Below are 63,679 nucleotides of genomic sequence, written 5' to 3' on the forward strand. Positions count from 1 at the left end.
AAGGGGAGCTGGCTGCTCTCCCTCTCTCTGTGTCACAGAGTAAAGGGGAGCTGGCTGCTCTCTCTCTCTCTGTCACAGAGTAAAGGGGAGCTGGCTGCTCTCTCTCTCTCTCTGTGTCACAGAGTAAAGGGGAGCTGGCTGCTCTCTCTCTCTCTCTCTCTCTGTGTGTCACAGAGTAAAGGGGAGCTGGCTGCTCTCTCTCTCTCTCTCTCTGTGTCACAGAGTAAAGGGGAGCTGGCTGCTCTCTCTCTCTCTCTGTGTCACAGAGTAAAGGGGAGCTGGCTGCTCTCTCTCTCTCTCTCTCTGTCACAGAGTAAAGGGGAGCTGGCTGCTCTCTCTCTCTCTCTCTCTCTGTCACAGAGTAAAGGGGAGCTGCCTGCTCTCTCTCTCTCTCTGTGTCACAGAGTAAAGGGGAGCTGGCTGCTCTCTCTCTCTCTCTCTGTGTCACAGAGTAAAGGGGAGCTGGCTGCTCTCTCTCTCTCTCTCTGTCACAGAGTAAAGGGGATCTGGCTGCTCTCTCTCTCTCTCTGTCACAGAGTAAAGGGGAGCTGTCTGCTCTCTCTCTCTCTCTCTCTCTCTGTCACAGAGTAAAGGGGAGCTGGCTGCTCTCTCTCTCTGTGTGTCACAGAGTAAAGGGGAGCTGGCTGCTCTCTCTCTCTCTCTCTCTCTCTCTGTCACAGAGTAAAGGGGAGCTGGCTGCTCTCTCACTCTCTCTGTGTCACAGAGTAAAGGGGAGCTGGCTGCTCTCTCTCTCTCTGTGTCACAGTAAAGGGGAGCTGGCTGCTCTCTCACTCTCTCTGTGTCACAGTAAAGGGGAGCTGGCTGCTCTCTCTCTCTGTGTCACAGAGTAAAGGGGAGCTGGCTGCTCTCTCTCTCTGTGTCACAGAGTAAAGGGGAGCTGGCTGCTCTCTCTCTCTCTCTCTCTGTCACAGAGTAAAGGGGAGCTGGCTGCTCTCGCTCTCTCTCTCTCTCTGTGTGTCACAGTAAAGGGGAGCTGGCTGCTCTCTCTCTCTCTCTGTCACAGAGTAAAGGGGAGCTGGCTGCTCTCTCTCTCTCTGTGTCACAGAGTAAAGGGGAGCTGGCTGCCCTCCCTCTCTCTGCGTCACAGAGTAAAGGGGAGCTGGCTCCTCTCCCTCTGTGTCACAGAGTAAAGGGGAGCTGGCTGCTCTCTTTCTCTCTCTGTGTCACAGAGTAAAGGGGAGCTGGCTGCTCTCTCTCTCTCTCTGTGTCACAGAGTAAAGGGGAGCTGGCTGCTCTCTCTCTCTCTCTGTCACAGAGTAAAGGGGAGCTGGCTGCTCTCTCTCTCTCTGTCACAGAGTAAAGGGGAGCTGGCTGCTCTCTCTCTCTCTGTGTCACAGAGTAAAGGGGAGCTGGCTGCTCTCTCTCTCTCTCTCTCTGTCACAGAGTAAAGGGGAGCTGGCTGCTCTCTCTCTCTCTGTCACAGAGTAAAGGGGAGCTGGCTGCTCTCTCTCTCTCTGTGTCACAGAGTAAAGGGGAGCTGGCTGCTCTCTCTCTCTCTCTCTCTGTCACAGAGTAAAGGGAACGTCCGACATGTGGAGTTTTTTCAAGGAGCAGCTACTGCGAGTCTGTGATAGGTATGTCCCTGTCAGGCAAGGAGGAATTGGTAGGGCTAGGGAACCGTGGTGCACCAAAAAAGTTTCTTTGTTGGTTAAAAAGAAAAAGGAGGCTTATGTTCGGATGAGACGTGAGCACTCGGGTCGTGCGCTAGAAAGCTTTAGATTGGCTAAGAGGGAGTTGAAGAGCGAGCTTAGAAGGGCTAAAAGGGGACATGAGAAGACTTTGGCGGATAGGGTTAAAGAGAATCCTAAGGCGTTCTATAGGTATGTCAAGAACAGAAGGTTGGTTAGGGCAAGTTTAGGGCCAGTTATAGATGGCAGAGGGAAGTTATGTGTGGAACCGGAGGAGATTGGTGAAGCATTGAACCAATATTTCTCTTCGGTGTTCACGCAAGGGGACATGAATATAGCTGAGGAGGACACTGGGTTGCAAGGGAGTAGAATAGACAGTATTACAGTTGATAAGGAGGATGTGCAGGATATTCTGGAGGGTCTGAAAATAGATAAATCCCCTGGTCCGGATGGGATTTATCCAAGGATTCTCTGGGAGGCAAGAGAAGTGATTGCAGAGCCTCTGGCTCTGATCTTCAGGTCGTCGTTGGCCTCTGGTATAGTACCAGAAGATTGGAGGTTAGCGAATGTTGTCCCATTGTTTAAGAAGGGGAACAGAGACTTCCCCGGGAATTATAGACCGGTGAGTCTCACTTCTGTTGTCGGCAAGATGTTGGAAAAAATTATAAGGGATAGGATTTATAGTTATTTGGAGAGTAATGAATTGATAGGTGATAGTCAGCATGGTTTTGTGGCAGGTAGGTCGTGCCTTACTAACCTTATTGAGTTTTTTGAGAAAGTGACCAAGGAGGTGGATGGGGGCAAGGCAGTGGACGTGGTATATATGGATTTTAGTAAGGCGTTTGATAAGGTTCACCATGGTAGGCTTCTGCAGAAAATGCAGATGTATGGGATTGGGGGTGATCTAGGAAATTGGATCAGGAATTGGCTAGCGGATAGGAAACAGAGGGTGGTGGTTGATAGTAAATATTCATCATGGAGTGCGGTTACAAGTGGTGTACCTCAGGGATCTGTTTTGGGGCCACTGCTGTTTGTAATATTTATTAATGATCTGGATGAGGGTATAGTTGGGTGGATTAGCAAATTTGCTGATGACACCAAAGTCGGTGGTGTGGTAGACAGTGAGGAAGGGTGTCGTAGTTTGCAGGAAGACTTAGACAGGTTGCAAAGTTGGGCCGAGAGGTGGCGGATGGAGTTTAATGCGGAGAAGTGTGAGGTAATTCACTTTGGTAGGAATAACAGATGTGTTGAGTATAGGGCTAACGGGAGGACTTTGAATAGTGTGGAGGAGCAGAGGGATCTAGGTGTATGTGTGCATAGATCCCTGAAAGTTGGGAATCAAGTAGATAAGGTTGTTAAGAAGGCATATGGTGTCTTGGCGTTTATTGGTAGGGGGATTGAATTTAGGAGTCGTAGCGTTATGTTGCAACTGTACACAACTCTGGTGCGGCCGCACTTGGAGTACTGTGTGCAGTTCTGGTCCCCACATTACAGGAAGGATGTGGAGGCTTTGGAGAGGGTGCAGAGGAGGTTTACCAGGATGTTGCCTGGTATGGAGGGGAGATCCTATGAGGAGAGGCTGAGGGATTTGGGATTGTTTTCGCTGGAAAGGCGGCGGCTAAGAGGGGATCTCATTGAAACATATAAGATGATTAGAGGTTTAGATAGGGTGGATAGTGATAGCCTTTTTCCTCTGATGGAGAAATCCAGCACGAGGGGGCATGGCTTTAAATTGAGGGGGGGTAGTTATAGAACCGATGTCAGGGGTAGGTTCTTTACCCAGAGGGTGGTGAGGGATTGGAATGCCCTGCCAGCATCAGTAGTAAATGCGCCTAGTTTGGGGGCGTTTAAGAGATCCGTAGATAGGTTCATGGACGAAAAGAAATTGGTTTAGGTTGGAGGGTCACAGTTTTTTTTTTTAACTGGTCGGTGCAACATCGTGGGCCGAAGGGCCTGTTCTGCGCTGTAATGTTCTATGTTCTATGTTCTAAAGGGGAGCTGGCTGCTCTCTCTCTCTGTGTCACAGAGTAAAGGGGAGCTGGCTGCTCTCTCTCTCTCTGTGTCACAGAGTAAAGGGGAGCTGGCTGCTCTCTCTCTCTGTCACAGAGTAAAGGGGAGCTGGCTGCTCTCTCTCTCTCTCTCTGTCACAGAGTAAAGGCGAGCTGGCTGCTCTCTCCCTCTCTCACAGAGTAAAGGGGAGCTGGCTGCTCTCTCTCTCTCTGTGTCACAGAGTAAAGGGGTGCTGGCTGCTCTCTCTCTCTCTCTGTCACAGAGTAAAGGGGAGCTGGCTGCTCTCTCTCTCTCTCTCTGTCACAGAGTAAAGGGGAGCTGGCTGCTCTCTCTCTGTGTCACAGAGTAAAGGGGAGCTGGCTGCTCTCTCTCTCTGTGTCACAGAGTAAAGGGGAGCTGGCTGCTCTCTCTCTCTCTCTGTGTCACAGAGTAAAGGGGAGCTGGCTGCTCTCTCTCTCTCTCTGTCACAGAGTAAAGGGGAGCTGGCTGCTCTCTCTCTCTCTCTCTGTCACAGAGTAAAGGGGAGCTGGCTGCTCTCTCTCTCTGTGTCACAGAGTAAAGGGGAGCTGGCTGCTCTCTCTCTCTCTCTCTCTCTCTCTGTCACAGAGTAAAGGGGAGCTGGCTGCTCTCTCTCTCTCTCTGTGTCACAGAGTAAAGGGGAGCTGGCTGCTCTCTCTCTCTCTGTGTCACAGTAATGGGGAGCTGGCTGCTCTCTCTCTCTCTCTCTCTCTCTGTCACAGAGTAAAGGGGAGCTGGCTGCTCTCTCTCTCTCTCTCTCTGTGTCACAGAGTAAAGGGGAGCTGGCTGCTCTCTCTCTCTCTCTCTGTCACAGAGTAAAGGGGAGCTGGCTGCTCTCTCTCTCTCTCTCTCTCTGTCACAGAGTAAAGGGGAGCTGGCTGCTCTCTCTCTGTGTCACAGAGTAAAGGGGAGCTGGCTGCTCTCTCTCTCTCTGTGTCACAGTAAAGGGGAGCTGGCTGCTCTCTCTCTCTCTCTCTCTCTGTCACAGAGTAAAGGGGAGCTGGCTGCTCTCTCTCTCTCTGTCACAGAGTAAAGGGGAGCTGGCTGCTCTCTCTCTCTCTCTCTGTGTGTCACAGAGTAAAGGGGAGCTGGCTGCTCTCTCTCTCTCTCTGTCACAGAGTAAAGGGGAGCTGGCTGCTCTCTCTCTCTCTCTCTGTCACAGAGTAAAGGGGAGCTGGCTGCTCTCTCTCTCTCTCTCTCTCTCTGTCACAGAGTAAAGGGGAGCTGGCTGCTCTCTCTCTCTCTCTGTCACAGAGTAAAGGGGAGCTGGCTGCTCTCTCTCTCTCTGTGTCACAGAGTAAAGGGGAGCTGGCTGCTCTCTCTCTCTCTGTCACAGAGTAAAGGGGAGCTGGCTGCTCTCTCTCTCTCTGTGTCACAGAGTAAAGGGGAGCTGGCTGCTCTCTCTCTGTGTGTCACAGAGTAAAGGGGAGCTGGCTGCTCTCTCTCTCTGTGTCACAGAGTAAAGGGGAGCTGGCTGCTCTCTCTCTCTGTGTCACAGAGTAAAGGGGAGCTGGCTGCTCTCTCTCTCTCTCTGTGTCACAGAGTAAAGGGGAGCTGGCTGCTCTCTCTCTCTGTGTCACAGAGTAAAGGGGAGCTGGCTGCTCTCTCTCTCTCTCTCTGTCACAGAGTAAAGGGGAGCTGGCTGCTCTCTCTCTCTCTCTCTGTGTGTCACAGAGTAAAGGGGAGCTGGCTGCTCTCTCTCTCTCTCTCTGTGTCACAGAGTAAAGGGGAGCTGGCTGCTCTCTCTCTCTGTGTGTCACAGAGTAAAGGGGAGCTGGCTGCTCTCTCTCTCTCTGTGTCACAGTAAAGGGGAGCTGGCTGCTCTCTCACTCACTCTGTGTCACAGTAAAGGGGAGCTGGCTGCTCTCTCTCTCTGTGTCACAGAGTAAAGGGGAGCTGGCTGCTCTCTCTCTCTGTGTCACAGAGAAAAGGGCAGCTGGCTGCTCTCTCTCTCTCTCTGTCACAGAGTAAAGGGGAGCTGGCTGCTCTCTCTCTCTCTGTGTCACAGAGTAAAGGGGAGCTGGCTGCTCTCTCTCTCTCTGTGTCACAGAGTAAAGGGGAGCTGGCTGCTCTCCCTCTCTCTGCGTCACAGAGTAAAGGGGAGCTGGCTCCTCTCCCTCTGTGTCACAGAGTAAAGGGGAGCTGGCTGCTCTCTCTCTCTCTGTGTCACAGAGTAAAGGGGAGCTGGCTGCTCTCTCTCTGTGTCACAGAGTAAAGGGGAGCTGGCTGCTCTCTCTCCGTCTCTGTGTCACAGAGTAAAGGGGAGCTGGCTGCTCTCTCTCTCTCTCTGTCACAGAGTAAAGGGGAGCTGGCTGCTCTCTCTCTCTCTGTGTCACAGAGTAAAGGGGAGCTGGCTGCTCTCTCTCTCTGTGTCACAGAGTAAAGGGGAGCTGGCTGCTCTCTCTCTCTCTCTCTGTGTCACAGAGTAGAGGGGAGCTGGCTGCTCTCTCTCTCTGTGTCACAGAGTAAAGGGGAGCTGGCTGCTCTCTCTCTCTCTCTGTGTCACAGAGTAAAGGGGAGCTGGCTGCTCTCTCTCTCTGTCACAGAGTAAAGGGGAGCTGGCTGCTCTCTCTCTCTCTCTCTCTGTGTCACAGAGTAAAGGGGAGCTGGCTGCTCTCTCTCTCTCTCTCTCTGTCACAGAGTAAAGTGGAGCTGGCTGCTCTCTCTCTCTCTGTGTCACAGAGTAAAGGGGAGCTGGCTGCTCTCTCTCTCTCTCTCTCTCTCTGTCACAGAGTAAAGGGGAGCTGGCTGCTCTCTCTCTCTCTCTCTCTCTGTCACAGAGTAAAGGGGAGCTGGCTGCTCTCTCTCTCTCTCTCTGTCACAGAGTAAAGGGGAGCTGGCTGCTCTCTCTCTCTCTGTGTCACAGAGTAAAGGGGAGCTGGCTGCTCTCTCTCTCTCTCTCTGTCACAGAGTAAAGGGGAGCTGGCTGCTCTCTCTCTCTCTCTGTGTCACAGAGTAAAGGGGAGCTGGCTGCTCTCTCTCTCTCTCTCTCTCTCTGTCACAGAGTAAAGGGGAGCTGGCTGCTCTCTCTCTCTCTCTCTGTGTCACAGAGTAAAGGGGAGCTGGCTGCTCTCTCTCTGTCACAGAGTAAAGGGGAGCTGGCTGCTCTCCCTCTCTCTGTGTCACAGAGTAAAGGGGAGCTGGCTGCTCTCTCTCTCTCTGTCACAGAGTAAAGGGGAGCTGGCTGCTCTCTCTCTCTCTCTGTGTCACAGAGTAAAGGGGAGCTGGCTGCTCTCTCTCTCTCTCTCTGTGTGTCACAGAGTAAAGGGGAGCTGGCTGCTCTCTCTCTCTCTCTCTCTGTGTCACAGAGTAAAGGGGAGCTGGCTGCTCTCTCTCTCTCTCTGTGTCACAGAGTAAAGGGGAGCTGGCTGCTCTCTCTCTCTCTCTCTCTGTCACAGAGTAAAGGGGAGCTGGCTGCTCTCTCTCTCTCTCTCTCTCTGTCACAGAGTAAAGGGGAGCTGCCTGCTCTCTCTCTCTCTCTGTGTCACAGAGTAAAGGGGAGCTGGCTGCTCTCTCTCTCTCTCTCTGTGTCACAGAGTAAAGGGGAGCTGGCTGCTCTCTCTCTCTCTCTCTGTCACAGAGTAAAGGGGATCTGGCTGCTCTCTCTCTCTCTCTGTCACAGAGTAAAGGGGAGCTGTCTGCTCTCTCTCTCTCTCTCTCTCTCTGTCACAGAGTAAAGGGGAGCTGGCTGCTCTCTCTCTCTGTGTGTCACAGAGTAAAGGGGAGCTGGCTGCTCTCTCTCTCTCTCTCTCTCTCTGTCACAGAGTAAAGGGGAGCTGGCTGCTCTCTCACTCTCTCTGTGTCACAGAGTAAAGGGGAGCTGGCTGCTCTCTCTCTCTCTTTGTCACAGTAAAGGGGAGCTGGCTGCTCTCTCACTCTCTCTGTGTCACAGTAAAGGGGAGCTGGCTGCTCTCTCTCTCTGTGTCACAGAGTAAAGGGGAGCTGGCTGCTCTCTCTCTCTGTGTCACAGAGTAAAGGGGAGCTGGCTGCTCTCTCTCTCTCTCTCTCTGTCACAGAGTAAAGGGGAGCTGGCTGCTCTCGCTCTCTCTCTCTCTCTGTGTGTCACAGTAAAGGGGAGCTGGCTGCTCTCTCTCTCTCTCTGTCACAGAGTAAAGGGGAGCTGGCTGCTCTCTCTCTCTCTGTGTCACAGAGTAAAGGGGAGCTGGCTGCTCTCCCTCTCTCTGCGTCACAGAGTAAAGGGGAGCTGGCTCCTCTCCCTCTGTGTCACAGAGTAAAGGGGAGCTGGCTGCTCTCTTTCTCTCTCTGTGTCACAGAGTAAAGGGGAGCTGGCTGCTCTCTCTCTCTCTCTGTGTCACAGAGTAAAGGGGAGCTGGCTGCTCTCTCTCTCTCTCTGTCACAGAGTAAAGGGGAGCTGGCTGCTCTCTCTCTCTCTGTCACAGAGTAAAGGGGAGCTGGCTGCTCTCTCTCTCTCTGTGTCACAGAGTAAAGGGGAGCTGGCTGCTCTCTCTCTCTCTCTCTGTCACAGAGTAAAGGGGAGCTGGCTGCTCTCTCTCTCTCTCTGTGTCACAGAGTAAAGGGGAGCTGGCTGCTCTCTCTCTCTCTCTGTCACAGAGTAAAGGGGAGCTGGCTGCTCTCTCTCTCTCTGTCACAGAGTAAAGGGGAGCTGGCTGCTCTCTCTCTCTCTGTGTCACAGAGTAAAGGGGAGCTGGCTGCTCTCTCTCTCTCTCTCTCTGTCACAGAGTAAAGGGAACGTCCGACATGTGGAGTTTTTTCAAGGAGCAGCTACTGCGAGTCTGTGATAGGTATGTCCCTGTCAGGCAAGGAGGAATTGGTAGGGCTAGGGAACCGTGGTGCACCAAAAAAGTTTCTTTGTTGGTTAAAAAGAAAAAGGAGGCTTATGTTCGGATGAGACGTGAGCACTCGGGTCGTGCGCTAGAAAGCTTTAGATTGGCTAAGAGGGAGTTGAAGAGCGAGCTTAGAAGGGCTAAAAGGGGACATGAGAAGACTTTGGCGGATAGGGTTAAAGAGAATCCTAAGGCGTTCTATAGGTATGTCAAGAACAGAAGGTTGGTTAGGGCAAGTTTAGGGCCAGTTATAGATGGCAGAGGGAAGTTATGTGTGGAACCGGAGGAGATTGGTGAAGCATTGAACCAATATTTCTCTTCGGTGTTCACGCAAGGGGACATGAATATAGCTGAGGAGGACACTGGGTTGCAAGGGAGTAGAATAGACAGTATTACAGTTGATAAGGAGGATGTGCAGGATATTCTGGAGGGTCTGAAAATAGATAAATCCCCTGGTCCGGATGGGATTTATCCAAGGATTCTCTGGGAGGCAAGAGAAGTGATTGCAGAGCCTCTGGCTCTGATCTTCAGGTCGTCGTTGGCCTCTGGTATAGTACCAGAAGATTGGAGGTTAGCGAATGTTGTCCCATTGTTTAAGAAGGGGAACAGAGACTTCCCCGGGAATTATAGACCGGTGAGTCTCACTTCTGTTGTCGGCAAGATGTTGGAAAAAATTATAAGGGATAGGATTTATAGTTATTTGGAGAGTAATGAATTGATAGGTGATAGTCAGCATGGTTTTGTGGCAGGTAGGTCGTGCCTTACTAACCTTATTGAGTTTTTTGAGAAAGTGACCAAGGAGGTGGATGGGGGCAAGGCAGTGGACGTGGTATATATGGATTTTAGTAAGGCGTTTGATAAGGTTCACCATGGTAGGCTTCTGCAGAAAATGCAGATGTATGGGATTGGGGGTGATCTAGGAAATTGGATCAGGAATTGGCTAGCGGATAGGAAACAGAGGGTGGTGGTTGATAGTAAATATTCATCATGGAGTGCGGTTACAAGTGGTGTACCTCAGGGATCTGTTTTGGGGCCACTGCTGTTTGTAATATTTATTAATGATCTGGATGAGGGTATAGTTGGGTGGATTAGCAAATTTGCTGATGACACCAAAGTCGGTGGTGTGGTAGACAGTGAGGAAGGGTGTCGTAGTTTGCAGGAAGACTTAGACAGGTTGCAAAGTTGGGCCGAGAGGTGGCGGATGGAGTTTAATGCGGAGAAGTGTGAGGTAATTCACTTTGGTAGGAATAACAGATGTGTTGAGTATAGGGCTAACGGGAGGACTTTGAATAGTGTGGAGGAGCAGAGGGATCTAGGTGTATGTGTGCATAGATCCCTGAAAGTTGGGAATCAAGTAGATAAGGTTGTTAAGAAGGCATATGGTGTCTTGGCGTTTATTGGTAGGGGGATTGAATTTAGGAGTCGTAGCGTTATGTTGCAACTGTACACAACTCTGGTGCGGCCGCACTTGGAGTACTGTGTGCAGTTCTGGTCCCCACATTACAGGAAGGATGTGGAGGCTTTGGAGAGGGTGCAGAGGAGGTTTACCAGGATGTTGCCTGGTATGGAGGGGAGATCCTATGAGGAGAGGCTGAGGGATTTGGGATTGTTTTCGCTGGAAAGGCGGCGGCTAAGAGGGGATCTCATTGAAACATATAAGATGATTAGAGGTTTAGATAGGGTGGATAGTGATAGCCTTTTTCCTCTGATGGAGAAATCCAGCACGAGGGGGCATGGCTTTAAATTGAGGGGGGGTAGTTATAGAACCGATGTCAGGGGTAGGTTCTTTACCCAGAGGGTGGTGAGGGATTGGAATGCCCTGCCAGCATCAGTAGTAAATGCGCCTAGTTTGGGGGCGTTTAAGAGATCCGTAGATAGGTTCATGGACGAAAAGAAATTGGTTTAGGTTGGAGGGTCACAGTTTTTTTTTTTAACTGGTCGGTGCAACATCGTGGGCCGAAGGGCCTGTTCTGCGCTGTAATGTTCTATGTTCTATGTTCTAAAGGGGAGCTGGCTGCTCTCTCTCTCTGTGTCACAGAGTAAAGGGGAGCTGGCTGCTCTCTCTCTCTCTCTCTCTGTGTCACAGAGTAAAGGGGAGCTGGCTGCTCTCTCTCTGTGTCACAGAGTAAAGGGGAGCTGGCTGCTCTCCCTCTCTCTGCGTCACAGAGTAAAGGGGAGCTGGCTGCTCTCTCTCTGTGTCACAGAGTAAAGGGGAGCTGGCTGCTCTCTCTCTCTCTGTCACAGAGTAAAGGGGAGCTGGCTGCTCTCTCTCCCTCGCTGCGTCACAGAGTAAAGGGGAGCTGGCTGCTCTCTCTCTCTGTGTCACAGAGTAAAGGGGAGCTGGCTGCTCTCTCTCTCTCTCTCTCTCTGTCACAGAGTAAAGGGGAGCTGGCTGCTCTCTCTCTCTCTCTGTGTCACAGAGTAAAGGGGAGCTGGCTGCTCTCTCTCTCTCTCTCTGTCACAGAGTAAAGGGGAGCTGGCTGCTCTCTCTCTCTCTGTCACAGAGTAAAGGGGAGCTGGCTGCACTCTCTCTCTCTGTGTCACAGAGTAAAAGGGAGCTGGCTGCTCTCTCTCTCTCTCTCTGTCACAGAGTAAAGGGGAGCTGGCTGCTCTCTCTCTCTGTGTCACAGAGTAAAGGGGAGCTGGCTGCTCTCTCTCTGTGTCACAGAGTAAAGGGGAGCTGGCTGCTCTCCCTCTCTCTGCGTCACAGAGTAAAGGGGAGCTGGCTGCTCTCTCTCTGTGTCACAGAGTAAAGGGGAGCTGGCTGCTCTCCCTCTCTCTGCGTCACAGAGTAAAGGGGAGCTGGCTGCTCTCTCTCTCTCTCTCTGCGTCACAGAGTAAAGGGGAGCTGGCTGCTCTCTCTCTCTCTGTCACAGAGTAAAGGGGAGCTGGCTGCTCTCTCTCTCTCTCTCTCTGTCACAGAGTAAAGGGGAGCTGGCTGCTCTCTCTCTCTCTCTCTGTCACAGAGTAAAGGGGAGCTGGCTGCTCTCTCTCTCTCTGTCACAGAGTAAAGGGGAGCTGGCTGCTCTCTCTCTCTCTCTCTGTCACAGAGTAAAGGGGAGCTGGCTGCTCTCTCTGTGTCACAGAGTAAAGGGGAGCTGGCTGCTCTCTCTCTCTGTGTCACAGAGTAAAGGGGAGCTGGCTGCTCTCTCTCTGTGTCACAGAGTAAAGGGGAGCTGGCTGCTCTCTCTCTCTCTGTGTCACAGAGTAAAGGGGAGCTGGCTGCTCTCTGTCTCTGTGTCACAGAGTAAAGGGGAGCTGGCTGCTCTCTCTCTCTCTGTGTCACAGAGTAAAGGGGAGCTGGCTGCTCTCTCTGTCTCTCTCTCTCTGTCACAGAGTAAAGGGCAGCTGGCTGCTCTCTCTCTCTCTGTCACAGAGTAAAGGGGAGCTTGCTGCTCTCTCTCTCTCTCTCTGTGTCACAGAGTAAAGGGGAGCTGGATGCTCTCTCTCTGTGTCACAGAGGAAAGGGGAGCTGGCTGCTCTCTCTCTCTCTCTGTGTGTCACAGAGTAAAGGGGAGCTGACTGCTCTCGCTCTCTCTGTGTCACAGAGTAAAGGGGAGCTGGCTGCTCTCTCTCTCTCTGTGTCACAGAGTAAAGGGGAGCTGGCTGCTCTCTCTCTCTGTCACAGAGTAAAGGGGAGCTGGCTGCTCTCTCTCTCTCTCTGTGTCACAGAGTAAAGGGGAGCTGGCTGCTCTCTCTCTCTCTGTCACAGAGTAAAGGGGAGCTGGCTGCTCTCTCTCTCTCTCTCTCTCTGTCACAGAGTAAAGGGGAGCTGGCTGCTCTCTCTCTCTCTCTCTGTCACAGAGTAAAGGGGAGCTGGCTGCTCTCTCTCTCTCTCTCTCTCTCTGTGTCACAGAGTAAAGGGGAGCTGGCTGCTCTCTCTCTCTCTCTCTCTGTCACAGAGTAAAGGGGAGCTGGCTGCTCTCTCTCTCTCTCTGTGTCACAGAGTAAAGGGCAGCTGCCTGCTCTCTCTCTCTCTCTCTCTCTCTCTCTGTGTCACAGAGTAAAGGGGAGCTGGCTGCTCTCTCTCCCTGTGTGTCACAGAGTAAAGGGGAGCTGGCTGCTCTCTCTCTCTCTCTCTCTGTCACAGAGTAAAGGGGAGCTGGCTGCTCTCTCTCTCTGTCACAGAGTAAAGGGGAGCTGGCTGCTCTCTCTCTCTGTCACAGAGTAAAGGGGAGCTGGCTGCTCTCTCTCTCTCTCTCTCTCTGTCACAGAGTAAAGGGGAGCTGGCTGCTCTCTCTCTGTGTCACAGAGTAAAGGGGAGCTGGCTGCTCTCTCTCTCTGTCACAGAGTAAAGGGGAGCTGGCTGCTCTCTCTCTCTCTGTGTCACAGAGTAAAGGGGAGCTGGCTGCTCTCTCTCTCTCTCTGTGTCACAGAGTAAAGGGGAGCTGGCTGCTCTCTCTCTCTCTCTCTGTCACAGAGTAAAGGGGAGCTGGCTGCTCTCTCTCTCTCTGTGTCACAGAGTAAAGGGGAGCTGGCTGCTCTCTCTCTCTCTGTCACAGAGTAAAGGGGAGCTGGCTGCTCTCTCTCTCTCTGTGTCACAGAGTTAAGGGGAGCTGGCTGCTCTCTCTCTCTCTCTGTGTCACAGAGTAAAGAGGAGCCGTCTGCTCTCTCTCTCTCTCTCTGTCACAGAGTAAAGGGGAGCTGGCTGCTCTCTCTCTCTCTCTGTGTCACAGAGTAAAGGGGAGCCGTCTGCTCTCTCTCTCTCTCTGTCACAGAGAAAAGGGGAGCTGGCTGCTCTCTCTCTCTGTGTGTCACAGAGTAAAGGGGAGCTGGCTGCTCTCTCTCTCTGTCACAGAGTAAAGGGGAGCTGGCTGCTCTCTCTCTCTGTCACAGAGTAAAGGGGAGCTGGCTGCTCTCTCTCTCTCTCTCTCTCTGTCACAGAGTAAAGGGGAGCTGGCTGCTCTCTCTCTCTGTCACAGAGTAAAGGGGAGCTGGCTGCTCTCTCTCTCTCTGTCACAGAGTAAAGGGGAGCTGGCTGCTCTCTCTCTGTGTCACAGAGTAAAGGGGAGCTGGCTGCTCTCTCTCTCTCTCTGTCACAGAGTAAAGGGGAGCTGGCTGCTCTCTCTCTCTCTCTCTCTGTCACAGAGTAAAGGGGAGCTGGCTGCTCTCTCTCTCTCTGTGTCACAGAGTAAAGGGGAGCTGGCTGCTCGCTCTCTCTCTCTCTCTCTCTGTCACAGAGTAAAGGGGAGCTGGCTGCTCTCTCTCTCTCTGTCACAGAGTAAAGGGGAGCTGGCTGCTCTCTCTCTCTCTCTGTGTCACAGAGTTAAGGGGAGCTGGCTGCTCTCTCTCTCTCTCTGTGTCACAGAGTAAAGAGGAGCCGTCTGCTCTCTCTCTCTGTCACAGAGTAAAGGGGAGCTGGCTGCTCTCTCTCTCTCTCTGTGTCACAGAGTAAAGGGGAGCCGTCTGCTCTCTCTCTCTGTCACAGAGTAAAGGGGAGCTGGCTGCTCTCTCTCTCTCTCTCTCTCTCTGTCACAGAGTAAAGGGGAGCTGGCTGCTCTCTCTCTCTCTCTCTCTCTGTCACAGAGTAAAGGGGAGCTGGCTGCTCTCTCTCTCTCTCTGTCACAGAGTAAAGGGGAGCTGGCTGCTCTCTCTCTCTCTCTCTCTCTCTGTGTCACAGAGTAAAGGGGAGCTGGCTGCTCTCTCTCTCTCTCTGTCACAGAGTAAAGGGGAGCTGGCTGCTCTCTCTCTCTCTGTGTGTCACAGAGTAAAGGGCAGCTGCCTGCTCTCTCTCTCTCTCTCTCTCTCTGTCACAGAGTAAAGGGGAGCTGGCTGCTCTCTCTCTCTCTGTGTGTCACAGAGTAAAGGGGAGCTGGCTGCTCTCTCTCTCTGTCACAGAGTAAAGGGGAGCTGGCTGCTCTCTCTCTCTCTGTGTCACAGAGTAAAGGGGAGCTGGCTGCTCTCTCTCTCTCTCTCTCTGTCTCTCTGTCACAGAGTAAAGGGGAGCTGGCTGCTCTCTCTCTCTGTCACAGAGTAAAGGGGAGCTGGCTGCTCTCTCTCTCTCTCTCTGTCACAGAGTAAAGGGGAGCTGGCTGCTCTCTCTCTCTCTCTCTGTCACAGAGTAAAGGGGAGCTGGCTGCTCTCTCTCCCTCTCCCTCTCTTTCTCTCTGTCACAGAGTAAAGGGGAGCTGGCTGCTCTCTCTCTCTCTCTCTCTGTCACAGAGTAAAGGGGAGCTGGCTGCTCTCTCTCTGTGTGTCACAGAGTAAAGGGGAGCTGGCTGCTCTCTCTCTCTCTCTCTCACAGAGTAAAGGGGAGCTGGCTGCTCTCTCTCCCTCTCTCTCTCTCTGTCACAGAGTAAAGGGGAGCTGGCTGCTCTCTCTCTGTGTGTCACAGAGTAAAGGGGAGCTGGCTGCTCTCTCTCTCTCTCTCTCTGTCACAGAGTAAAGGGGAGCTGGCTGCTCTCTCTCTGTGTCACAGAGTAAAGGGGAGCTGGCTGCTCTCTCTCTCTCTCTCTGTCACAGAGTAAAGGGGAGCTGGCTGCTCTCTCTCTCTCTGTGTCACAGAGTAAAGGGGAGCTGGCTGCTCTCTCTCTCTCTCTCTCTCTGTCACAGAGTACAGGGGAGCTGGCTGCTCTCTCTCTGTGTCACAGAGTAAAGGGGAGCTGGCTGCTCTCTCTCTCTCTGTCACAGAGTAAAGGGGAGCTGGCTGCTCTCTCTCTGTGTCACAGAGTAAAGGGGAGCTGGCTGCTCTCTCTCTGTGTCACAGAGTAAAGGGGAGCTGGCTGCTCTCTCTCTCTGTGTCACAGAGTAAAGGGGAGCTGGCTGCTCTCTCTCTCTCTGTCACAGAGTAAAGGGGAGCTGGCTGCTCTCTCTCTGTGTCACAGAGTAAAGGGGAGCTGGCTGCTCTCTCTACATAGAAAATAGAACAGTACAGCACAGAACAGGCCCTTCGGCCCACGATGTTGTGCCGAGCTTTATCTGAAACCAAGATCAAGCTATCCCACTCCCTATCATCCTGGTGTGCTCCATGTGCCTATCCAATAACCGCTTAAATGTTCCTAAAGTGTCTGACTCCACTATCACTGCAGGCAGTCCATTCCACACCCCAACCACTCTCTGCGTAACGAACCTACCTCTGATATCCTTCCTGTATCTCCCACCACGAACCCTACAGTTATGCCCCCTTGTAATAGCTCCATCCACCCGAGGAAATAGTCTTTGAACGTTCACTCTATCTATCCCCTTCATCATTTTATAAACCTCTATTAAGTCTCCCCTCAGCCTCCTCCGCTCCAGAGAGAACAGCCCTAGCTCCCTCAACCTTTCCTCATAAGACCTACCCTCCAAACCAGGCAGCATCCTGGTAAATCTCCTCTGCACTCTTTCCAGCGCTTCCACATCCTTCTTATAGTGAGGTGACCAGAACAGCACACAATATTCCAAATGTGGTCTCACCAAGGTCCTGTACAGTTGCAGCATAACCCCACGGCTCTTAAACTCCAACCCCCTGTTAATAAAAGCTAACACACTATATGCCTTCTTCACAGCTCTATCCACTTGAGTGGCAACCTTTAGAGATCTGTGGATATGGACCCCAAGATCTCTCTGTTCCTCCACAGTCTTCAGAACCCTACCTTTGACCCTGTAATCCACATTTAAATTAGTCCTACCAAAATGAATCACCTCACATTTATCAGGGTTAAACTCCATTTGCCATTTTTCAGCCCAGCTTTGCATCCTATCTATGTCTCTTTGCAGCCTACAACAGCCCTCCACCTCATCCACTACTCCACCAACCTTGGTGTCATCAGCAAATTTACTGATCCACCTTCAGCCCCCTCCTCTAGCACCATCCCCGTGGACAGCGAGGACCCAAAGATCAAAGCCAATGGCTCTGCAATCTCATCCCTTGCCTCCCAATGAATCCTAGGATACATTTCATCAGGCCCAGGGGACTTATCGACCTTCAGTTTATTCAAAACTGCCAGGACATCCTCCCTCCGAACATCTATTTCCTCCAGCCTATTAGCCTGTAACACCTTCTCTTCCTCAAAAACATGGCCCCTCTCCTTGGTGAACACTGAAGAAAAGTATTCATTCATCACCTCGCCTATCTCTACTGACTCCATACACAAGTTCCCACGACTGTCCTTGACCGGCCCTAACCTCACCCTGGTCATTCTTTTATTCCTCACATAAGAGTAAAAAGCCTTGGGGTTTTCCTTGATCCGACCCGCCAAGGACTTCTCGTGTCCCCTCCTAGCTCTCCTAAGCCCCTTTTTCAGCTCATTCCTTCCTCACTTGTAACCCTCAATCGAGCCATCTGAACCTTGTTTCCTCATCCCTACATAAGCTTCCCTCTTCCTTTTCACAAGACATTCCACCTCTTTCGTGAACCATGGTTCCCTCACTCGACCATTTCCTCCCTGCCTGACAGGGACATACCTATCAAGGACACCCAGTATTTGTTCCTTGAAAAAGTTCCACTTTTCATTAGTTCCTTTCTCTGACAGTTTCTGTTCCCATCTTATGCCCCCTAATTCTTGCCTAATCGCATCATAATTACCTCTCCCCCAATTGTAAACCTTGCCCTGCCGTACGGCCCTATCCCTCTCCATTGCAATAACAAAAGACACCGAATTGTGGTCACTATCTCCAAAGTGCTCTCCCACAACCAAATCTAACACTTGGCCCGGTTCATTTCCCAGTACCAAATCCAATGTGGCCTCACCTCTTGTCAGCCTATCCACATATTGTGTCAGGAAACCCTCCTGTACACACTGCACAAAAACTGCCCCATCCAAACTATTTGACCTACAAAGGTTCCAATCAATATTTGGAAAGTTAAAGTCCCCCATGATAACTACCCTGTGTCCCCCACACATATCCATAATCTGCTTAGCAATTTCTTCCTCCACATCTCTATTACTATTTGGGGGCCTATAGTAAACTCCTAACAACGTGACCGCTCCTTTCCTGTTTCTAACTGCAGCCCATATTACCTCAGTGTGCAGATTCCCCTCGAAGTGCCTTTCCGCAGCCGTTAAACTATCCTTGATTAACAATGCCACTCCTATACCTCTTTTACCAGCTTCCCTACACTTACTGAAACATCTGTACCCCGGAACGTCCAACAACCATTCCTGTCCTTGTTCTACCCACGTCTCTGTAATGGCCACAACATCGTAGTCCCAAGTACCAATCCACGCCCCAAGTTCATCCACCTTGTTCCGGATGCTCCTTGCATTGAAGTAGACACACTTCAACCCACCTTCCTGTCTACCGGTACCCACCCTTGACCCTGATACCTTCCCCAATACCTCACCACCCTCACTGGCTTCTGGACTACAACTCCTTTTCCCACTCCCCTGACAAATTAGTTTAAACCCCCCCTGAAGAGCCGTAACAAATTTCCCTCCTAGGATATTGGTGCCCCTCTGGTTCAGGTGCACCCCGTCCTGTTTGTACAGGTCCCACCTTCCCCAGAATGTGTTCCAATTATCCACGTATCTGAAACCCTCCCTCCTACACCATCCCTGCAACCACATATTTAACTGCACTCTCTCCCTGTTCCTCAACTCGCTATCAAGTGGCACCGGCAACGTACCAGAGATGACCACATGTTTCGTCTTGGCTCTCAGCTTCCAGCCCAGCTCCAGAAATTCCTGCTTTAAATCCCCGTCCCTTCTCCAGCCTATTGGATTTGGTACTGGGAAATGAACTGGGCCACCCAGGTCTTTTTCCACCGTGAATACCGAGGTAAAATATTCATTAAGCACCTCTGCTATTTCTTCCGGTTCTGTACAGACTTTCTCACCTTCACCTTTTATAGGTCCAATTCCTTCACATCTCATCCTTTTACTCTTCACATGTTTATAGAACGCCTTAGGGTTCTCCTTAATCCTACCTGCCAAGGCCTTCTCGTGACCCCTTCTAGCTCTCCTAATTTCTTTCTTAAGTCCCTTCCTACAAGCCGTGTACTCATCTAGAACCTTATCATCACCTAGCTCTCTGAACCTTTTGTACACTTTCCTTTTCTTTCTCACTAGGTTCAGCGCAGCTTTCGTGCACCACGGTTCCCGTAACCTACCAAAACCTCCCTGTCTCATCGGAATGTTGTCATGCAGAACTCCAGACAAACATTCCTTGAAAATCTGCCACCTTACTTCAGTACTTTTCCTCGACAATGCCTCCTTCCAATTTACGCCTCTAATCTCCTGCCTGATGGCTTCATATTTCCCCTTACTCCGGATAGACACTTTCCTCGTTTGCCTGATCCGATCTCTTTCCAATGCTAGCGTAAAGGAGATAGAGTTATGATCACTATTCCCAAGATGCTCCCCCACTGAGAGATCTGACACCTGTCCAGGTTCATTGGTCAGTATCAGATCGAGTACAGCCTCTCCTCTTGTAGGCTTGTCCACATGCTGTGTCAGGAAACCCTCCTGAACACACCTAACAAACTCCTCCACATCCAAACCCCTTACCCTCGGGATATTCCAATCGATGTTTGGGAAATTAAAGTTTCCCATCATGACAACCCTGTTATTACTACATCTCTCCAGGATCTGTTTCCCTATCTGCTCCTCAACATCCCTGTTACTATTGGGCGGCCTGTAGAAAACACCCAGCAAAGTTATCGACCCCTTCCCGCTCCGAACTTCCACCCACAGAGACTCCGTAGACAATCCCTCCACAGCTTCCACCTTCTCTACAGCTGTGACACTATCCCTCCCCCTCCCCCTCCCACTCTTCTGCCTCCCTCTCTGTCCTTTCTGAAACATCTGAAACCCGGCACCTGAAGTATCCAGTCCTGTCCCTGTCCCCAAGTCTCCGTAATGGCCACCACATCACACTTCCAAGCATCGATCCACACTCTAAGCTCGTCTACTTTATTCACTACACTCCTGGTGTTAAAATAGACACATCTCAAACCTTTGGTCTGAGCTCTCCCCTTCTCCATCACCCGTCTATTCTCCCTCTTACACTGTCTACAATCTTTCTCTATTTGCGGGCTAACCTCCTCGCTCTCAGTCTCCTCATCATGATTCCCTCCCCCCAACCTTTCTAGTTTAAAGTCTCCCCAGTAGCCTTTGCCAACCTTCCTGCCAGGATATTGGTCCCCCTGGGATTCAAGTGCCACCCGTCTTTTTTGTACAGGTCACACCTTCCCCTAAAGAGGTCCCAATGATCCAGGAACCTGAATCCCTGCCCCCTGCTCCAGTCCCTCAGCCACGCATTCATCCTCCACCTCACTCCATTCCTGCTCTCACTTTCCCGTGGCACAGGCAGCAATCCTGAGATTACTACCTTTGCGTTCCTCCTTCCCAACTGTCTACCTAACTCCCTATATTCTCTTTTCATGACCCCTTCCCTCTTCCTACCTATGTCAGCGGTACCAATATGTATCACGACCTCTGGCTCCTCTCCCTCCCACCTCAGGATTTCTGGGATACGATCAGAGACATCCCAGATCCCGGCACCAGGGAGGCAGACCCCACCATCCGAGACTCCCATGTGTGATGAGATGCGAATTGTATTCACACCACCAGACAGCGAGAGAATTGAGCCACCATTGGGAGAATTACAAACTGCTTTAACTCTGCGGGCTTTCAGACACTTTAGCTGCCTCCTTTCCTGCTGCCACCAAACACGTCGTGGGTGGAAAAAGAAAATTCTGCCTACAGTTCTGTTGCTTTAGGTAAGTAGTAAATGAGGGGCGGTGCAGACACAATGGGCCGAATGGCCACCTCTGCACCATAACAATTCTGTGATTCTGAAACTATTAGCGAAACCTCTGAGAGTGTTTATCTCCACTTGGAGAGGCAAGGCTTGATCAGGGAGAGTGAGCATGGCTTCGCCAGAGGGAGGGCAGTTTCTTCAGGAGGTGACCAGGTGTGTAGATGAGGATAGTGCAGTCGATGTAGTTTATATGGATTTCAGCAAAGCCTTTGACAAGGTCCCACATGGGAGACTTGTAAAGAAGATAAAATCACATGGAATACAGGGTAATTTGATAAAGAGAATTCAAAATTGGCTCAGTTTTAGGAGACAGAGAGTGATAACAGAAGATTGCTTTAGTGACTGGAAGCAGTGCCAGATTTGGGCATAAGCTAAACAAGCTACAGCTCAGGGCCTCCCAATCCGCAGGGGCCTCACAATATTTCTGAAGGTTTGCAATGAAGAGAACATTTAAGAGCGGAGACCAGAAAAGAAAAGAAAGCACCAGCTTGAAGAGCAACTCAAACAATTACCAAAATCTATGAGCGAGACCAGGCCAGCCAAATGATAAATATGTAATCAGTCAATGCATTCATTTGAAAATAATTTGTATTTTTCACTTTCAATACCTTGCTATTAGATAATTAAAAGGCATAATTATGTTTTCAATTTTTTTGTGGCGACCCAAGGTCCTGTTTTGGTTCGCACCTTTGTGAGACCTTTTGGTGTAACTTTTTAACAAGGGGCCTGCAAGCTTTATATAGCTCAGGGCCTCAGCAAGTCTAAATCTGGCACTGACTGGAAGCCAATGTCCAGTGGAATACCCAAGGGATCTCTGTTGGGCCCCCTATTGATGTACGAGGCAGATTTTTTACAGAGTAGTGGGTGCCTGGAACTCGTTGCCAGGGGAGGTAGTGGAAGCGGATACGGTAGTGACTTTTAAGGGGCATCTGGACAAGTACATGAATAGGATGGGAATAGAGGGATATGGTCCCCGGAAGGGAAGGGGGTTTTAGTTCAGTCGGGCAGCATGGCCGGTGCAGGCTTGGAGGGCCGATGGGCCTGTTCCTGTGATGTAATTTTCTTTGTTCTTTGTATTATTCGTCATTTATATAAATGACATTGATGACTATGTGGGGTGGGATTAGTAAGTTTGCGGATGACGCAAAGTTTGGCCGGGTGATTAACGGTGAGGCGGAGTGTCTTGGGCTACAAGGTGATATCGACGGAATGGTCAAATGGGCAGATAAGTGGCAGTTAGAATTTAACCAAGAAAAGTGTGAGGTGATACACTTTGGAAGGAAGTATTCAATGAATGGTAGGACAGTAGGAAGTTCTGTGGAACAAAGGGACCTTGGCGTGTTTGTCCACAGATCTCTGAAAGCACAAGGGCGTGTTTGTAGGGTGGTAAAAAAGGCATATGGGACACTTACCTTTGTCAATCGAGGCGTAGATCACAAAAGCAGGGAAGTCATGTTGGAGTTGTATAGAACATTGGTGAGGCCACAGCTAGAGTACTGTGTGCAGTTCTGGTCATCACATTATAGGAAGGATGTGATTGCACTGGAGGGGGTGCAGAGGAGATGCACCAGGATGCTGCCTGGGATGGAGCGTTTAAGTTATGAAGAGAGGTTGGGTAGGCTTGGGTTGTTTTTGTTGGAGCAGAGAAGACTGAGGGGTGACCTGACTGAGGTGTTCAAGATTATGAGGGACATGGACAGAGTGGATAAGGAGCAGCTGTTCCCCTTAGTTGAAGGGTCAGTTATGAGGAAACATAGGTCCAAGGTGAGGGGCAGGAGGTTTAGGGGGGATTTGAGGAAAATGTTTTTATCCAGAGGGTGGTGGCGGTCTGGAATGCGCTGCCTGCGAGGGTGGTAGAGGTGAGTTGCCTCACATCCTTTAAAAAGTATCTGGATGAGGACTTGGCACATCAGAACATTCAGGGCTATGGGCCCAGTGCTGGCAGATGGGATTAGGTGGGAATTCAGGTGTTTCTAATGTGTCGGTGTGGACTCGATGGGCTGAAGGGCCTGTTCTGTGCTGTATGATTCTAAGGGGATGAAAGGTTATCGGGAATTGGTGGGAATGTGGAGTTGAGGTTACATTAGATCAGTCCTGATCTTATTGAATGGTAGAACAGGCTCAGACTGTGGGAGGAAACCGGAGTTCCTGGGGGAGACCCATGCAGACACGAGGAGAATGCGCAAACTCCACACAGACAGTGACCCAAGGTTGGAATTGACCAGATTATCCAGACTCCAAATGTTGGCACTATTCTCTCTCTGCAGAGGCTTTCAGACCAGCTGAGAATTTCCAGCGTTTTCTGTTTGTGTTTCAGGTTGCAGCATCTGCAGTAATTTGCTTTTGTCACTGTTTCCACTTGAGATTGGAAGAGTGGGGAATGACTTGATTGAATTTTATAAGATTCTGAACAGTCTTGACAAGGTGGATGTGGAAAGGATAAAAGCAAATGACTGCGGATGCTGGAATCTGAAACCAAAAGGGAAAATGCTGGAAAATCTCAGCAGGTCTGGCAGCATCTGTAAGGAGAGAAAAGAGCTGACGTTTCGAGTCCAGACAACCCTCTGTAGAAAGGATGTTTCTCTTGTGGGTGAGTTCAGAACTAGGGGGCACTGATTTAAAATTCGGGATCACCCTTTTAATACAGGTTGAGGGGAAATTGTTGTGATGGTTGAGACTTTGGAACTCTGTATCAACAGGGGGGGAGGGGGAGGCTCATTGAATATTTCTAGCACTGAGAGGGATAGATTCTTCTTGGGCAAGGGGATCAAAGGTTATCGGGATAGATAGTAATGTGGAATTCAAAACAGATCAGCCATGATCTTATCAAATGGTGGATCAGACATGAGGGGCCGAATGGCCTCCTCCTGCTCCATTTGATGTGTTCAAATGGCCAGCCCTTTGCCACAGTGCACACTGTATTACCACTGTGCCAAATCCACTGAAAGAACCAATTACTTGTTGGGGCCATTTTCATTCCACTATGGACTTTATTTTGTCCCTCCTCCATCCTCCTGTCCTTCCACTGAGGGAGAGGTTCTTGGGGATCACTATGACCAGGGGTGGAGAAGATGTGAAGTGAGAGGCTGTAGATACACAAAACACCTCCAATCGGAGCAAAGCCTCTGTTTTGCTAATGAGGCCTTCGCTCAGAGCATCTGCCAAACAGGATGAGGGTCGCCTCACAGTCTGAACACCAGGACTGCTGCATTGCAGATTGTGGAGATATTAAACCTGGTCGTATGGCAATACCTCCCTTGCTGTTCGTCCAGGTAGAGCCAGTGTCCTGACCAACATTTACCCCTCGGTGACCCGACCAATTTTTAAAAATTCATTCGTGGGACATGGGTGTCTCTGGCTGGCCAGTATTTATTGCCCATCCCTAGTTGCCCTGGAGAAGGTGGTGATGAGCTGCCGCCTTGAATCACTGCAGTCCCCGTGCTGTGGGTTGACCCACAATGCCGTTAGGGAGGGAATTCCAGGATTTTGACCCAGCGGCTGCGAAGGAACGGCGATATATTTCCAAGTCAGGATGGTGAGTGGCTTGGAGGGGAACTTGCAGGTGGTGATGTTCCCATTTATCTGCTGCCCTTGTCCTTCTAGATGGAAGTGGTCGTGGGTTTGGAAGGTGCTGTCTAAGGATCTTTGGTGAATTGTTGCGGTGCATCTTGTAGATAGAACACACGCTGCTACTGAGCCTCAGCGGTGGAGGGAGTGGGTGTTTGTCCCACATGGCAGGTTGGTTAAGAAGGTTAAGGCTCATGGGATACAAGGAGAAGTGGCTAGATGGGTGGAGAACTGGCTTGGCCATAGGAGACAGAGGGTAGTGGTCGAAGGGTCTTTTTCCGGCTGGAGGTCTGTGACCAGTGGTGTTCCGCAGGGCTCTGTACTGGGACCTCTGCTATTTGTGATATATATAAATAATTTGGAAGAAGGTGTAACTGGTGTAATCAGCAAGTTTGCGGATGACACGAAGATGGCTGGAATTGCGGATAGCGAAGCGCATTGTCGGGCAATACAGCAGGATATAGATAGGCTGGAAAATTGGGCGGAGAGGTGGCAGATGGAGTTTAATCCAGATAAATGCGAAGTGATGCATTTTGGAAGAAATAATGTAGGGAGGAGTTATACAATAAATGGCAGAGTCATCAGGAGTACAGAAACACAGAGGGACCTAGGTGTGCAAGTCCACAAATCCTTGAAGGTGGCAACACAGGTGGAGAAGGTGGTGAAGAAGGCATATGGTATGCTTGCCTTTATAGGACGGGGTATAGAGTATAAAAGCTGGAGTCTGATGATGCAGTTGTATAGAACGCTGGTTAGGCCACATTTGGAGTACTGCGTTCAGTTCTGGTCACCGCACTACCAGAAGGACGTGGAGGCGTTAGAGAGAGTGCAGAGAAGGTTTACCAGGATGTTGCCTGGTATGGAGGGTCTTAGCTATGAGGAGAGATTGGGTAAACTGGGGTTGTTCTCCCTGGAAAGACGGAGAATGAGGGGAGATCTAATAGAGGTGTACAAGATTATGAAGGGTATAGATAGGGTGAACAGTGGGAAGCTTTTTCCCAGGTCGGAGGTGACGATCACGAGGGGTCACGGGCTCAAGCTGAGAGGGGCGAGGTATAACTCAGATATCAGAGGGACGTTTTTTACACAGAGGGTGGTGGGGGCCTGGAATGCGCTGCCAAGTAGGGTGGTGGAGGCAGGCACGCTGACATCGTTTAAGACTTACCTGGATAGTCACATGAGCAGCCTGGGAATGGAGGGATACAAACGATTGGTCTAGTTGGACCAAGGAGCGGCACAGGCTTGGAGGGCCGAAGGGCCTGTTTCCTGTGCTGTACTGTTCTTTGTTCTTTGTTCTTTGTAGATGTGGTGCCAATCAGGCGGGCTGCTTTGTCCTGGATGGTGGAACTGCTCCCATCCAGGCAAGTGGGGAGTATTCCATCACACTCCTGACTTGTGCCTTGTAGATGGTGGACAGGCTTTGGGGAGTCAGGAGGTGAGTTACTCGCTGCAGGATTCCCAGCCTCTGACCTGCTCTTGTAGCCACTGTGTTTATGTGGTGAGTCCAGTTGAGTTTCTGGTCAATGGTAACCACAAGGATGTTGACAGTGGGGGATTCAGTGATGGCAACACCATTGAATGTCAAAGGGCGATGGTTAGTGTCTCTTATTGGTGATGGTCATTGCCTGGCATTTGTGTGGCGTGAATGTTATTTGCCACTTGTCAGCCCAAACCTGGATATTGTCCAGATCTTGTTGCATTTGAACATGGACTGCTTCAGTATCTGAGGAGTCGCGAATAATGCTGAATGTTGTGCAATCATCGGCAAACATCCCCACTTCTGACCTTATGACAGAGGGAAGGTCACTGGTGAAGCAGCTGTAGATTGCTGGGCCTCGGACACTATCCTGAGGGACTCCTGCAGAGATGTCCTGGAGCTGAGATGACTGACTCTCCACAACCACAACCATCTTCCTATGTACCAGGTATGACTCCAACCAGCAGAGACTTTGCCCCTTGATACCCATTGATTCCAGTTTTGCTTCTTGATGCCACACTCGGTCGAATGTGGCTTTGATGTCGAGGGCTGTCGCACTCACCTCACATTTGGAATTCAGCTCTTTTGTCCATGTTTGAACCAATGGCTGTAATGAGGTCAGGAGCTGAATGACCCCGGCAAAACCCAAACTGGGTGTCACTGAGCAGGTGATTGCTGAGCAGGTGCTGCTTGATAGCGCTGTCGATGACCCCTTCCATCACTTTCCTGATGATCGAGAGTGGGCTGATTGGGTGGTAATTGGCTGGGTTGGATTTGTCCTGCTTTTTGTGTACAGGACATACCTGGGCAATTTTCCACATTGTTGGGTAGATGCCAGTGTTGTAACTGCACTGGAAGAGCTTGGCTAGGGGAGCAGCAAGTTCTGGAGCACAAGTCTTCCGTACTATTGCCGGAATGTTATCAGGGCCCATTGCCTTTGCAGTATCCAGTGCCTCCAACCGTTTCTTGATATCACGTGGAGTGAATCGAATTGGCTGGAGACTGGCACCTGAGATGCTGGGGACCACTGGAGGAGGCTGAGATGGATCATCCACTCGGCATTCTGGCTGAAGATTGCTGCAAACACTTTAGACTTATCATCTACCCCTCAGTGTCAAAGAAACAAACAAGGAAAATTACATCACAGGAACAGGCCCTTTGGCCCTCCAATCCTGCACCGACCATGCTGCCCGACTGAACTAAAACTCCCTACCCTTCCGGGGACCATATCCCTCCATTCCCATCCTATTCATGTATTTGTCCAGACACCCCTTAAAAGTCACTACCGTATCCGCTCCACTACCTCCCCGACAACGGGTTCCAGGCACCCACTACTCTGTGTAAAAAATCTGCCTCGTGCATCTCCTTTAAACCTTGCCCATCGCACCTTAAACCTGTGCCCCCTAGTAATTGACTCTTCCACCCTGGGAAAAAGCTTCTGACTATCCACTCTGTCCCGACCGACATTTACCCCCCATCAACATCACAACAATGGATTTTCTGGCCATTATGACACTGCTGTTTGTGGGAGCTTGCTGTGCACAAATTCACTGTCAAGTTTCCTAAATTACAATGATGTTGACACTTTGAAATAGCATCACGGCCAATGAAGTGGATTCAGATATCCAATATAAATGTAAGTCTTTCTTATTGGATGTTTGTGTGGTTTGAAAAACAAGTGATCCGGTTTATTCTGGACCGTAGCGCAGCGAGATTCCCGGCTGGGGGACAGTGATTCAAAAAACTAAATGGCAACTGTTGTCAGGAATGTTTTATTGTTCAATGTGTCATTGAAATAATACACAGGATCTGAGTGAAAACTAAATCCAGTTTCAGGTAGAAAGTGATTCATTTCTGACCTGTGACCTTGTGAAATGAGAGTCTAGATCCCAGCATTATCAAACAGCTCTTCACTTCCCAAGGTCCAAGGCACAGGGATCATATTCCCAAACACACACTGATCTGGAATTCTCAGCAACCCTCTTCCACCGCACGCACAAACTGCCGGAGATTCTCAGCTAACAGTTCCGGCTCCTCAAAGGCTGCAAAGTGGCCTCCACGGGACATGTAGGCAAAGGTTACAATCCTCTTATACTTCCGTCGAGCCCAGGTGAGAGGGACATGCGTCAACTCATTGGGAAAAGCGGCCAATCCAGTGGGAACATAGACCCCAATTCTGGAAGAGAAAAAGCAGATGTGGAAACCATCTGAAGATTCCCAGGAGAAAAGCACAAGATTCTGGCCCCAGCACAGCCTCAAGAACCAGGAGACAAACATCAGGAAACTCCCAACGATACAACATCATTATCACCACAAGCTGCACAGAAGCATTAGCAAATCAACTCTGCCACTGGGCAACCTGAGGGAGTCTCACAACAGATTACCAAAAATTTGGTCAAAGAGAAAGTTCAAACGAGGAAAATGAGGTAGAGGGGTTTAGGGAGGGAATTGTAGTTTCTTTTACTTTACCCTGTTCCAGTAAAACTGCCAGGACAGGTACAGCACGGGGTGAGATACAGAGTAAAGCTCCCTCGACACTGTCCCCCATCAAACACTAACCCCGTGCTGTACCTGTCCTGGGAGTGTTTGATGGGGACAGTGTAGAGGGAGCTTTACTCTGTATCTAACCCTGTGCTGTACCTGTCCTGGGAGTGTTTGATGGGGACAGTGTAGAGGGAGCTTTACTCTGTATCTAACCCCGTGCTGTCCCTGTCCTGGGAGTGTTTGATGGGGACAATGTAGAGGGAGCTTTACTCTGTATCTAACCCCGTGCTGTCCCTGTCCTGGGAGTGTTTGATGGGGACAGTGTAGAGGGAGCTTTACTCTGTATCTAACCCCGTGCTGTACCTGTCCTGGGAGTGTTTGATGGGGACAGTGTAGAGGGAGCTTTACTCTGTATCTAACCCTGTGCTGTACCTGTCCTGGGAGTGTTTGATGGGGACAGTGTAGAGGGAGCTTTACTCTGTATCTAACCCCGTGCTGTACCTGTCCTGGGAGTGTTTGATGAGGGACAGTGTAGAAGGAGCTTTACTCTGTATCTAACGCCGTGCTGTACCTGTCCTGGGAGATACAGAGTAAAGCTCCCTCGACACTGTCCCCATCAAACACTCCCAGGACAGGGACAGCACGGGGTTAGATACAGAGTAAAGCTCCCTCTACACTGTCCCCATCAAACACTCCCAGGACAGGTACAGAACGGGGTTAGATACAGAGTAAAGCTCCCTCTGCACTGTCCCCATCAAACACCCCCAGGACAGGTACAGCACGGGGTGAGATACAGAGTAAAGCTCCTTCGACACTGTCCCCCATCAAACACTCCCAGGACAGGTACAGCACGGGGTTAGATACAGAGTAAAGCTCCCTCTACACTGTCCGCATCAAACACTCCCAGGACAGGTACAGCACGGGGTTAGATACAGAGTAAAGCTCCTTCGACACTGTCCGCCATCAAACACTCCCAGGATAGATACAGCACGGGGTTAGATACAGAGTAAAGCTCCCTCTACACTGTCCCCATCAAACACTCCCAGGACAGGTACTGCACAGGGTGAGATACAGAGTAAAGCTCCTTCGACACTGTCCCCCATCAAACACTCCCAGGACAGGTACAGCACGGGGTTAGATACAGAGTAAAGTTCCCTCTACACTGTCCGCATCAAACACTCCCAGGACAGGTACTGCACGGGGTTAGATACAGAGTAAAGCTCCTTCGACACTGTCCCCCATCAAACACTCCCAGGACAGGTACAGCACGGGGTTAGATACAGAGTAAAGCTCCCTCTACACTGTCCCCATCAAACACTCCCAGGACAGGGACAGCACGGGGTTGGTTAGATACAGAGTAAAGGTCCCTCTACACTGTCCCCATCAAACACTCCCAGGACAGGTACAGCACGGGGTTAGATACAGAGTAAAGCTCCTTCGACACTGTCCCCATCAAACACTCCCAGGACAGGGACAGCACGGGGTTAGATACAGAGTAAAGCTCCCTCTACACTGTCCCCATCAAACACTCCCAGGACAGGTACAGCACGGGGTTAGATACAGAGTAAAGCTCCTTCGACACTGTCCCCATCAAACACTCCCAGGACAGGGACAGCACGGGGTTAGATACAGAGTAAAGCTCCCTCTACACTGTCCCCATCAAACACTCCCAGGACAGGGACAGCACGGGGTTAGATACAGAGTAAAGCTCCCTCTACACTGTCCCCATCATACACTCCCAGGACAGGTACAACACGGGGTTAGATACAGAGTAAAGTTCCCTCTACACTGTCCCCCATCAAACACTCCCAGGACAGGGACAGCACGGGGTTAGATACAGAGTAAAGCTCCCTCTACACTGTCCCCATCAAACACTCCCAGGACAGGTACAGCACGGGGTTAGATACAGAGTAAAGCTCACTCTACACTGTCCCCATCAAACACTCCCAGGACAGGTACAGCACGGGGTTAGGTACAGAGTAAAGCTCCCTCCACACTGTCCCCATCAAACACTCCCAGGACAGGTACAGCACGGGGTTAGATACAGAGTAAAGCTCCTTCGACACTGTCCCCATCAAACACTCCCAGGACAGGTACAACACGGGGTTAGATACAGAGTAAAGCTCCCTCTACACTGTCCCCATCAAACACTCCCAGGACAGGTACAGCACGGGGTTAGATACAGAGTAAAGCTCACTCTACACTGTCCCCATCAAACACTCCCAGGACAGGTACAGCACGGGATTAGATACAGAGTAAAGCTCCCTCTACACTGTCCCCATCAAACACTCCCAGGACAGGTACAACACGGGGTTAGATACAGAGTAAAGCTCCCTCTACACTGTCCCCATCAAACACTCCCAGGATAGATACAGCACGGGGTTAGATACAGAGTAAAGCTCCTTCGACACTGTCCCCATCAAACACTCCCAGGACAGGTACAACACGGGGTTAGATATAGAGTAAAGCTCCCTCTACACTGTCCCCATCAAACACTCCCAGGACAGGTACAGCACGGGGTTAGATACAGGGTAAAGCTCCCTCTACACTGTCCCCATCAAACACTCCCAGGACAGGTACAGCACGGGGTTAGATACAAAGTAAAGCTCCCTCTACACTGTCCACATCAAACACTCCCAGGACAGGTACAACACGGGGTTAGATACAGAGTAAAGCTCCCTCTACACTGTCCCCATCAAACACTCCCAGGACAGGGTACAGCACGGGGTTAGATACAGAGGTAAAGCTCCCTCTACACTGTCCCCATCAAACACTCCCAGGACAGGGTACAGCACGGGGTTAGATACAGAGTAAAGCTCCCTCTCCACTGTCCCCATCAAACACTCCCAGGACAGGTACAGCACGGGGTTAGATACAGAGTAAAGCTCCCTCTACACTGTCCCCATCAAACACTCCCAGGACAGGTACAGCACGGGGTTAGATACAGAGTAAAGCTCCCTCTACACTGTCCCCATCAAACACTCCCAGGACAGGTACAGCACGGGGTTAGATACAGAGTAAAGCTCCCTCTACACTGTCCCCATCAAACACTCCCAGGACAGGTACAGCACGGGACTAGATACAGAGTAAAGCTCCCTCTACACTGTCCCCATCAAACACTCCCAGGACAGGTACAGCACGGGGTTAGATACAGAGTAAAGCTCCCTCTACACTGTCCCCATCAAACACTCCCAGGACAGGTACAGCACGGGACTAGATACAGAGTAAAGCTCCCTCTACACTGTCCCCATCAAACACTCCCAGGACAGGAACAGCACGGGGTTAGATACAGAGTAAAGCTCCCTCTACACTGTCCCCATCAAACACTCCCAGGACAGGTACAGCACGGGACTAGATACAGAGTAAAGCTCCCTCTACACTGTCCCCATCAAACACTTCCAGGACAGGTACTGCACGGGGTTAGATACAGAGTAAAGCTCCCTCTACACTGTCCCCATCAAACACTCCCAGGACAGGTACAGCACGGGGTTAGATACAGAGTAAAGCTCCCTCTACACTGTCCCCATCAAACACTCCCAGGACAGGTACAGCACGGGGTTAGATACAGAGTAAAGCTCCCTCTACACTGTCCCCATCAAACACTCCCAGGACAGGTACAACACGGGGTTAGATACAGAGTAAAGCTCCCTCGACACTGTCCCCATCAAACACTCCCAGGACAGGTACAGCACGGGGTTAGATACAGAGTAAAGCTCCCTCGACACTGTCCCCATCAAACACTCCCAGGACAGGGACAGCACGGGGTTAGATACAGAGTAAAGCTCCCTCTACACTGTCCCCATCAAACACTCCCAGGACAGGTACAGCACGGGGTTAGATACAGAGTAAAGCTCCCTCTACACTGTCCCCATCAAACACTCCCAGGACAGGTACAGCACGGGGTTAGATACAGAGTAAAGCTCCTTCGACACTGTCCCTATCTCAGAACATACCCGACAGTTGCACGAATACAATATAGTTGTTAACAAGTTGTCCTTCACTATTCTTGTTTCTCCCTTTCAGACGGTCCCTGAGTTTTTCCGTCACCTGGGGTTAAGTATCGCACTAACCCATAGCATAAAATAGAGACACAGAAACTAGAAGCAGGAGGAGGACATTTCGCCCTTCGATTCTGCTCCATCATTCATTTTGATCATTGAAATGGTGGATTGGGGGATGGATGGGAGTGTCACTGAGCTGTTACCTGGTAGCACAGTGGTTAGCACTGCTGCCCTTACAGCACCAGGGACCCGGGTTCGATTCCCGGCTCGGGTCACTGTCTGTGTGCAGTTTGCACGTTCTCCCCGTGTCTGCGTTGGTTTCCTCCGGGTGCTCCGGTTTCCTCCCACAATCTGAAAGATGTGCTGGTTAGGGTGCATTGACAAGAAACAGGAGCCAAATGTGGCGACTAGGGGAATTTTACCGTAACTTCATTGCAGTATTAATGTAAGCCTACTTGTGACTAATAAATAGACTTTACTTTGATTTGATGTATAGACCTTGTCATTGGAACATCGGAACAGGAGGAGGCTATTGAGCCATCATGTCTGTTCCACTTAATGAGATCATGGCTGGTTTGTGTCTAACTCCATGTGTTAGGCTTTGGCCCATAATCCCTTTAATAGCTTTGCTCAACAAAAAATTCTCTCTCAGACTTAGCAACTAATCTAGTATCAAGTGGTGTTTGTGTGGAACAGTGTTCCAAACCTCTACCACCCGTATGTGTAGAAGTGCTTCCAAACTTCTCACCTGAACAGTCTGGCCCTCAGTTTTAGACTGTGCCCCCTTGTCCGAGAATCTCCAACCGGTGGAAATAGTTTATCTACACCCGGCCTTTCCTGTTAGTATTTTGAAGACTTTGAACAAATCGCTCCTTAACCTAAATTCTCGAGAAAATAGGTCTAATTTGTTAATCTCTCCTCATAGTCTAGATATCATTCTTGTAAACCTACAGTGCACTCTCAAGGCCAATGTATCCTTCCTGAGTGTGGTGCCCAGATCAGCTCACAGTGCTCTGAATGAGGGCTAACCAGGGTTCTGTATAGCTGCAGCAAAACCTCTGCGTCCTTGTTCTCTAGTCCTCTCCATTATAAAGGCCAGCATTTCATTAGTCTTCTTGATTATTTTAAAGATCTATGCACACCATCACCTAGGTCTCATTGGACATCCGCTTATTTAACTTCATGCCATCTAGAAAGTACTCTGATGTATCCTTTTTCATTCCAAAATGAATAACCTCACACTACCATTAAAATCCATCTGCCACAGTTTTGCCCATTTACCTAATCTATCAATGTCCCTTTTATTTTATGCTATCATCTACACCGTCCAGAATGCTGCCTAACTCATGACTTTCTATGGCCATTATCCAAATTGTTAATAAAGAACGTGAATAATTGAGGCCCCGAGACAGATCCTTGTGGGACACCACCAGTCCCATCCCGCCAATCTGAGTACCTCGCCATTATCCCCACATTCTGTCGCCTGCCCCACATACTGTGGCCATGCTGCAGGAATCACATCACTCACTTGGCATCAATCCGGTTCCAGACATTCCGCCCCAGGTTCTCTTTGTATAAACGCATAGAGGAGGTAATGGAGCCCGTCACCCAGTAGATCATCACATTGGTTAGAAGCTCATCCAGCGAGAATTTTCTGGGCAGGGGTGAAAGGTCAGAAAGATAAAAATAGTCCAGTCCATATCAATGGATAACCTTGCTGAGGGGTCATTAACAGTGGTTAGCACTGCTGTCCCACAGCAACAGAGACCTGGGTTCAATCCCCGGCTTGGGTCACTGTGTGGCGTTTGCATGTTCTCCCCGTGTCTGCGTGGGTTTCCTCCCACAATCCGGTTAGCTGCATTGGCCATGCTAAATTCTCCCTCAGTGTACCCGAACAGGTGCCAGAGTGTGGCGACTAGGGGATTTCACAGAAATTTCATTGCAGTGTTAATGTAAGCCTACTTGTGACAATAATAAATAAATTTGGGTAACCTCAGTGTAACAGTACAGAGAGGATTAAGTGATTAGTTGGGAGATCTGAATTGAAAACTTATCCGACTGGAATACTTAAGGGGAAAATATCTGGGAAAAGGTTTAAGTATTCCAATCGGATAACAGATTTTAATTCAGATCTGCAACCAGTCACTTAATCCTCTCTCTGTATTGTTACACTGAGGTTAGCTAAATTTATTTATTAATGTCACAAGTAGGCTCACAATACCACTGCGATTAAGTTATTGTTGAAAATCTCCTAGTCGCCACACTCTGGCATCTGTGGGAGGAAACCGGAGCACCCGGAGGAAACCCATGCAGACACGGGGAGAACGTGCAAACTCCACACACACAGTGACCCGAGCTGGGGATTGAATCTGAGTCCCTGCGCTATGAGACAGCAGTGCTAACCACTGTGCTACCGTGCTGCCGCCATGCTTTGAAAAGGTGGGGTTGTTCTCCTTGGAGCAAAGCGAGTGAGTGGGGAAGAGGGGATTTGATCAAGGTACACAAGATTATCGCAGGTTTAGATAAACTAGGCAAAGAAAAGCTGGTCCCATTGGCTGATGGTACAAGGACTTGGGAACATAGATGAAAGATTTTGGATAAGAGATGCAGGGGGAATGTGAGGAACATTCGCTCTTACACAGTGAGTGATAATGACCTCCAACTTGCTGCCTACAAGATTGGTACAAGTGGAGACAAAAGCAGCTTGGGATGGCCGATTGAGAGACATTTTCTTCTCTCCTCACTGTTCAAGACCCCAGACACAAAGGCCATTGAGCCCATTGAGTTTGTACTGTCTGCAGAGGCCCACTCTATGCATCTATCAAGCAGCTTCCATCCGAGATCTGACTTGTCCAGTGATAACATTTGCTGAGATTCACACATATAATGGTGCTAGTGTTTCACTCAGTCTGGAGACTGTATGTGAAACCAGTGCAGAGAAGAAACACAAACCTTGAGCGGGAATAGGCTATTTGGCCCATGGAGCCTGCTCCAGCATTCAATAAGATTATGGTTGATCCATGATCTCAAGCCATATACCATCTCCCTCTCTCCCCATAAGTGGCACTTCATAGTTTGTTTTCATGCTTTTGCTGTATTCCAGAGCTGCCCTTTATTCTACTATTAACACCTACCCTGGATAATGCTTTGTCGTTTTACTGCCACTCCCTTTAGTATTTAATCATTACCTTTCTAACCTATGGCCTCATTTTCCTTTTGACCCTCCCCCACTTCTTCAGCAGGATAAAACTTGTCACCTTTCCACCTTCACTTCTGAAGATCATCTTGAAATGTTAACTCTGTTTTCTCTCTCGGCACAGATGCTACCAGATTTCCTGAGCAATTCCAGCACTTTGTCTTAATTTCACAGCTCCAGCATCCACAGTATATTGCTTTAATTGCAGTTGTATAAACATTATTAATATTTAAGAATTTTAGCTTGAGCTCTTAATGATCTATTTGTAATCTTTCACTGAACCTTCGTTATTTCCCAATCTCACTCCCAGTAATTTGGTAGACAAAACACTAACCGATGTGGGGTTGTTAAAATCCTACTGTGGCTGGACTGAGATTGGTTAATCCAGCACAGAGTTGTTCCTGGGATCTTGCTGTTCTCTGTAACTCAGCACCATTCCAGGCAGTTCACTGAGCCACTTGGAAAACTCCATCTTGTGTTAGTCGGATATATATTTGCTTGTCATTTATTATCTTTAGTTCAAATATGTGGAATGTCACCTCCCCAAGAAGCTCCGGAGAGAGAGAGATCAGAGCTGTGAATATAGAAATCTCCCACCTGGTGAGTCCTCCGTCTGCAAGATCCCGGAAATCCTTGTTGGTCCAGGTTGAAAACTTCTCCAGTATGTAAGCAGCCAACCCCACAGGGGAGTCATTCAGAGCACAGCCTGGTAAACACACACAGTGAGGATAATATTACAGCTTACTGTCCTCAGTATAAACCCCTGAACTTGATTAGATTCCAGTTTCCAAACCCGCAACCTCTACCACCTAGAAGGACAAGGATAGCAGATACTTGGGAACACAGCGGAAAAGTGTGAGGTGATTCACTTTGGAAGGAGTAACAGGAATACAGAGTACTGGGCTAATGGTAAGATACTTGGTAGTGTGGATGAACAGAGGGATCTGGGTGTCCATGTGCATAGATCCCTGAAAGTTGGCACCCAGGTTGATAGGGTTGTTAAGAAGGCGTACGGTGTGTTAGCTTTTATTGGTAGAGGGATTGAGTTTCGGAGCCAGGAGGTCATGCTGCAACTGTACAAAACTCTGGTGCGGCCACATTTGGAGTATTGCGTACAGTTCTGGTCGCCGCATTATAGGAAAGATGTGGAAGTGTTGGAAAGGGTGCAGAGGAGATTTACCAGGATGTTGCCTGGTATGGTGGGAAAATCGTATGAGGAAAGGCTGAGGGGCTTGAGGTTGTTTTCGTTAGAGAGAAGAAGGTTAAGAGATGACTTAATAGAGGCATACAAGATGATCAGAGGATTAGAGAGGGTGGATAGTGAGAGCCTTTTTCCTCGGATGGTGTTGGCTAGCACGAGGGGACATAGCTTTAAATTGAGGGGTGAGAGATATAGGACAGATGTTAGAGGTAGGTTCTTTACTCAGAGAGTAGTGAGGGCGTGGAATGCCCTGCCTGCAGCAGTGGTGGACTCGTCAACGTTGAGAGCGTTCAAGTGGTTATTGGATAAACATATGGATGATATTGGAATAGTGTAGATTAGAGGGGCTTTAGATTGGTTCCACTGGTCAGCCCAACATCGAGGGCCGAAGGGCCTGTACTGCGCTGTTATGTTCTATGTTCACAGCGACCTGCAAGTTCCCCTCCAAACCACCCAGCATTCTGTTCTGATCCCTGCTGGTGTTAGAAGTGGACAGGAGGATCCCAGAATGGAAATCTGGTTCCAAGGGTCAGAAGTTAGTTTTTGTTTTATCAAACATGGAGGACACAGAGTCACATGACCACTTCAAAAAATAACATTTAGAATCATAGAGTCCCTATAGTGCAGAAAGAGGCCATTCGGCCCAACGAGTCTGCACTGACCACAATCCCACCCTGGCCCTATCCCTGTAACCCCATGTATTTACCCTGTTAATCCCCCTGACACAATGGGGCAATTTAGCATAGCCAGTCAATCTTTGGCGTGTGGGAGGAAACTGGAGCACCTGGAGAAAACCCATGCAGACATGGGGAGAATGTGCAGACTCCACACAGACAGTGACCTGAGGCTGGCCAGCGTACTGCCAATAATATACAGAATGCTGAAGCAAGCACATATACTAAATGTTTATTCAACATTTTTTACAAATGGAGTATAACACTTTTAGCTGAACACTTATACAGATTTAAGATGGTGATAAAATACGTTAAAACAATAATCGTCTCATCAGCACACAAAGTGAATATTTGTGGATTTCTCACCAGAATCCCCACTCCAGATAATTGTCATATGAGATGATCTGAACTCCACTCCCAGAAATATGCTTTAAATTCTTATTTTACATCAAAACATTCACTTAGAAATCTGCATTCCAAAATCTGGTTCACATTTTCCAAGTGTTCTATTGGGCCAGAGTCTCCACTCCACTTTTAGCAGTGATTCCATACCAGGATTTTGAACCTACTGTGACTTCCGCTGCCTTAACAATTACACTGTTACACCACTTTAATCACTATGTTACAATTCATTCACAGATAGGTCAAATGTTTTATTACTGCCTTTTCTAGTACTTCTCACCAATCAATCTCCTCTTTGTCTGGTTTTCTGAAACAAAAGTCTGATCTCTGATCACTGAGTTTCAGATGTTCTGAAATCTTTTTGTTGCAGCTCTCCGGATCTCTGGACCTTCTACTAGAATCATAGAATCCATGGCACAAAGACAAGGCCTTCGGCCCAAACTGGTCCATGCCAACCAAAAAGCCCATCTAAGCTAACCCCATTTGCCAGCATTTGGCCCATGTCCCTCTAAACCTTTCCTATCATGTATCTGTCCAAATGCCTTTTAAATGTTGTCAGTGTCCCTGCCTCAACCACTTCCTCCGGCAGCTCATTCCACACACGCACCACCCTCTGTGTAAAAAAGCTGCTCCTCAGGTTCCCATTAATTCTTTCCCCTCTTAACCCTACGCCCTCTAGTTTTCAATTCCCCAACCCTGGGAAAAAGAATTCACCCTCTCCACGCCTCTCATGATCTTATACACCTCTATAAGATCACCACTCAGTCTCCTACGCTCCAAAGAATAAAGTTCTAGCCTGTCCAATCTCTCCCTATAACTCAGTCCCTTGAGTCCTGGCAACATCCTTGTCAATCTCTTCTGCACTGTCTCCAGTTTAATAACATCTTTCCTATAGCAAGGTGACCAAAACTGAACACAATATTCCAGGTGCGGCCTCACCAACGTCCTGTACAACTGCAACGTAACTTCCCAGCTTCTATACTCAATTCCCTGACTGATGAAGGTCAGTTTCCTTCTAGTTTTCTCTGTGGAACTCTAGCCCAGACGAGATTACTCCAGTAAGGCTCCAGCTTCAAGCTGCCCTGAGACCCATCCTCTCTCTAGTCTCCAAACCAACTGACTTGTTTTGCTACAGAATTTAAGACGAAGGAAGCCATCTGCTCCTCCAACAGGTTGCGAGGCAATTATCTGTCGTCTGCATTCTGAAACTCGAAACACAATCAAGTCTCAGTTGGATATTGAAATGAAACCTCCTCGCAGGCAAACATACTTTGCTCAGTCTGAAAACTTATTCACAGCTTCCTTACCAGCACAGAACCATTAAATTAAACCTACCTAAACTATACTTTATTTCTAATGTTTACCCAGACAAATATAAATCCCTGAAAACTAATGCTGTTTTCCTGACCATCCTGATTTGGAAAAATATCACCGTTCTTTCAGTATGGCTCATTGGTCAAAGGCAGTCCCTATGCGTTGTGGGTGTACCCAAACCACGGACTGCAGTGGTTCAAGAAAGCAGCTCACCATCACCTTCTATAGGCGATAAATGCTGGCCAGCCAGTGATGCCCACATCCCATGGAATGATAAAAAGCTTCTTATTCATTACAGAGTAGCTGTTATCCTAGATTTAAATTTCCTAAACCCTTCAACTAGATTTCAGCCTGTAACTCACTCCCAGCTATTCTTATTCTATATATTAATGTTCAGAGACCTTCAATTCAATGTTGGCTGGTCTTCAATGTGTCTCACACACCTACCTGCAGTGTCCGGTTTAGTTCCCTGAATGTGCATGTAGCCTGATTCCTTCAGCAAATCATAGACATTCTTATTAACAAACGGATACAAGCGCTCAATATCAGTCTGTGTGAATCCCACCAGCGAAGGCAAATACTTCCCAATAAAGAGGGAGGGAATGATGTTCATTCCCACTCTGGAAACTGGGAAGAAATTCAAGTGGATTCCTTTAACGTTCCTGTAAGGGGAGAGGCAGACAAAGAACAAAGAAAATTACAGCACAGGAACAGGTCCTTCGGCCCTCCAAGCCTGCACCGACCATGCTGCCCGTCTGAACTAAAACCCCCTACCCTTCCGGGGACCATATCCCTCTATTCCCATCCTATTCATGTACTTGTCAAAACGCCCCTTAAAACTCACTATCGTATCCGCTTCCACTACCTCCCCCGGCAGCAAGTTCCAGGCACCCACCACCCTCTGTGTAAAAAACACTTGCCTCGTACATCTCCTTTAAACCTTGCCCCTCGCACCTTAAACCTGTGCCCCCGAGTAATTGACTCTTCCACCCTGGGAAAAAGCTTCTGACTATCCACTCTGTCCATGCCCCTCATAATCTTGTAGACTTCTATCAGGTCTCCCCTCAACCTCCGTCGTTCCAGTGAGAACAAACCAAGTTTCTCCAACCTCTCCTCATAGCTAATGCCCTCCATACCAGGCAACATCCTGGTAAATCTTTTCTGTACCCTCTCCAAAGCCTCCACGTCCTCCTGGTAGTGTGGCGACCAGAATTGAACACTATATTCCAAGTGCGGCCTAACTAAGGTTCTATAAAGCTGCAACATGACTTGCCAATTTTTAAACTCAATGTCCCGGCTGATGAAGGCAAGCATGCTGTATCCCTTCTTGACTACCTTCTCCACCTGCATTGCCACTTTCAGTGACCCGTGTACCTGTACACCCAGATCCCTCTGCCTATCAATACTCTTAAGGGTTCTGCCATTTACTGTATATTTCCTATCTGTATTAGACCTTCCAAAATGCATTACCTCACATTTGTCCGGATTAAACTCCATCTGCCATCTCTCCGCCCAAGTCTCCAACTGATCTATATCCTGCTGTATCCTCTTATGGTCCTCATCGCTATCCACAAATCCACCAACCTTTGTGTTGTCCACAAACTTACGACTCAAACCAGTTACATTTTCCTCCAAATCATTTATATATATTACGAACAGCAAAGGTCCCAGCACTGATCCCTGAGGAACACCACTTGTCACAGCCCTCCATTCAGAAACGCAATGTCACTGTTAATAAGCACAGAACATTGGACACACAACACATCCAGCACCATCAACCAGTACTGGAAACCGTCTACCGCCCCGGGCACCCTCTACCGCCCCGGGCACCCTCTACCGCCCCGGGCACCCTCTACCGCCCCGGGCACCCTCTACCGCCCCGGGCACCCTCTACCGCCCCGGGAACCCTCTACCGCCCCGGGCACCCTCTACCGCCCCGGGCACCCTCTACCGCCCCGGGAACCGTCTACCGCCCCGGGAACCCTCTACCGCCCCGGGCACCCTCTACCGCCCCGGGCACCCTCTACCACCCCGGGCACCCTCTACCGCCCCGGGCACCCTCTACTGCCCCGGGAACCGTCTACCGCCCCGGGAACCCTCTACCGCCCCGGGAACCCTCTACCGCCCCGGGCACCCTCTACCGCCCCGGGAACCCTCTACCGCCCCGGGCACCCTCTACCGCCCCGGGCACCCTCTACCGCCCCGGGCACCCTCTACCGCCCCGGGCACCCTCTACCGCCCCGGGCACCCTCTACCGCCCCGGGCACCCTCTACTGCCCCGGGAACCCTCTACCGCCCCGGGCACCCTCTACCGCCCCGGGAACCCTCTACCGCCCCGGGCACCCTCTACTGCCCCGGGCACCCTCTACCGCCCCGGGCACCCTCTACTGCCCCGGGCACCCTCTACCGCCCCGGGCACCCTCTACTGCCCCGGGCACCCTCTACCGCCCCGGGCACCCTCTACCGCCCCGGGCACCCTCTACCGCCCCGGGCACCCTCTATCCAGTGAAGAGCACCCACACCCACCCCAGGGACAGCCTTTAGCCAGCCCAGGCTAGCCACTGCCCACACAGGCACAGTGTCCACCCTCCTCAATGCCAATGATCCATTACACTTTCCACAGGGCAGAATGTCCGAGCTCAAAAGCCCTTCAACTCCTGCCCCATCCTTAGCCCCAATTTCCTCTCCATACCCTCCCCACCAGAGTACGCCCATTACACAAGCTGGTTTCAGCTCCCTCTGCCAACGCTTCACTCAGTTCACACTACCCTCTCCCACCCACTCAACCCCTCCCTAACCTCACCCCTTCCCTCCCTAACGTCACCCCACACTTTCTGTTCCTCTTCCCCCTTCCCCTCCTCCCCACACTCTCCAACCCCACACAGGCGTCTTCCAATGATTTCCTTCCCAAACCCTGTTCCAGCACCCACCCTTACCCCACCCTGAATTCCTCCCCCCCCCCCACCCACCACCTCCTTCTCCATCCACCTCCTCCCTCTCCACCCATTCTTCACTCAGAGAGTAGTAAGGGCGTGGAATGCCCTGCCTGCAGCAGTAGTGGAATCGCCAACATTAAGAGCATTCAAGTGGTTATTGGATAAACATATGGATGATATTGGAATAGTGTAGATTAGATGGGCTTTAGATTGGTACCACTGGTTTGCGCAACATTGAGGGCCGAAGGGCCTGTACTGCGCTGTAATGTTCTATGTTCTATCTCCTCCATCCCCACCCACCTTTCCCCCTCAGGCACCTTCTGCCCCACCCACCTTCCCCCTCACCCACCTTCCCCCTCACCCACCTTCCCCCTCACCCACCTTCCCCCTCCACCCACCTTCCCCCTCCACCCACCTTCCCCCCCCACCCACCTTCCAGCCCCACCACCTTCCCCCCCACCCACCTTCCCCCCCACCCACCTTCCAGCCCCACCCACCTTCCAGCCCCACCCACCTTCCCCCCCCCACCCACCTTCCAGCCCCACCCACCTTCCCCCCCCACCCACCTTCCACCCCCACCCACCTTCCAGCCCCACCCACCTTCCAGCCCCACCCACCTTCCAGCCCCACCCACCTTCCACCCCCACCCACCTTCCAGCCCCACCCACCATCCCCCCCCCCCCCCCCCCCACCACCCACCTTCCCCCCCACCCTCCCCCTCGATGATGGGTATTTCTTTATTAATTGAAGACTCACTGTGGCTTCATCTGCGCCATGTTAGTGGAGATCACGCCTCCCCAATCTCCCCCTTGTACATAGAACTGATCAAAGCGCAGGCGCTGCATTAGTTTGCAAAACACACGGGCGGCTGCGATGGAATCAAAACCTGCAAACAGAATACGTCACAAGATTTAATATCTTTCTCATTAAAGTCATCCCATTCCAAAAAAAACAAAGGCACCCAGTCGACCCCGACCCGACCCTCACCCCAACCCAACCTTACAATCCAACTCCATCAGCACAGAAACAGGATCTACAGGCTAATAATCTACCTGTCGAGCCACCTTGTGCAGTCACCCCCTGTGGTTATCAAGACCTGAAGTGGGACTTGAACCCAGAACTTCTAGGCAAGAGACAGGGACATTACTGCTGCATCACAACACCTCCAACTAATCTGTATCGGTGTTAATATATCACCCAGCACCACAAACTCTTTGTGCAGTAGCCTTTCCTGTCTCACCTCCTTGAAGCCTTTTGGACGTCCAAATACATTATATCTACTGGTTCCCCTTTATCCATCCGGCTTATTACATCCTCAGAGAACTTTGTGAAATTTGTTGAACACGATTTCCCTTCTACGAAACCACGTTGACTCTGCCTGATTTCATTATTACTGTTGAAATGTTTACTACCCCCTTAGTAATAGATTCGAGCATTTTCCCAAAGAGAGATGTTAAACTACCTGGCCAAACCTTTCCTGAATGGAGATTTTATATTTGTGGTTTTCCAACCCGCTGGAACCTTTCCAAACCCTGGGGTATTTTTGAAGGTGGAACGGACTCGAGCAGCAAAAAGGCCATCTCCTGTTCCTATGTTTCAATGTAACCTGGGATAGAGTCCGAGTATATTCCAACCAACTTAGTCTTACTTCAGTGGTTGGTAAGTTGGTGGAAAAGGTCCTTAGGGATGGGATTTACGACCATTTAGAAAGATGCGGATTAATCCGGGATAGTCAGCACGGATTCGTGAAGGGCAAGTCGTGCCTCACAAATTTGATAGAATCTTTTGAGGAGGTAACTAAGTGTGTTGATGAAGGTAGGGCAGTTGATGTCATATACATGGATTTTAGTAAGGCATTTGATAAGGTCCCCCATGGTCGGCTTATGAAGAAAGTAAGGATGTGTGGGATAGAGGGAAAGTTGGCCGATTGGATAGGTAACTGGCTATCTAACAGAAGACAGAGGGTGGTGGTGGATGGAAAATTTTCGGACTGGAAACCGGTTACCAGCGGAGTGCCACAGGGATCAGTGCTTGGTCCTCTGCTATTTGTAATTTTTATAAATGACTTGGAAGAGGGGGCTGAAGGGTGGATCAGTAAATTTGCTGATGACACCAAGATTGGTGGAGTAGCGGATGAGGTGGAGGGCTGTTGTAGGCTGCAAAGAGACATTGATAGGATGCAGAGCTGGGCCGAAAAATGGCAAATGGAGTTTAACCCTGACAAATGCGAGGTGATTCATTTTGGTCGGACAAATTTAAATGTGGATTCCAGGGTCAAAGGTAGGGTTCTGAAGAATGTGGAGGAACAGAGAGATCTTGGGGTTCATATCCATAGATCTCTGAAGGTTGCCACTCTAGTGGATAGAGCCGTGAAGAAGGCCTATAGTGTGTTAGCGTTTATTAACAGGGGGTTGGAGTTTAAGAGCCGTGGGGTTATGCTGCAACTGTACAGGACCTTGGTGAGACCACATTTGGAATATTGTGTGCAGTTCTGGTCACCTCACTATAAGAAGGATGTGGAAGCGCTGGAAAGAGTGCAGAGGAGATTTACCAGGATGCTGCCTGGTTTGGAGGGTAGGTCTTATGAGGAAAGGTTGCGGGAGCTTGGGCTGTTCTCTCTGGAGTGGAGGAGGCTGAGGGTAGACTTAATAGAGGTTTATAAGATGATGAGGGGGATAGATAGAGTGAACGTTCAAAGACTATTTCCTCGGGTGGATGGAGCTATTACAAGGGGGCATAACTATAGGGTTCATGGTGGGAGATATCGGAAGGATGTCCGAGGTAGGTTCTTTACGCAGAGAGTGGTTGGGGTGTGGAATGGACTGCCTGCCGTGATAGTGGAGTCAGACACTTTAGGAACATTTAAGCGGTTATTGGATAGGCACATGGAGCACACCAGGATGATAGGGAGTGGGATAGCTTGATCTTGGTTTCAGATAAAGCTCGGCACAACGTCGTGGGCCGAAGGGCCTGTTCTGTGCTGTACTGTTCTATGTTCTAACTCCTCAACTGATCCTCAGACTCTGCTTCCTGTACCTACATTCCAGCATGGAATCCTGACCCAGTGGGAATGGAATAAAGCAGAGGAAGGAATTCACCTGTGGAGCACTGATGAAAGCTGGACAGGTATTCTTTCGCCCCCCTTTGCCTCATCACCCCCGCCCCGCCCCGGAGGGAGAAGGGCCAACACACACCTTGTTTGCAGGGTGCCTCCGAGAAGCCGTAGCCTGGGATGGATGGACAGACAACCTCAAAGGCTTGCTGCCCGCTCAGGCCGTGATTGGCTGGATCAGTCAGCTGAGGGATGATCTTGTAGAACTCGAAAAAGGATCCTGGCCAACCGTGGATCATCATGAGTGGCAGCGCGGTCCGGCCTGGCGGCTGGGAGGGAGGTTTCACATGGACAAAATGGATAGAAATTCCTGGCAAACCAAGCAAAGCATGAGGTTAAAGGTCAACAGCTCACTGCAACAACAACTTGTATTTATGCAACTCTCAGTTCTAATCACGTGTTTCCCACACTCCCTTATCCCAGAATCACCAACAAGTCCTTTCCCACACTCCCTTATCCCAGAATCACTAACAAGTCCTTTCCCACACTCCCTTATCCCAGAATCACTAACAAGTCCTTTCCCACACTCCCTTATCCCGGAATTGCCAACAAGCTCTACCCCCCACTGGTGACACGGGAACGGTGCTGGGTTTATCCCACAGTCTGTGGTGTTACGGGAACGGTGCAGACTGTGGGATAAACCCAGCACCGTTCCCGTATCACCACAGACTGCGGGATAAACCCAGCACCGTTCCCGTATCCCCACAGACTGTGGGATAAACCCAGCACCGTTCCCGTATCACCACAGACTGTGGGATAAACCCAGCACCGTTCCCGTAACACCACAGACTGTGGGATAAACCCAGCACCGTTCCCGTATCCCCACAGACTGTGGGATAAACCCAGCACCGTTCCCGTAACACCACAGACTGTGGGATAAACCCAGCACCGTTCCCGTATCACCACAGACTGTGGGATAAACCCAGCACCGTTCCCGTATCCCCACAGACTCCGGGATAAACCCAGCACCGTTCCCGTATCCCCACAGACTCCGGGATAAACCCAGCACCGTTCCCGTATCCCCACAGACTGTGGGATAAACCCACCTTCAATTCTGGTTCTGAACTGTGGGAATCGGTTTAGAAACTCCAGTTGTTTTTTCCAGTCATAATCCTTCCTCCAATAAGACACCACCTTCTTGAGGTAGCTGGAGTTAAAGCCATAGTGAAAGCGGCTGTGCTCCAGCGCCGAGCAGAAGCGAGCGTTGTCAAGGCGATAGTGCAAGTCCTGAAAGATTCAACATCGAACAGTGAGGCATCAGATCTGCCAGAGACCCTCACAGAGATCAGTACCAACAATCAGAACAACCCACAGCTGCGAATGGAGCGGGGGGAGGGGGGGGGCGGGGGCGGGGGAGAGTGGGGGGGGGGGGGGGGGGGTGGGGAGAGTGGGGGGAGTGGGGTGGGTGGGGAGGGTGGGGGAGAGGGGGTTGGGGAGGGGGGGACGGGGGGAGAGGTGTTGGGGGGGGAGAGGTGTTGGGGGGGGAGAGGTGTTGGGGGGGGAGGTGTTGGGGGGGCTTGGTGGGGGTGTGGTGTGGGGTGGGGTGGGTTCAGGGAGAGAGGGCCCTGTCCCTCTGTCTGTGAGCAGTTTTATTGCGGGCGCTGTGACCAGGCAGTGAGTGCTGTGTCAGTGTTTCAGCTCTCCGGCCAGTTCTGTTCCTGCCCCTGCTCCTGCCCCTGCTCCTGCCCCTGCTCCTGCCCCTGTTCCTGCCCCTGTTCCTGCCCCTGCCCCTGCCCCTGTTCCTGCCCCTGTTCCTGCCCCTGTTCCTGCCCCTGTTCCTGCCCCTGCCCCTGTTCCTGCCCCTGCCCCTGCCCCTGTCCCTGCTCCTGCCCCTGCCCCTGTTCCTGCCCCTGCCCCTGTTCCTGCCCCTGCCCCTGCCCCTGTCCCTGCTCCTGCCCCTGTTCCTGCCCCTTTTCCTGCCCCTGCCCCTGTTCCTGCCCCTGTTCCTGCCCCTGCCCCTGTTCCTGCCCCTGCCCCTGTTCCTGCCCCTGCCCCTGTCCCTGCCCCTGCCCCTGTTCCTGCCCCTGCCCCTGTTCCTGCCCCTGCCCCTTTTCCTGCCCCTGCCCCTGCTCCTGCTCCTGTTCCTGCCCCTGCCCCTGCCCCTCTTCCTGCCCCTGCCCCTGTTCCTGCCCCTGCCCCTGCCCCTGCCCCTGCCCCTGTTCCTGCCTCTGCCCCTGCCCCTGCCCCTGCTCCTGCCCCTGCCCCTGCCCCTGCCCCTGCCCCTGTTCCTGCCCCTGCCCCTGCCCCTGCCCCTGCTCCCGCCCCTGCTCCTGCCCCTGCCCCTGCTCCTGCCCCTGTTCCTGCTCCTGTTCCTGCCCCTGCTCCTGCCCCTGCTCCTGCCCCTGCCCCTGTTCCTGCTCCTGCTCCTGCCCCTGCCCCTGTTCCTGCTCCTGCTCCTGCCCCTTTTCCTGTTCCTGTTCCTGCTCCTGCTCCTGCCCCTGCCCCTGCCCCTGTTCCTGCCCCTGCCCCTGTTCCTGCCCCTGCCCCTGCCCCTGTTCCTGCCCCTGTTCCTGCCCCTGCCCCTGCCCCTGTTCCTGCCCCTGTTCCTGCCCCTGCCCCTGCTCCTGCCCCTGCTCCTGCTCCTGCCCCTGCCCCTGTTCCTGCTCCTGTTCCTGCCCCTGTTCCTGCCCCTGCCCCTGCCCCTGTTCCTGCCCCTGTTCCTGCCCCTGCCCCTGCTCCTGCCCCTGCCCCTGTTCCTGCCCCTGCCCCTGCCCCTGTTCCTGCTCCTGCCCCTGCCCCTGTTCCTGCCCCTGCTCCTGTTCCTGCTCCTGCCCCTGCCCCTGTTCCTGCCCCTGCTCCTGCTCCTGCTCCTGTTCCTGCCCCTGTTCCTGCCCCTGCCCCTGTTCCTGTCCCTGCCCCTGCCCCTGCCCCTGCCCCTGCCCCTGTTCCTGTCCCTGCCCCTGCCCCTGCCCCTGTTCCTGCCCCTGCCCCTGCCCCTGTTCCTGCCCCTTTTCCTGTTCCTGTTCCTGCTCCTGCCCCTGCCCCTGCCCCTGCCCCTGCCCCTGCCCCTGCTCCTGCTCCTGTTCCTGCCCCTGTTCCTGCTCCTGTTCCTGCCCCTGTTCCTGCCCCTGCCCCTGTTCCTGCCCCTGCCCCTGCCCCTGCCCCTGTTCCTGTTCCTGCCCCTGCCCCTGCCCCTGCTCCTGTTCCTGCCCCTGCCCCTGCCCCTGCCCCTGCTCCTGCTCCTGCTCCTGTTCCTGTTCCTGTTCCTGCCCCTGCCCCTGTTCCTGCCCCTGCCCCTGTTCCTGCCCCTGCCCCTGCCCCTGTTCCTGCCCCTGCCCCTGTTCCTGTCCCTGCCCCTGCCCCTGCCCCTGCCCCTGTTCCTGTTCCTGCCCCTGCTCCTGCCCCTGTTCCTGCTCCTGTTCCTGCCCCTGTTCCTGCCCCTGTTCCTGCCCCTGCCCCTGCCCCTGCCCCTGCCCCTGCTCCTGCCCCTGCCCCTGTCCCTGCCCCTGCCCCTGCCCCTGTCCCTGCCCCTGCCCCTGCTCCTGTTCCTGTTCCTGCCCCTGCTCCTGCCCCTGTTCCTGCTCCTGTTCCTGCCCCTGTTCCTGCTCCTGCTCCTGCTCCTGCCTCTGCCCCTGTTCCTGCCCCTGCCCCTGCCCCTGCCCCTGCTCCTGCTCCTGCCCCTGCTCCTGCTCCTGCCCCTGCCCCTGCCCCTGCTCCTGCCTCTGCCCCTGTTCCTGCTCCTGCCCCTGCCCCTGTTCCTGCCCCTGCTCCTGCCCCTGTTCCTGCTCCTGTTCCTGCCCCTGTTCCTGCCCCTGCCCCTGCCCCTGCCTCTGCCCCTGCCCCTGCCCCTGCCCCTGCCCCTGTCCCTGCCCCTGCCCCTGCCCCTGCTCCTGCCCCTGCCCCTGCCCCTGTCCCTGCCCCTGTCCCTGCCCCTGCCCCTGCCCCTGCCCCTGCTCCTGCCCCTGCCCCTGCCCCTGCCCCTGCCCCTGCCCCTGCTCCTGCCCCTGCCCCTGTCCCTGCCCCTGTTCCTGCTCCTGCCCCTGCTCCTGCCTCTGCCCCTGTTCCTGCTCCTGCCCCTGTTCCTGCCCCTGCCCCTGCCCCTCTTCCTGCCCCTGTTCCTGCCCCTGCCCCTGTTCCTGCCCCTGTTCCTGCCCCTGTTCCTGCCCCTGCCCCTGCTCCTGCCCCTGCTCCCGCCCCTGCTCCTGCCCCTGTTCCTGCCCCTGCCCCTGTTCCTGCCCCTGCCCCTGTTCCTGCCCCTGCCCCTGCCCCTGTTCCTGCCCCTGTTCCTGCCCCTGTTCCTGCCCCTGTTCCTGCCCCTGCCCCTGTTCCTGCTCCTGTTCCTGCCCCTGCTCCTGTTCCTGCTCCTGCCCCTGTTCCTGCTCCTGCCCCTGTTCCTGCCCCTGTTCCTGCCCCTGCCCCTGCCCCTGTTCCTGTCCCTGCCCCTGCCCCTGCCCCTGTTCCTGCCCCTGCCCCTGCTCCTGCTCCTGCTCCTGTTCCTGCCCCTGCCCCTGCCCCTGTTCCTGCTCCTGCCCCTGTTCCTGCCCCTGCCCCTGTTCCTGTCCCTGCCCCTGCCCCTGCCCCTGTTCCTGCCCCTTTTCCTGTTCCTGTTCCTGCTCCTGCCCCTGCTCCTGCCCCTGCCCCTGCCCCTGCTCCTGCTCCTGTTCCTGCCCCTGTTCCTGCTCCTGTTCCTGCCCCTGTTCCTGCCCCTGCCCCTGTTCCTGCCCCTGCCCCTGCCCCTGTTCCTGTTCCTGCCCCTGCCCCTGCCCCTGCTCCTGTTCCTGCCCCTGCCCCTGCCCCTGCCCCTGCCCCTGTTCCTGCCCCTGCCCCTGCCCCTGCTCCTGCTCCTGTTCCTGTTCCTGTTCCTGTTCCTGTTCCTGCCCCTGCTCCTGCCCCTGTTCCTGCTCCTGTTCCTGCCCCTGTTCCTGCCCCTGTTCCTGCCCCTGCCCCTGCCCCTGCCCCTGCTCCTGCCCCTGCCCCTGTCCCTGCCCCTGCCCCTGCCCCTGCTCCTGCTCCTGTTCCTGCCCCTGTTCCTGCTCCTGTTCCTGTTCCTGCCCCTGCCCCTGCCCCTGTCCCTGCCCCTGCTCCTGTTCCTGTTCCTGCCCCTGCCCCTGCCCCTGCTCCTGCTCCTGTTCCTGCCCCTGTTCCTGCTCCTGTTCCTGTTCCTGCCCCTGCCCCTGCCCCTGTCCCTGCCCCTGCTCCTGTTCCTGCCCCTGCCCCTGCCCCTGCCCCTGCCCCTGCCCCTGCCCCTGCTCCTGCCCCTGCCCCTGCCCCTGTCCCTGCCCCTGCCCCTGCTCCTGTTCCTGCTCCTGCCCCTGCTCCTGCCCCTGTTCCTGCCCCTGCCCCTGCCCCTGCCCCTGTTCCTGCCCCTGCTCCTGCTCCTGCCCCTGCTCCTGCTCCTGCCCCTGCCCCTGTTCCTGCCCCTGCTCCTGCTCCTGCCCCTGCTCCTGCCCCTGCTCCTGCCTCTGCCCCTGTTCCTGCTCCTGCCCCTGCCCCTGCTCCTGCCCCTGTTCCTGCTCCTGTTCCTGCCCCTGTTCCTGTTCCTGCCCCTGTTCCTGCTCCTGTTCCTGCCCCTGCCCCTGCCCCTGCTCCTGCCCCTGCCCCTGTCCCTGCCCCTGCCCCTGCTCCTGTTCCTGCTCCTGCCCCTGCTCCTGCCCCTGTTCCTGCTCCTGTTCCTGCTCCTGCTCCTGCCTCTGCCCCTGTTCCTGCCCCTGCCCCTGCCCCTGCCCCTGCCCCTGTTCCTGCTCCTGCTCCTGCCCCTGCTCCTGCTCCTGCCCCTGCCCCTGCCCCTGCTCCTGCCTCTGCCCCTGTTCCTGCTCCTGCCCCTGCCCCTGTTCCTGCCCCTGCTCCTGCCCCTGTTCCTGCTCCTGTTCCTGCCCCTGTTCCTGTTCCTGCCCCTGCCCCTGTTCCTGCCCCTGTTCCTGCCCCTGCCCCTGCCCCTGCCCCTGCCCCTGCTCCTGTTCCTGCCCCTGCCCCTGCCCCTGCCCCTGTTCCTGCCCCTGCCCCTGCCCCTGCTCCTGCTCCTGCTCCTGTTCCTGTTCCTGTTCCTGTTCCTGCCCCTGCCCCTGTTCCTGCCCCTGCTCCTGCTCCTGTTCCTGCCCCTGCCCCTGTTCCTGCCCCTGCCCCTGCACCTGCCCCTGCTCCTGCCCCTGTTCCTGTTCCTGCCCCTGCTCCTGCCCCTGCCCCTGCTCCTGCTCCTGTTCCTGCCCCTGTTCCTGTTCCTGCCCCTGCCCCTGCCCCTGCTCCTGCCCCTGCTCCTGCCCCTGTTCCTGCCCCTGCTCCTGCCCCTGCCCCTGTCCCTGTCCCTGCCCCTGCCCCTGCCCCTGTTCCTGCCCCTGCCCCTGCCCCTGCCCCTGCTCCTGCCCCTGCCCCTGTCCCTGCCCCTGCCCCTGCCCCTGCTCCTGCTCCTGTTCCTGCCCCTGTTCCTGCTCCTGTTCCTGTTCCTGCCCCTGCCCCTGCCCCTGTCCCTGCCCCTGCTCCTGTTCCTGTTCCTGCCCCTGCCCCTGCCCCTGCTCCTGCTCCTGTTCCTGCCCCTGTTCCTGCTCCTGTTCCTGTTCCTGCCCCTGCCCCTGCCCCTGCCCCTGTCCCTGCCCCTGCTCCTGTTCCTGCCCCTGCCCCTGCCCCTGCCCCTGCTCCTGCCCCTGCCCCTGCTCCTGCCCCTGCCCCTGCCCCTGTCCCTGCCCCTGCCCCTGCTCCTGTTCCTGCTCCTGCCCCTGCTCCTGCCCCTGTTCCTGCCCCTGCCCCTGCCCCTGCCCCTGTTCCTGCCCCTGCTCCTGCTCCTGCCCCTGCTCCTGCTCCTGCCCCTGCCCCTGTTCCTGCCCCTGCTCCTGCTCCTGCCCCTGCTCCTGCCCCTGCTCCTGCCTCTGCCCCTGTTCCTGCTCCTGCCCCTGCCCCTGTTCCTGCCCCTGCTCCTGCCCCTGTTCCTGCTCCTGTTCCTGCCCCTGTTCCTGTTCCTGCCCCTGTTCCTGCTCCTGTTCCTGCCCCTGCCCCTGCTCCTGCCCCTGCCCCTGTCCCTGCCCCTGCCCCTGCTCCTGCTCCTGTTCCTGCTCCTGCCCCTGCTCCTGCCCCTGTTCCTGCTCCTGTTCCTGCTCCTGCTCCTGCCTCTGCCCCTGTTCCTGCCCCTGCCCCTGCCCCTGCCCCTGCCCCTGTTCCTGCTCCTGCTCCTGCCCCTGCTCCTGCTCCTGCCCCTGCCCCTGCCCCTGCTCCTGCCTCTGCCCCTGTTCCTGCTCCTGCCCCTGCCCCTGTTCCTGCCCCTGCTCCTGCCCCTGTTCCTGCTCCTGTTCCTGCCCCTGTTCCTGTTCCTGCCCCTGCCCCTGTTCCTGCCCCTGTTCCTGCCCCTGCCCCTGCCCCTGCCCCTGCCCCTGTCCCTGCCCCTGCCCCTGCCCCTGCCCCTGCCCCTGCCCCTGCCCCTGCCCCTGTCCCTGCCCCTGCCCCTGCCCCTGCTCCTGCCCCTGCCCCTGCTCCTGCCCCTGCCCCTGTCCCTGCCCCTGTTCCTGCCCCTGCCCCTGCCCCTGCCCCTGCCCCTGTCCCTGCCCCTGCTCCTGCCCCTGCCCCTGTCCCTGCCCCTGTCCCTGCCCCTGTCCCTGCCCCTGCCCCTGCCCCTGCCCCTGCTCCTGCCCCTGCCCCTGCCCCTGTCCCTGTCCCTGCCCCTGCCCCTGCCCCTGCCCCTGCTCCTGCCCCTGCCCCTGTCCCTGCCCCTGTTCCTGCCTCTGCCCCTGTTCCTGCTCCTGTTCCTGCCCCTGCCCCTGCCCCTGCCCCTGCCCCTGCCTCTGCCCCTGTTCCTGCTCCTGTTCCTGCCCCTGCCCCTGTTCCTGCCCCTGCCCCTCTTCCTGCCCCTGTTCCTGCCCCTGCCCCTGTTCCTGCCCCTGCCCCGGCCCCTGTTCCTGCCCCTGTTCCTGCCCCTGTTCCTGCCCCTGTTCCTGCCCCTGTTCCTGCCCCTGCCCCTGTTCCTGCCCCTGCCCCTGCTCCTGCTCCTGCCCCTGTTCCTGCCCCTGTTCCTGCCCCTGCCCCTGTTCCTGCCCCTGCCCCTGTTCCTGCCCCTGCCCCTGCCCCTGTTCCTGCCCCTGTTCCTGCCCCTGTTCCTGCCCCTGCCCCTGTTCCTGCTCCTGCTCCTGCCCCTGCCCCTGTTCCTGCTCCTGCTCCTGCTCCTGCTCCTGCCCCTGTTCCTGCTCCTGCCCCTGCCCCTGCCCCTGCCCCTGTTCCTGCCCCTGCCCCTGTTCCTGCCCCTGCCCCTGCTCCTGCCCCTGCTCCTGCCCCTGCCCCTGCCCCTGTTCCTGCCCCTGCCCCTGCTCCTGCTCCTGCTCCTGTTCCTGCCCCTGCCCCTGTTCCTGCTCCTGCCCCTGCCCCTGCCCCTGTTCCTGTTCCTGCCCCTGCCCCTGCTCCTGTTCCTGCCCCTGCCCCTGCCCCTGTTCCTGCCCCTGCCCCTGCTCCTGCTCCTGCTCCTGTTCCTGCCCCTGCCCCTGTTCCTGCTCCTGCCCCTGCCCCTGCTCCTGCCCCTGCTCCTGCCCCTGCCCCTGCCCCTGTTCCTGCCCCTGCCCCTGCCCATGCCCCTGTTCCTGCCCCTTTTCCTGTTCCTGTTCCTGCTCCTGCCCCTGCCCCTGCCCCTGCCCCTGTTCCTGCCCCTTTTCCTGTTCCTGTTCCTGCTCCTGCCCCTGCTCCTGCCCCTGCCCCTGCCCCTGCTCCTGCTCCTGTTCCTGCCCCTGTTCCTGCTCCTGTTCCTGCCCCTGTTCCTGCCCCTGTTCCTGCCCCTGTTCCTGCCCCTGCCCCTGTTCCTGCCCCTGCCCCTGTTCCTGTTCCTGCCCCTGCCCCTGCCCCTGCCCCTGCCCCTGTTCCTGCTCCTGCCCCTGCCCCTGCTCCTGTTCCTGCCCCTGCCCCTGCCCCTGCCCCTGTTCCTGCCCCTGCCCCTGCTCCTGCCCCTGCCCCTGCCCCTGCCCCTGCCCCTGCTCCTGCTCCTGTTCCTGTTCCTGTTCCTGTTCCTGTTCCTGCCCCTGTTCCTGCCCCTGCTCCTGCTCCTGTTCCTGCCCCTGCTCCTGCTCCTGTTCCTGCCCCTGCCCCTGCCCCTGCCCCTGCCCCTGTTCCTGCCCCTGTTCCTGCTCCTGCTCCTGCTCCTGTTCCTGTTCCTGTTCCTGCTCCTGCCCCTGCCCCTGTTCCTGCCCCTGCCCCTGTTCCTGCCCCTGCTCCTGCTCCTGCTCCTGCCCCTGTTCCTGTTCCTGTTCCTGTTCCTGTTCCTGTTCCTGCCCCTGCTCCTGCTCCTGTTCCTGCCCCTGCTCCTGTTCCTGCTCCTGTTCCTGTTCCTGCCCCTGCCCCTGTTCCTGCCCCTGCCCCTGCTCCTGCCCCTGCTCCTGCCCCTGCTCCTGCCCCTGCTCCTGCCCCTGCCCCTGTCCCTGCCCCTGCCCCTGCCCCTGTTCCTGCCCCTGCTCCTGCCCCTGCTCCTGCCCCTGCCCCTGCCCCTGCCCCTGCCCCTGTTCCTGTTCCTGTTCCTGCCCCTGCCCCTGTTCCTGCCCCTGCTCCTGCTCCTGTTCCTGCCCCTGCCCCTGTTCCTGCCCCTGCTCCTGCTCCTGTTCCTGCCCCTGCCCCTGTTCCTGCCCCTGCCCCTGCCCCTGCACCTGCCCCTGCCCCTGCCCCTGCCCCTGCTCCTGCTCCTGTTCCTGCCCCTGTTCCTGCTCCTGTTCCTGTTCCTGCCCCTGCCCCTGCCCCTGTCCCTGCCCCTGCCCCTGCTCCTGTTCCTGCCCCTGCCCCTGCCCCTGCCCCTGCCCCTGCCCCTGCTCCTGTTCCTGCTCCTGCCCCTGCTCCTGCCCCTGCCCCTGCCCCTGCCCCTGCCCCTGCTCCTGCTCCTGTCCCTGCTCCTGCCTCTGCCCCTGTTCCTGCTCCTGCCCCTGCCCCTGCTCCTGCCCCTGTTCCTGCTCCTGTTCCTGCCCCTGTTCCTGCCCCTGCCCCTGTTCCTGCCCCTGTTCCTGCCCCTGCCCCTGCCCCTGCCCCTGCCCCTGCCCCTGTCCCTGCCCCTGCCCCTGTCCCTGTCCCTGCCCCTGTCCCTGCCCCTGCCCCTGCCCCTGTTCCTGCTCCTGTTCCTGCTCCTGCCCCTGCTCCTGCCTCTGCCCCTGTTCCTGCTCCTGCCCCTGCCCCTGCCCCTGCTCCTGCTCCTGCCCCTGCCCCTGCCCCTGTCCCTGTCCCTGCCCCTGTTCCTGCCCCTGCCCCTGCCCCTGCTCCTGCCCCTGTTCCTGCCCCTGCTCCTGCCCCTGCCCCTGTCCCTGCCCCTGTTCCTGCTCCTGTTCCTGCTCCTGCCCCTGCTCCTGCCTCTGCCCCTGTTCCTGCTCCTGCCCCTGCCCCTGCTCCTGCTCCTGCCCCTGCCCCTGCCCCTGTCCCTGTCCCTGCCCCTGTCCCTGTCCCTGCCCCTGCCCCTGCCCCTGCCCCTGCTCCTGCCCCTGTCCCTGCCCCTGCTCCTGCCCCTGTTCCTGCTCCTGTTCCTGCTCCTGCCCCTGCTCCTGCCTCTGCCCCTGTCCCTGCCGCTGCCCCTGCCCCTGTCCCTGCCCCTGCCCCTGCCCCTGTTCCTGCTCCTGTTCCTGCCCCTGTTCCTGTTCCTGCCCCTGCCCCTGCCCCTGTTCCTGCTCCTGCCCCTGCCCCTGCCCCTGCCCCTGCCCCTGTTCCTGCCCCTGCCCCTGCACCTGCCCCTGCCCCTGTTCCTGCCCCTGCCCCTGCCCCTGCCCCTGCACCTGCCCCTGCCCCTGTTCCTGCCCCTGCTCCTGCTCCTGCTCCTGCCCCTGTTCCTGCCCCTGTTCCTGCCCCTGTTCCTGCCCCTGCTCCTGCTCCTGCCCCTGCTCCTGCCCCTGCTCCTGCCCCTGCTCCTGCCCCTGTTCCTGCTCCTGCCCCTGCTCCTGCCCCTGCTCCTGCCCCTGCCCCTGTCCCTGCCCCTGCTCCTGCTCCTGCCCCTGCTCCTGCCCCTGCTCCTGCCCCTGTTCCTGCTCCTGCCCCTGCCCCTGCCCCTGCCCCTGCCCCTGCTCCTGCTCCTGTTCCTGTTCCTGCTCCTGTTCCTGTTCCTGCCCCTGCTCCTGCCCCTGCCCCTGCCCCTGCTCCTGCTCCTGTTCCTGTTCCTGCTCCTGTTCCTGTTCCTGCCCCTGCTCCTGCTCCTGCCCCTGCCCCTGCTCCTGCTCCTGCTCCTGTTCCTGCTCCTGCCCCTGCTCCTGCTCCTGCTCCTGCTCCTGCCCCTGCCCCTGCCCCTGCTCCTGCTCCTGTTCCTGTTCCTGCTCCTGTTCCTGTTCCTGCCCCTGCTCCTGCCCCTGCCCCTGCTCCTGCTCCTGTTCCTGTTCCTGCTCCTGTTCCTGTTCCTGCCCCTGCTCCTGCTCCTGTTCCTGTTCCTGCTCCTGTTCCTGTTCCTGCCCCTGCTCCTGCTCCTGCCCCTGCCCCTGCTCCTGCTCCTGCTCCTGCTCCTGCCCCTGCTCCTGCCCCTGCCCCTGCTCCTGCCCCTGCCCCTGCCCCTGCCCCTGCTCCTGCCCCTGCCCCTGCCCCTGCCCCTGCTCCTGCTCCTGCTCCTGTTCCTGCTCCTGCTCCTGCCCCTGCTCCTGCCCCTGCTCCTGCTCCTGCTCCTGTTCCTCTCACAGCTCCAGCAGGTAATAAGGAAAGTAAATGGAATTTTGGCATTTATAGCTAAAGGAATAGAATATAAAGGTGTTGCAACTATACAAGGCATTGATGAGGCTGCACCTGGACTATTGAGCACAGTTTTGGTCCCCGTATTTGAGGAAAGATGCAGTGGCATTGGAGGCAGTTCAGAGGAGGTTCACTAGATTGATTCCGGAGATGAGGGGTTTGTCGTATGATAAGAGATTGAACAGTTTAGGCCGATACTCTCTGGAATTTAGAAGAATGACAGGAGCTCAAATTGAGGTAAACAAGATGATAAAAGGTATGGATAAAGTAGACATGGAGCGGATGCTTCCACTGGTGAGGCATTCTAGGGCAAGAGGTCATAGTCTTAGGATGAGGTAGCAAATTTAAAACCGAGTTGTCTGTTCCTTAACTGAACTGATTCCTGGTTCTGTTGCTGGTCTGCAATTACCTGGATCATTTCCTCGGGAGTTTCAATAACAAACGGGTGGATTTTTTCCTCCTCCGTGTCCTGTCTCTGGCTGGTTCCCCACCAGCCATCGCCTTCTGGAATAGTCTTTGGTTTCTCACGGAAAAGCAGGTAGTAAAGGAGAGTTCCGACTGCTACAGTGAAAACCAGGAGAAACATGATGGGATGATGGAATCTGAAAGACAGGAGAACCAAATGTTCATGAGGGAAACACAATTTACACAACTCAGAATTTCTCATAGACAGGTCTCCATCCTCAAAACACAGTCAGCAGCTCATCAAACTGGTGACAGACACCTCGGCAATCCCAGGGACAGAGGGACTGACACAGACACCTCGGCAATCCCAGGGACAGACACAGACACCTCGGCAATCCCAGGGACAGAGGGACTGACACAGACACCTCGGCAATCCCAGGGACAGAGGGACTGACACAGACACCTCGGCAATCCCAGGGACAGAGGGATTGACACAGACACCTCGGCAATCCCAGGGACAGAGGGACTGACACAGAGACCTCGGCAATGCCAGGGACAGAGGGACTGACACGGAGACCTCGGCAATCCCAGGGACAGAGGGACTGACACAGACACCTCGGCAATCCCAGGGACAGAGGGACTGACACAGACACCTCGGCAATCCCAGGGACAGAGGGACTGACACAGACACCTCGGCAATCCCAGGGACAGAGGGACTGACATGGAGACCTCGGCTATCCCAGGGACAGAGGGACTAAAATATTCACGGTGAACTTGGATTTCCAGACAAACTAGAAAAACCAAAAGTTGCAACAAGTGTGGAGAACAGGCTGTTGGAATACGTTCAAGATAGTTTCTGTATTTGTATGTCAAGGAACTATCTGGGGCAGAGGCTATGTTAGATCTAGTATCATGCAGTGAGACAGAGTTCATTAATAATTTTGGAGTAAAGAAATCACTGGGAAGAGTGATCATAACATGGCAGAATTATGCATTGAATTTGAAAATGATGATGATGGTCTCGTGATATTATCGCTAGACTATTAATCCAGAAACTCAGCTAATGTTCTGGGGACCCAGGTAAGAATCCCACCACAGCAGATGGTGGAATTTGAGTTCAATAAAAAATATCTGGAATTAAAAGTCTACTGCTGACCATGAAACCATTGCCGATTGTTGACAAAACCCATCTGTACAGGACTGGAGAGTGGCGAATGTTGTTCCTCTGTTTAAGAAAGGGAATAGAAATGACCCTGGTAATTATAGACCGGTTAGTCTTACTTCGGTGGTTGGTAAATTGATGGAAGAGGTCCTTGGGGATGGGATTTATGACCATTTAGAAAGATGCGGATTAATCCAGGATAGTCAGCAGGGATTCGTGAAGGGCAAGTCGTGCCTCACAAATTTGATAGAATTTTTTGAGGAGGTAACTAAGTGTGTTGATGAAGGTAGGGCAGTTGATGTCATATACATGGATTTTAGTAAGGCATTTGATAAGGTCCCCCATGGTCGGCTTATGATGAAAGTAAGGAGGTGTGGGATAGAGGGAAAGTTGGCCGATTGGATAGGTAACTGGCTGTCTGATCGAAGACAGAGGGTGGTGGTGGATGGAAAATTTTTGGATTGGAGGCAGGTTGCTAGCGGAGTGCCGCAGGGATCAGTGCTTGGTCCTCTGCTCTTTGTGATTTTTATTAATGACTTAGAGGAGGGGGCTGAAGGGTGGATCAGTAAATTTGCTGATGACACCAAGATTGGTGGAGTAGTGGATGAGGTGGAGGGCTGTTGTAGGCTGCAAAGAGACATAGATAGGATGCAAAGCTGGGCTGAAAAATGGCAAATGGAGTTTAACCCTGATAAATGTGAGGTGATTCATTTTGGTAGGACTAATTTAAATGTGGATTACAGGGTCAAAGGTAGGGTTCTGAAGACTGTGGAGGAACAGAGAGATCTTGGGGTCCATATCCACAGATCTCTAAAGGTTGCCACTCAAGTGGATAGAGCTGTGAAGAAGGCCTATAGTGTGTTAGCTTTTATTAACAGGGGGTCGGAGTTTAAGAGCCGTGGGGTTATGCTGCAACTGTACAGGACCTTGGTGAGACCACATTTGGAATATTGTATGCAGTTCTGGTCACCTCACTATAAGAAGGATGTGGAAGCGCTGGAAAGAGTGCAGAGGAGATTTACCAGGATGCTGCCTGGTTTGGAGGGTAGGTCTTAAGAGGAAAGGTTGAGGGAGCTAGGGCTGTTCTCTCTGGAGCGGAAGAGGCTGAGGGGAGACTTAATAGAGGTTTATAAAATGATGAAGGGGATAGATAGAGTGAACGTTCAAAGACTATTTCCTCGGGTGGATGGAGCTATTACAAGGGGGCATAACTATAGGGTTCGTGGTGGGAGATACAGGAAGGATATCAGAGGTAGGTTCTTTACGCAGAGAGTGGTTGGGGTGTGGAATGGACTGCCTGCAGTGATAGTGGAGTCAGACACTTTAGGAACATTTAAGCGGTTATTGGATAGGCACATGGAGCACACCAGGATGATAGGGAGTGGGATAGCTTGATCTTGGTTTCAGATACAGCTCGGCACAACATCGTGGGCCGAAGGGCCTGTTCTGTGCTGTACTGTTCTATGTTCTATGTTCTATCTGGTTCACTAATGTCCTTTAGGGAAGGAAATCTGCCGTCCTTACCCGGTCTGGCCTACACGTGACTCCAGAGCCACAGCAAAGTCTTTGACTCTCAACTGCCCTCTGAACAGGGGCAACGAGGGATGGGCAATAAATGTTGGCCCAGCCAGCGACACCCAGATCCCATGAATGAATAAAAATAAAGTCCATAAAACGAGTCTTGAATTGAATCAAAACAAGTTACAACAAGTATGAGAAGCAAGTTGACTCATGTGGATTGGCAAACTGGATTAAAATATATGACAGCAGATAAACAATGGCAAATATTGAAGAAATAATTCATAATTCACAAATATATATTCCTTTAGGGAATTAAACAGCTGGCCACAATCTTTAACCTGTAGTCTTGTTTCACCACTGGGACTAAAGGTGTTGCCCATTCAGAGAATTATACAGCTGGAATTATCCCGAGGTCTCCCGACTGCTTCAACTCCGCCTCCTTGTTCCGATGTCAGACAAAAGGAATAGATCGACCTCATCACAGAAAGCCAGGAAATGATACGGCTAACCTGGATCTGCAAACTGAGGGATAAGGAATTGGTTGCAGTTGAGAATTTATCCATGAATGTACCATCTGAGAATGTAGTGTCCATCTGATGAAGGGGCAGCGCTCCGAAAGCGAATGGCATTTGCTACCAAATAAACCTGTTGGACTTTAACCTGGTGTTGTTAAAACTCTTACTGTGTTTACCCCAGTCCAACACCGGCATCTCCACATCACGAGAATTTATCGCCAGACGGGAAGGAGATGTTACTTTTCTTTCAACCGTCAGTGGCTGGGGAGTTTGTTTCTTTTGTCTTCAAGCTAGGAGACTATAACATACTTTGTTAGCTGAATGAATTAACCAGTTAGACAAGGGTAGCGGTGTGCATGAACTGCCCGTCTGCAGGCTGAGAAACATTGGCAAAAACTGGAGACATATTCTCCTAAATTCAGGTGAACTGAGTTTCAATTCCACCAACTGTCACGGTGGGATCTGAACCCAGAGCATTAACCAGGCCCTCTGGATTACGAGTCCAGCGACATTATCATGACAACACCATCTTCCCCAAAAGGAATACAGGAAATGAGCATACACAGCAAGCACTCAGGAAGACAAATGGTATGTTGGCCTTTATGGCAAAAGGAGTTTTGATTTTGATTTGATTTATTATTGTCACATGTATTAACATTCAGTGAAAAGTATTGTTTCTTGCCAGACAGACAAAGCATACTGTTCATAGAGAAGGAAATGAGAGAGTGCAGAATGTATTGTTACAGTCAGAGCTAGGGTGCAGGGAAAGATCAGCTTAATGCGAGGTAGGTCCGTTCAAACGTCTGACCGCGGGAGGGAAGAAACTGTTATTGAGTCGGTTGGTTCGTGACCTCAGACTTTTGTATCTTTAACCGACGGAAGAAGGTGGAAGAGAGAATGTCCAGGGTGTGTGGGGTCCATAATTATGCTGGCTGCTTTGCCGAGGCAGCAGCCCCCCTCCCGCCTCTCTCCCCCTCCCCCCCTCCCCTCCACCCCCGCTTCCCCCTCCCCTCCACCACCCCTTCCCCCTCCCCTCCACCACCCCTTCCCCCTCCCCTCCACCACCCCTTCCCCCTCCCCTCCACCACCCCCCCCTCCCCCTCCCCTCCACCCACCCCTTCCCCCTCCCCTCCACCCCTTCCCCCTCCCCTCCACCCCCCCTTGCCCCTCCCCTCCACCCCCGCTTCCCCCTCCCCTCCACCACCCCTTCCCCCTCCCCTCCACCCCCCCTCCCCCTCCCCTCCACCCACCCCTTCCCCCTCCCCTTCACCCCCCCCTCCCCCTCCCCTCCACCCCCCCTTCCCCCTCCCCTCCACCCCCCCTTCCCCCTCCCCTCCACCACCCCTTCCCCCTCCCCTCCACCCCCCCCTCCCCTCCACCACCCCTTCCCCCTCCCCTCCACCCCCCCCTCCCCCTCCCCTCCACCCACCCCTTCCCCCTCCCCTCCACCCCCTCTTCCCCTCCACCCCCTCTTCCCCTCCACCCTCTCTTCCCCCCCCCTCTCCCCTCCCCCTCTCTCCCCCTCCCCCCACTCACCCCCCCTCTCCCCCTCCCCCCGCTCACCCCCCTCCTCCCCACCCACTTCCCCCACTCCTCCCCACCCACTTCTCCCCCTCCCCTCCACCCCTACCCTCCACCCCCCTCCCCCTCCCCCTCTCCCCTCCCTCCCCCACCCCTCTCCCCCTCCCCCTCTCCCCTCCCTCCCCCCACCCCTCTCCCCCCCCTCCCCCCACCCCTCTCCCCCCACCCCTCCCTCCCCCCACCCCCTCTCCCCCCACCCCTCCCTCCCCCCACCCCTCTCCCCCCATCCCTCCCTCCCCCCACCCCCTCTCCCCCCACCCCCTCCCTCCCTCCCCCCACCCCCTCTCCCCCTCCCCCTCCCCCCCTCTCCCCCCCAACCCCTCCCGCCCTCCCCCCCCACCCCTCCCTCTCCCACACACCCAACCCTCCCTCCCCGCCACCCCCTCTCCCCCCACCCCTTCTCCCCCCCACCCCCTCCCTCCCCCCACCCCTCCCTCCCCGCACCCCCCACCCCTCCCTCCCCCCCAGCCCCCACCCCTCCCACCCCACCCCTCCCTCCCCCCCACCCCTCCCTCCCCCCCACCCCCCACCCCTCCCTCCCCCCCACCCCCCACCCCTCCCTCCCCCCCACCCCCCACCCCTCCCCCCCACCCCTCCCTCCCCCCCCCCACCCCTCCCTCCCCCCCACCCCTCCCCCCCCACCCCTCCCTCCCCCCCACTCCTCACTCCCCCCCACTCATCCCTCCCCCCCACCCCGCCCTACTCCTCACTCCCCCCCACTCATCCCTCCCCCCACCCCCTCTCCCCCCACTCCACCCCCTCTCCCCCCCACTCCTCCCCCTCTCCCCCCCCACTCCTCCCCCCTACCCCCTCTCCCCACTCCTCCCCCACCCCCTCCCCCACTCCCCCACCCCCTCCCCCACTCCTCCCCCACCCCCTCTCCCCCCCACTCCCCCCCACCCCCTCTCCCCCCACTCCTCCCCTCACCCCCTCTCCCCCACTCCTCCCCCCCACACTCCCCCCCTCTTCCCCCCTCCGCCCTCTCTCCCCCGCCACCACCCCTCCCCCCCACCCCTCCTCCCCACTGCTCCCCCCTCTCTCCCCCACTTCCCAGCCCCTCTCCCCCCTTCCCACCCACCATCTCTCCCCCCAACCCCACCCCCCCTCGAACCCCTCCACCCCTCCACCCTCTCTCCCCCCTCCACCCTCTCCCCCCTCCACCCTCTCTCCCCCTCCACCCTCTCTCCCCCCTCTCTCCCCCTCCACCCTCTCTCCCCCCTCCACCCTCTCTCCCCCCTCCACCCTCTCTCCCCCTCCACCCTCTCTCCCCCCTCCACCCTCTCCCCCCCTCCACCCTCTCTCCCCCTCCACCCTCTCTCCCCCCTCCACCCTCTCTCCCCCTCCACCCTCTCTCCCCCTCCACCCTCTCTCCCCCCTCCACCCTCTCTCCCCCCTCCACCCTCTCTCCCCCCTCCACCCTCTCTCCCCCCTCTCTCCCCCCTCCACCCTCTCCCCCCTCCACCCTCTCTCCCACTCCACCCTCTCTCCCCCCTCCACCCTCTCTCCCCCTCCACCCTCTCTCCCCCCTCCACCCTCTCCCCCCTCCACCCTCTCTCCCCCTCCACCCCTCCCCCCTCTCTCCCCCATCCCCCCTCTCTCCCCCCTCCACCCCTCCCCCCTCCACCCCTCCCCCTCTCTCCACCCCTCCCCCCTCTCTCCACCCCTCCCCCCTCTCTCCACCCCTCCCCCTCTCTCCCCCCTCCACCCCTCCCCCCCTCCCCCCCCTCACTCCTCCTGCCTCTCCCCCCACTCCTCCCCCCTCTCCCCCTCACTCCTCCCCCCTCTCCCCCTCACTCCTCCCCCCTCTCCCCACTCACTCCTCCCCCCTCTCCCCCTCACTCCTCCCCCCTCTCCCCCCTCACTCCTCCCCCCTCTCCCCCTCACTCCTCCCCATTCTCCCCTCCCCCCCTCACTCCTCCCCACTCTCCCCTCCCCCCTCACTCCTCCCCCCTCCCACTCCTCCCCCCTCTCCCCCTCACTCCTCTCCCCTCACTTCTCCCCCCTCACTCCTCCCCCCTCTCCCCCCTCACTCCTCCCCCCTCTCCCCCCTCACTCCTCCCCCCTCTCCCCCCTCTTCCCCCCTCCCCCTCACTCCTCCCCCTCTCCCCCTCACTCCTCCCCCCTCTCCCCCTCACTCCTCCCCCTCTCCCCCCTCACTCCTCCCCCCTCTCCCCCCTCACTCCTCCCCCCCTCACTCCTCCCCCTCTCCCCCCTCACTCCTCCCCCCTCTCCCCCCTCACTTCTCCTCCCCCTCACTCCTCCCCCCTCTCCCCCTCACCACTCTCCCCCCTCTCTCCTCCCCCCTCTCTCCCCGCCATCCCCCTCACTCCTCCTCCCTCTCTCCCCCTCCCCTCACTCCTCCCCCATCACTCCTCCCCCCTACCCCT

At 54.4% G+C, this 63,679-nt stretch overlaps 1 protein-coding gene across 3 annotated transcripts; it reads right to left on the reverse strand.

Annotated features, from left to right (window-relative positions):
* Positions 1 to 26,964: 26,964 nt before the first annotated feature.
* LOC144489245 (epoxide hydrolase 1-like) lies at positions 26,965 to 60,302 on the reverse strand. 3 transcript variants are annotated; one of them, XM_078207108.1, is made up of 9 exons: positions 59,535 to 60,302; positions 56,518 to 56,710; positions 45,575 to 45,755; positions 44,611 to 44,838; positions 42,173 to 42,302; positions 38,928 to 39,142; positions 35,487 to 35,595; positions 33,222 to 33,347; positions 26,965 to 27,384 (listed from the first exon to the last, which is right to left on the reverse strand). In XM_078207108.1, exons 2-9 carry the CDS (start codon positions 56,692 to 56,694, stop codon positions 27,180 to 27,182), a joined length of 1,371 nt encoding a protein of 456 aa, XP_078063234.1. In that variant the 5' UTR covers positions 56,695 to 56,710; positions 59,535 to 60,302; the 3' UTR covers positions 26,965 to 27,179. The 3 variants fall into 3 exon arrangements, with proteins under 3 accessions (XP_078063234.1, XP_078063236.1, XP_078063235.1); XM_078207110.1 differs by having other exon boundaries at positions 59,888 to 60,010; XM_078207109.1 differs by having other exon boundaries at positions 59,879 to 60,010.
* Between the last annotated feature and the right edge of the window lie 3,377 nt (positions 60,303 to 63,679).

Source organism: Mustelus asterias, unplaced genomic scaffold, assembly GCF_964213995.1.
Source record: "Mustelus asterias unplaced genomic scaffold, sMusAst1.hap1.1 HAP1_SCAFFOLD_2052, whole genome shotgun sequence".
Classification (NCBI taxonomy): domain Eukaryota; kingdom Metazoa; phylum Chordata; class Chondrichthyes; order Carcharhiniformes; family Triakidae; genus Mustelus; species Mustelus asterias.

What these genes read in the sequence shown, in the direction of transcription:
- LOC144489245 (XM_078207108.1), bottom strand. Translation starts at nt 56,694, where the DNA reads ATGTTTCTCCTGGTTTTCACTGTAGCAGTCGGAACTCTCCTTTACTAC. An exon ending in CTCCCGAGGAAATGATCCAG is followed by an intron (nt 45,756 to 56,517) that starts GTAATTGCAGAC and finishes TGAATCTTTCAG; the next exon opens with GACTTGCACTATCGCCTTGA. An exon ending in TGGAACCGGATTGATGCCAA is followed by an intron (nt 27,385 to 33,221) that starts GTGAGTGATGTG and finishes TTTCTCTTCCAG; the next exon opens with AATTGGGGTCTATGTTCCCA.